This window comes from Hemitrygon akajei, chromosome 2, assembly GCF_048418815.1.
Source record: "Hemitrygon akajei chromosome 2, sHemAka1.3, whole genome shotgun sequence".
Lineage (NCBI taxonomy): Eukaryota > Metazoa > Chordata > Chondrichthyes > Myliobatiformes > Dasyatidae > Hemitrygon > Hemitrygon akajei.
Genome location: NC_133125.1, coordinates 146,452,770 through 146,524,603, shown reverse-complemented (window position 1 = coordinate 146,524,603; position 71,834 = coordinate 146,452,770). Strand labels below are relative to the sequence as shown.

At 45.1% G+C, this 71,834-nt stretch overlaps 1 protein-coding gene across 1 annotated transcript; it reads right to left on the bottom strand.

Moving 5' to 3' along the window:
• Window positions 1-19,201: 19,201 nt before the first annotated feature.
• LOC140716550 (class I histocompatibility antigen, F10 alpha chain-like) lies at window positions 19,202-53,396 on the bottom strand. Its single transcript, XM_073029372.1, has 9 exons — window positions 53,228-53,396; window positions 44,455-44,715; window positions 27,734-28,006; window positions 27,184-27,447; window positions 26,794-26,892; window positions 26,440-26,466; window positions 25,826-25,873; window positions 24,789-25,270; window positions 19,202-19,881 (listed from the first exon to the last, which is right to left on the bottom strand). Exons 1-7 carry the CDS (start codon window positions 53,277-53,279, stop codon window positions 25,827-25,829), a joined length of 1,023 nt encoding a protein of 340 aa, XP_072885473.1. The 5' UTR covers window positions 53,280-53,396; the 3' UTR covers window positions 19,202-19,881; window positions 24,789-25,270; window position 25,826.
• Between the last annotated feature and the right edge of the window lie 18,438 nt (window positions 53,397-71,834).

The window sequence follows — 71,834 nt, the reverse complement described above, 5'->3', positions numbered from 1 at the left end:
GCTGGTTGGAAAGGGCTGAGCATCTGTTTGTAGTTCGGACAGATGACAAGAATTAAGCTTGTATTGTGCCACCCGAACATAGGTCAGAGGTCTTCAAATGGGGGAATACATCTGAGATGATAGCCCGCCCTGGGTTTTCATGCACCCCAAACTTCATGCAAACACGTAACTGATGGGATGGTTTTGACAGGGATGTCAATTCATTTATCCAAGCCTGGGACTTTTCAGTCCATTATGGGCAATCTTTGCTCAAATTAAATGGTCACTTCAAGAGGATTCATTACCAGAAACAAGGCAATGGAGAGTGCTTTCAATATCTTGGTACATCCTCTCAGTCTGACCATTCATTTGTGGATTGAAAAAAATAAACTTATTGGAGCTTTTATTCTTATAGTTTTCAATTTTGAACTTAAATTTGGGTTTAAGCCTCTTCCCTTTCCTGAACAGAAAGTTGGTGTCCCATCTGCTAAACAGTTTATCGAGCACTGTACACAGCTTCAAGCCAAGATGACTTTGGACTTTGGTCTTTGCTTTGGCGAGGCAACAGTTTTGTGACAACAGGAAGCAGCCTGTGGGTCAATCTTTTCGCGTGGGTCAGTGGGTTTGGCTTTCGACCCAAGAACTCCCCCTTGAATCTGAATTGTGGAAGTTAGCATCTCACTTCATTGGGCCTTTAGGATTGTTAAGAAGATCAATCCTGTAAGTTATAGTTTCCCATTTCTCTCCAAATCCATCCCACAATTCTCATCTCTGAACTTAAATCCCTACTCTGTAGTCCTTTAGCTCCTACTCTTAAACCTCCCCTCCTCCTAGAATCATAGACGGAGCACCTGTTGACACTGTCCACAGATTGCTGGATTCCCAGCAAGATAAAGGACAGTTCCAGTACTTAGTCGATTGGGCCGGGTATGGTCTGGAAGAAAGAAGTTTGGTTCCGGTCCAGGGTATTTTGAATCCTGATCTGATTGCTAATTTTCATCGGCTTCACCCCGATTGCCAGGAGTTGCCTTCAGAAGATGGCGGGGGGAGGGGTGGCGTGGAGTGTTTTGTCACAGCCAGGGACCATTTAAAAATGGCTTGTTTTGTTAGTTGATATGTGGTCTCTATTTGCTCAGTGTTATCCTTGGATTGTTTACCTTTTGTGTCTAATTGTTTGTCTTTGGACTAGCTCTGCCTTTTCACTGTTTGGCTGGTGTCCCATTTGGTATTATGGGGATTTTTTAGCTCTTTGTATTTATCTCCTGTATTCGATGAGAGATAATTTAGTTAGTGTGACATTTTCAATGTTTTGTATTGTAATTGTTGGCTTTGAGAATTATTTCTTGGTCTGGTCATTTATGTTTTTGGTTTGGGCCTGAATTCCTCTGCACTCCAGGGTGCATTTCAGGAGGCCATGCCAACCCCACTTGGTTCGGTCGTTGTGGTTCTTTGTCGAGTGAAACTCTGACCGAGTTCTTCTCTGTATCAGTAGGGATTTGAGTTTGTCGAGATTCTGTAGAAGTTATCTTAGCTCTTGTTAGTTTTCCTATATTGTTTTCTGTAATTTTGTCTGGAATGGACAATGTCTCTGTGATCCCTGTGCATTAGTTCGCTAGAGGCATTTACACCCACACTTACCTCCATCTTCAACATCTCCTTCGGAAAGGAGCTCAGTGCATGTAGTCCCGTCTACACCAGTGGTGCTGAGGTCAAGAGGGTCTAAAGCTACAAGTTCCTAGACTATGCCTTAATTTCTTCTAACAAAGTGCATGACCATAAATTTCCCTACACAATATTCCATCTGTCATTTCTTTGCCCATTCCCCTAATCTGTCTAAACCAGACTCCCTGCTTCCTCAACAGTACACTCGCCTCCATTTATCTTTGTATCATCTTCAAACCTGGCCACAAAGCCATCACTGATCTTCATCTAAATCCAATCATCTGGCCTCCCTCATCCTTGGGGCAGAGAATTCCATGACTCACCACTCTCAAGAAAGCAAGGATGTTCTATGAGCCTCAGTTTAAAAGGACCGGCCCATTATCTTGTATCTATGCTCCCTTGTTTGTGTCTCTCACTGGCAGAAACGTTTCAACATCTACCCTCTCAACCCCCTTGCAATCTTATATGTTTGGATAAACTCACCCCTCATTCTTATAAACTCCAGAGAATGCAGATACAAGCTATCTAACCTCTCTGGACAGGACGACCCCTCCCACCCAGACAGTAGCCTGGTGAACCTCCTCTGAATTGTTCCCATTGCTAGTACGTATATTGTTTCTTACATTTTCAGGGAGCAAGCAAATATTTGATCTCGTGGGTAAAATAGGACACTCCTTCTGTCCCATCCACTGGCACAGAATATACCGTCATGTTCACTGGCACACAGCGATCCCCCGTGTTCCTTTTAGTGGCACAGGGCACTGCCAGGCTGTGTAACTGCTTTTCCCTGAGGCTGTGAGACTAATGAATACCCTGCCATCCCCGGGGTCAAAGACGAAGTGTATTTATTATCAAAGTGTGTATACAGAATACAACTCAGAGATTCGTCCTCCCTCAGACAGCCACGAAACAAGAAACACCGTGGAATCTGTTCAAAGGAAACACCAAACACCCAACCTACGAAAAAAAGAACAAATTGTGCAAACGGTAAAAAGCGAGCAAACAACACACAGAATCAACATCAATCCAAGAGTCTAGGACTATTCCGCTTAGTTTAGTTTAGACAACAGAGCCTGTCTTTGCCAAAATGTCTCAGTCCACACCGATTGCCTGGATCAAACCACCAAAAACGGCAAAAGAGAGCAACCGGAATCCAGAAACAGGCATCATGAACCTCAAAGTCCCCCAGAAAAGGATCCATAGCCCATCAATCATTGCAATGTGGTTTGAAATCACCCGGCACTTGTAACAGCTGCCCGTATACCAGCTCAGCTGAGGATGACTGCAGGTCCTCCTTTGGAGCAATTCTGAGCCCCAGCAGGACCCACGGGAGACGATCATGACAACACTTATCCGTCAGGGAAATCCTCAGAGCAGCCTTTAAGGAGCAGTGAAATCATTCGCACAGGCCATTGGACTGCGGGTGACACGCCATGGTGTGACGTAGCCTAGTGCCGAGGTTCTGGCTCATCACAGCCCTGAGGTCCGATGGGTCAGAAGAAATATCAGATGGGGTGCCAAACCCAGCAGCCAGGCGCTGATAAACGCCTCAGCCGCACTGTGGCCGTCTTCGATGCTAGAGGAACGGCCTCTGGTAAGAGGTGCTTGAAACCCGTGGGGTGAAGTGGATGGAGAAGCCTACATTGACATGATCAAACTGTCACTCAGGGATCTCACAGGGTGGTGATGGTGCTCGAACGTGACCGCTAACACGGGCTGCTCTCCAATCACTCATGTCCTTTCTCAGTTTAGTGGAACCAGTTTCTGTGAGGCCGTGAATGGAATTAAGAACAGTATGCCTCCAGTAGAGCCTGTGTATTCTGAGGCTGTGTTCAGTCGCTTGCCGGCTGCTAGGCCGGCATAATCAACTCTGCTGTGTATGGTCACCACTGCTGGCCGTCAGAGGCAATGGGCTACGGTATTGTAGTTCCCTTGATGTGTTGGATGTCAGCCGTGAAGTGTGATATGTTGGCCGGGTGGCGTTGCTGCCGTGCACAACAAGACTCTGATATTTTGGCCATCGCGTGCATGAGGGGTTTGTTTTCTACCAACACTGTAAAATGCCGACCTTCTAGTAGAAAGCGAAACTAGCGGACAGCCAGAGAGAGATGGAGAAAGTTGCAGTCATATGTGCTGGACTCCCTTTCGGGGGGACGGAGCTTCCGGCTGCAGAAGGTGAGTTGGCCTCCGACCAACTTTTCGAACACAGCACCGAAACATAGACTGAAGCGTCAGTGGTAATGGGTGTTGGCGCATTGGGGTGCGTCGATGAGAGTCGCGTTGGAAAGAGCTCGTTTGGTTTCAGGGAATGCTCTGGCCATGTCTGCTGACCAGTCAAACACTCGATTAGGGACCCTGGTGATCTCTGTGTGGAGACCTTGATGAGGCCAGATTCCCAGTGCTCCACGATTCCGTGTCAATCGTGTGTTTCAGATAATAAACACAAAGTACACTGCAGATGCTGTGGTCAAATCAACACGTACAAACAAGCTGGAGGACCTCAGCCCTCATTAATGATGCCCTCACCCGCATCTCCTCTATTTCCCGCATTTCGGCCCTCACCCCATCCTCCCCTCACCACAACAGGGACTGAGTTCCCCTTGTCCTCACCTACCACCCACCAGCCTCCGGATCCAGCATATTATCCTCCGCAACTTCCGCCACCTTCAACAGGACCCCAGCACCAAGCACATCTTTCCCTCTCTACCCTTGTCCGCTTTCCGCAGGGATCGTTCCATCTGCAACTCCCTGGTCCACATGTCCCTCCCCACGGGTCTCCCACCTGGTACTTATCCCTGCAAGCGTTATTGCTACACCTGTCCCTACACCACCTCTCTTACCACCATTCAGAGCCCCAACCAGTCCTTCCAGGTGAGGCAACACTTCACTTGTGAGTCTGTTGGGGTAATCTATCACATCCGGTGCTCCCGGTGCGGCCTCCTCTACATCAGTGAGACCCGACGCAGATTGGGGGACCACTTCGTCGAGCACCTCCGCTCCGTCTGCCACAACAGACAGGATCTCCCGATTGCCACCCACTTCAACTCTACTTCACATTCCCATTCGGATATGTCCATATATGGCCTCCTCTACTGCCATGATGAGGCCAAACTCAGGTTGGAGGAGCAACGCCTCATATACCGTCTGGGTAGTCTCCAGCCCCTTGGTATAAACATCGAATTCTCCGATTTCTGATAATTCCCTCCCTCTCCCTTCACCCATCCCATTTTCATTCTGCCTCCTCTTCTAGCTGCCTATCACCTCCCTCATGATTCTGCCTCCTTCTACTACCCATAGTGCTTTCCCCTTACATTCCTTCTTCACCTTTCCTGCCTACCCCCTCCCTGCTTCCCCACCCCCACCCCCTGATCTTTTCCCTTACTGGTTTTTCACCTGGCACCTACCAGCCTTCTCCTTCCCACCCTCCCCCCACCTTCTTTATAGGGCCCCCTGCCCCCTCCCTTTTCAGTCCTGACAAAGGGTCTCGGCCCAAAACGTTGACCCCAACAGCATTCGTTTCCACTGACGCTGCCTGACCTGCTGAGTTCCTCCAGTGTTACAGACGTTCTGCACTGGGTCCTTGCTGTTTACCACCAGTATTACCAGAGTCGATTAATGCCTGTGCATTGGCTCTCTCAGCTGCTGATGTGACGGCTGCTTCTGGGCAGTTCTCTAGGCTGCAGCGGATGTTGTACCTGACCGACAGCATGAACAGTATGTCCACCAAAGCCACGTGTGCACAGTTTATCAGGGAGAGGATACTGTAAGTGTGTCAGTGAGGGCATAGTAAGTGTGTCAGGGTGGGAATACTGTAAGTGTGTCAGTGAGGGCATAGTAAGTGTGTCAGGGTGGGAATACTGTAAGTGTGTCAGTGAGGGCATAGTAAGTGTGTCAGGGTGGGAATACTGTAAGTGTGTCAGTGAGGGCATAGTAAGTGTGTCAGGGAGAGAATACTGTGTGTCAGTGAGGGCATAGTAAGTGTGTCAGGGTGGGAATACTGTAAGTGTGTCAGTGAGGGCATAGTAAGTGTGTCAGGGAGAGAATACTCCAAGTGTGTCAGTGAGAACATAGTAAGTGTGACAGGGAGAGGATACTGTAAGTGTGTCAGTGAGGGCATAGTAAGTGTGTCAGGGTAGGAATACTGTAAGTGTGTCAGTGAGGGCATAGTAAGTGTGTCAGGGTGGGAGTACTGTAAGTGTGTCAGTGAGGGCATAGTAAGTGTGTCAGTGAGGGCATAGTAAGTGTGTCAGGGAGAGAATACTCCAAGTGTGTCAGTGAGAACATAGTAAGTGTGACAGGGAGAGGATACTGTAGGTGTGTCAGTGAGGGCATAGTAAATGCAAACAGAGTTAGGGCCTCCAGTGAATAACATCAAACCGTTCGGCTTAAAAGTCCCTTATGGAGATGGTTTCTGATTGTTGTGGAACTGCTAGTGTTATCTGGAAATTGAAAGGTCGACCTTCCTACAGGATGCTAAAAGCCCCATTAAAAGCATTTCTGTCCTCTGGATTAAACCAACCTCGGAATGCACAGAACCTGCTTTTCAGAGTCGTGAAAAGAGAATTCAAGCTGAACATGGGGCGGGGTTTGATAAAGTCAGGGAGATTGCTGAAGGCCAGGCCAGATTCTCCACTCAGTGTTTGACAGGACAGACTGGCAGACTGTGCAGATGATGCATCCCTCCCAGGTGCGCTGAATAACTTCTACGCCCGTTTTGAGGCGGAAAATGACATGGCAGTGAGGAAGTCCACCCCTCCTACAAATGACCAGGTGCTGTGTCTCACCGTGGCCGATGTGAGAAGAACCCTGTGCAGAGTCAACCCACGGAAGGCTGCTGGACCAGACAACATCCCTGGTGGAGTGCTCAGAGGATGTGCAGACCAGATAGCAGATGTTCTCACTGACATCTTCAACATCTCCCTGAGCAGCGCCACCATTCCAACCATTGCTTCAAGGCCGCCACCATCGTCCCCGTACTGAAGAAGTCTTCAGTGTCCTGCCTCAATGACTACCGTCCCATTGCACTCACATCCATCATCATGAAGTGTTTCGAGAAGCTCATCATGAGGCATATCAAGACCCTGCTGCCCCCCTCACTGGACCCCCTGCAGTTTGCGTACCATCCCAACCGCTCAACAGACGATACCATTGCCATCACCCTCCACCTGGCCCTAACCCACCTGGACAAAAAAGACACATACATTCGGATGCTGTTCATAGACTTCAGTTCAGCATTCAACACAATCATCTCTCAGAAACTGATTGGAAAGCTGAGCCTACTGGGCCTGAACACCTCCCTCTGCAACGGGATCCTAGACTTCCTGACTGGGAGACCTCAGTCAGTCCAGATCGGGAGCAGCATCTCCAACACCATCACACTGAGCACGGGGGCCCCCCAAGGCTGTGTGCTCAATCCACTGCTGTTCACTCTGCTGACCCACGACTGTGCTGCAACACACAGCTCGAACCACATCATCAAGTTCACCGATGACACGACCATGGTGGGTCTCATCAGCAAGAACGATGAGTCAGCTTACAGAGAGGAGGTGCAGCAGCTAACGGACTGGTGCAGAGCCAACAACCTGTCTCTTAATGTGAACAAAACAAAAGAGATGGTTGTTGACTTCAGGAGGGCACGGAGCGACCACTCCCCGCTGAACATCGACGGCTCCTCGGTAAAGATCGTTAAAAGCACCAAATTTCTTGGTGTTCACCTGGCGGAGAATCTCACCTGGTCTCTCAACACCAGCTCCATAGCAAAGAAAGCCCAGCAGCATCTCTACTTTTGCGAAGGCTGAGGAAAGTCCATCTCCCACCCCCCATCCTCATCACATTCTACAGGGGTTGTATTGAGAGCATCCTGAGCAGCTGCATCACTGCCTGGTTCGGAAATTGCATCATCTCCGATCGCAAGACCCTGCAGCTGATAGTGAGGTCAGCTGAAAAGATCATCGGGGTCTCTTTCCCCGCCATCACGGACATTTACACTACACGCTGCATCTGCAAAGCAAACAGCATTATGAAGGAACCCACGCACCCCTCATACAAACTCTTCTCCCTCCTGCCGTCTGGGAAAAGGCACCAAAGCATTCAGGCTCTCACGACCAGACTATGTAACAGTTTCTTCCCCCAAGCTATCAGACTCCTCAATACCCAGAGCCTGGACTGACACCTTGCCCTATTGTCCTGTTTATTATTTACTGTAATGCCTGCACTGTTTTGTGCACTTTATGCAGTTCTGTGTCGGTCTGTAGTCTTGTGTAGCTTTCTCTGTGTTGTTTTTCTTTACGTAGTTCAGTCTAGTTTTTGTACTGTGTCATGTAACACCATGGTCCGGAAAAACGTTGTCTCGTTTTTACTATGTACTGTACCAGCAGTTATGGTCGAAATGACAATAAAAGTGACTTGACTTGACTGGAGGCTGTTGCTAAACAGGACATTTTAAACCCGTGGAGACCCAGATCCAGGAATGGGGACAGAGTCTGTCACTGTCAGAGAGCATACGAAGGCAAACAATGCCTTTTGTCCAAGGGGCAGATCATTCTGAATGCAAGCACAAAGGTTGTGGATAAATGGGGGAAATGAGGATAATGTGATCGATGGGTGAATCTGTCATGGACAGAATGAGGTGATGGGAACAGGGTTACAAGAGTGGGTGAATACTGGGTAACTCTTTAATCCAGTCGGGTCAGCAATGATAGAATCAGCTCTCTCTGTGCTGTAATGGGGTAAGATTCTATCACACATTTTGATTATAATATTACACTCTAGTCCAGACACCATTCTTTCACAGGCTGCAGTGATTACAGTCAATTAATAGCCTCCTATAGATGCTCTTAATTACAGATGAGATCAGGGCGATAGTAAGAAACAATATAAAATCTAAGGAGTAGAATATTGAGTCCATCTGGGTGGAGATTAGGAATAGTAATGGGGAAAAATATCTGGTGTGAGTTGTCTATCGGCCACTGAATAATAACATTACAGTGCCACAGGCAATAAAACAGAGAAATATCTGAATCATGTAAGAATGGAACAGCAGTTATCGTGGGGACTTTAACTTGCACATAGATTGGGTGAATCAAGTTGGTCGAGGCACTCTTGGGGGATTTCATGGAACGCATCTGTGATGGCTTTCTTGAACAACATGTTACTGAACCTACAAGGGAACGTGTTATCTTGGATCTGGTCCTGTGCAATGATGCAGGTAAAATTAGCGATCTTGTAGTTAGGGATCCTCCTGGAAAGAATGAACACAGTATGACAGCTTCTCATACCAATAGAGGGTGCAACAATTCGATCGAAAACCAGTGTATTATGCCTAAACAATGAAGACTGCAATGAGAGGATTTGGCCAGTTCAGACTGCGAACACAGGCTATATGGTGGGATGGTTGAGGAACAGTGGACTTTCAAAGAGATTTTCAAAAAGACAGGCAGGAAAGTTGTTTCCACTGAGAGGTGAGAGTAGAACTAGGGGACATAAACTCAAAATTTGGGGGAGTAGATTTAGGATGGAGATGAGGAACTGCTTTCCCCCAAGGGTGGTGAATCTGTGGAATTCACTGCCCAATGAAACAGTGGAGGCTACCTCAGTAAATATATTTAAGACAAGGTTGGATAGATTTTTGCATATTAGGGGAACTAAAGGTCATGGGGAAAAGGCAGGTTGGTGGAGGTGAGTCCATGGCCAGATCAGGCATGATCTTATTTAATAGCAGAGCAGGCTCGATGGGCCAGATAGCCTACTGCTGCTCCTTATGTTCTTAAGTATTACACACCAGCTGAGGGCAGTGGGAGGAGTGGTCACACACGGGCAGTTTGGGAGAAGGGTTCACACACAGGGCAGTGAGGAATGGGGTGTCACACTCGAGGCCAGAAGTCCGAAATGCAAAAGGACTTGGAAGTCCTCGTGCAAGATTTTGTAAAGGTCAATTTGCAAGAAGAGTTGGTGATGAGGAAGGTAAATGCAATGTTCACGTTCATTTCGAGAGGACTAGAATATGAAAGTAAGCATGTACTGCTGAGGCTTTATAAGGCAACAGTAAGGCCCTGCTTGGAGTATTGTGAGTAGTTTTGGGCCCCTTACCTAATAAAGGATGTGCTGAGATTGGAGAACGTCCAAAGTTGGTTCACTAGAATGATTCCAGTAATGAAAGGGTTACTGTCTGAGGATTAATTAATGGCTCTGGGCTTGCACACATTGGAATTCAGATGAATAAGGGGGGTATCTCATTGAAACCTACCTAATGTTGAAAGCCCTTGAGAGTGGAAGTGGAGATGTTTCCTATGGTGGGTAGGGGGTGGAGGTGTTAGACCAGAGGCCACAACCCCAGGACAGAGGAATGGCCATCTAGAATGGAGATACAGAGTAGTTTCTTAAACCAGACAATCTGTGGAATTCATTGCCAAAGGCCGCTGTGGGAGGCTTTCATTAGGGTTATTTAAGGCAGAGGTTGATAGATTGTTGATTAGTCTCACTAAGTACTCTGAAACATCAGGATTGTCAGAAAACCCATCAGTATCTATGGTTCCCAAAGAGGGGAAAAGGATGTGCTTGCACTCTACAGGGTGCAGAGATCCATCATGGTGGTGTTTGTGATGGAACAGTGCTGTTATAAAGGAGAGAATGGATAGACCCCTTCCCTTTGAGTGAAGGATGCTGACAGGAGACCTGATAGAGGTAGAAAATCCTTACAGGCAACCATGGCAAACATGCCTGAAACTAGACAGACAGGGATTGGACAATGGTGAGGAGGTTCAGAGGGGATCCGAGGAAGAATGTTCACATGGGGGTGTGGGGGGGGTTGGAACCTGGAACACACTACTTGAGGGGATGGTGGAGGGACAGACTCACAATGTTTAAGAAATACCTTGAGAAGCACTTGAATAACCAAGGCAGAGAAGGTTATGGACCAAGTGTCAGTGAATGGGAATAATGTGGATTGGTCATTAATGGTTTGGACAGACATAGTGGGCTGGAGAGTCTGTTTCTATGGTTAAAGACTGTGACAGAGTCCTGCAAACTCAGGACATTGTACACTTTGATCAGAAAGTCTGGCCCCAAAATAAACCAAGAAAATCATGAAGGCGTGAGGAATGTGTTGTCTATAAAAGGTGGGAAGACTTGGTTACAAGGCCTGAGAGCAGAGAGATGGGGGTTAATATTTATGGAACGGATGTAGAAACCACAACAGTTATACATTCCATCTGATTTAAAAGTACAGGAGGAAAAGCAATTCAGTCACAGCCACAGGAAAAGCTGTGGATAATGTTGGATCCATGAAGGAGTGGTGTAAGACTGCCAGGTAATGTGACAAACCTGACCCTCGGGCACTTGTCAATCCCACCACATGCACACTGTTCAAAAAGCAGAAAGAGAGGATCAGAGTAATATTGAAGGGAGAATAACACTGGACTGTGGAAGCTTTGATAACATGGAACAGAAACAGGCTGAGTGAAGGAACCTCGTAATTAGAAATAGGACAACTTGTGAGATGAGCGAGGAATATTTCTTAATGTAATTTATAGTTATTTTTGTGTATTGCACAAGGCTGTGCAAAAAATGTTCAAAAATAAATTTATTATCAAATACAACCCGAGATTCATTTACTTGCCAGCGTTCACAGTAAATCTAAGAAACAGAATAGAATCAATGAAAGACTGTGTCAACAAGACAGACTAACAATGAATGTGCAAAGGAACACAAGCTGAGCAAATAATCAATAAATAAATCAGCAATGATTCAGAATCAGGTTTATCATCACTATCATGAAATTTGTTGTTCTGTGACAGTAACACAATAATAAACACTGTAAATTACAGTAAATATATTTTTGAAAGGGCAACTTAAAAAAGCAGCTAAATCAGTGGCAGGAGCAGGTCACAGTGACGAGGTTTCCCGCAGGTCACCGATGCTGTTTAAAAGGACAGAAGGGAAAAGTGGTGTAGCTATTTTTGAGAGTAGGCCAGTGGTGACAGTTGGAGTGTCTGGCTTTGGCTCGAAAGAGATGTTGGCTCCGGGTAAGCTTTTGTTAAAGTTCCCTTTTGGTTTCTCTTACTGTAGCTAATGCAGTAAACGGCTATTATACATTCTTCATGCTGGATGTTGGAGTTCAGGGAGACCCAGAGTCTCCCAGGGAACTACATCTGTGTGAAGTCAGTGCGGGCAGCGGAGCAGGAGTAAGGAGTGCTCGTGATCGACAGACGACTGGAGATCGGAGGATCAGCCGTTGTAGGTAGGCTGAGACCCTCGGACCTACCTGGAGAGTACCTGAGGAGGAAGGTAAAACTGCACAGGTGTGGGTGACGTCAGCGGTGAGCGCAGGGTTTAAAAAGAGGCCCACTTTCAGGCGCGGGCAGCGGAGTGCGTGGGAGCAGAGTGCTGGGCTTTGGCGCTGATGCACCATCAATAACTCTCCAAGACGTGAGGCGAGATATAGGCTTTTATTGTCTGGAAGAAAGAACAAGCAGCAATTGACCACCATGCTACATCCTGGAGACTGAGAGGCAGGGCTCAGGCCCCAATCGCCTTTATACCGGGGTCCGTGGGAGGAGCCACAGGAGCAGTCAGCAGGGGGGTGTGTCCAGACAGGTATATGTAGTTCACCACAGGCGCAAGAGGACTTCGGTGAGAAGAAATCAGTGAGCCTGAGTACATGCTTGCTGAGGTAAAGAAGGTAAGGTCAGTAGATCCTTTTTTCATTTATTCTGACTAATCTGGGATCAGGTAATGGGGGAGACAGAGCAGTGGTGTGCTCCGTATGCAGTATGTGGGAGGTCAGGGTCAACACAGTTGTTCCTGATGACCACATCTGCAAAAGGTGCATCCAGCTGCAGCTCCTATCAGACCGAGTTAGGGAATTGGAGCAGGAGCTGGATGAACTACGGATCATTCGGGAGGCAGAGGCAGAGATAGATAAGAGTTATCAGGAGGTAGTCACACCGAAAAGACAGGAGGTAGGCAAATGGGTGACAGTCAAGAGAGGCAGGGGGAGCAGACAGAGAGAGCAGAGCACCCCTGTGGCCGTTCCCATCAAAAATAAGTATACCGTTTTGGATACTGTTGGTGGGGATGATCTACCCAGGAACAAGCTGCAGTGGTCCTGTCTCTGGCACTGAGGTTGGACCCTCAACTAGGAAGAGGAGGAGGGAAGAGAAGAGAGTGGTAGTGATAGGGGATTCTATAGTCAGGGGGGCGGATAGGAGATTTTGTGGGGAAGATCGGGAGTCTCGGATGGTATGTTGCTTCCCTAGTGCCGGGGTCCGAGACATCTCAGATCGGGTGCAGGTTATTCTCGAGAGGGAGGGCAAGAATCCAGATGTTGTGGTCCATGTAGGGACCAATGACGTGGTAGGATGAGTGAGGGGGTCCAGCGTAGGGATTTCAGGGAGTTAGGTGCGAAGCTGAAGAGCAGGACCTCCAGGGTAACAATCTCAGGATTGCTACCTGTGCCACGTGCGAGTGAGGCAAGGAACAGAAAGATTATACAGATTAATACGTGGCTGAGAGGATGGTGCAGGAGGGAGGGCTTCAGGTTTTTAGATAATTGGGCTTTGTTCCAGGAAAGGTGGGATCTGTTCTGAAGGGACGGTTTACACCTGAACTGGAGCGGTACTAACATTCTTGCAGGGAAGTTTACTAGTGCTTCTTGGGGGGATTTAAACTAAATTTGCAGGGGGCGGGGATCCAGAATGTGAGAGAGGATAGCGAGGGGAAGAATAAAGGACAGGTGGGGACTACACGGTTCCGGAATATTAAGTGTGTAGTAGAGAAAGGTGAGGCGGAACAAGTGATAAGGAGGACACATGTACAGAGGGATGGTCTGATGGAACATGGAGTTAAATGTGTTGAAAGAATAAGTAAATTTAGGAAGGACAACAAAATTCTAGGGGCGTATAGCCTGATGTGAGTTTGGGGAGCTGGGTTAAGCACAATAGGCAGTGATTCAAACAGAGAGAGGAGAAATGGGCTAAAAATTCTATATCTGAATGCACGAAGTGTCAGAAATAAGGCGGATGAGCTTGAAGCTCAGGTGCGAATGGGTAACTATGATGTTGTTGGGATAATGGAGACATGGCTGCAGGGAGATCAGACCTGGGAAATGAATGTACAAGGGTATACGTGCTATCGTAGGGACAGAAATGTGGGCAGAGGGGGTGGGGTGGCCCTGTTGGTGAGGAATGAGATTCAGTCCTTTGCAAGGGGGGACATAGGATCAGGAGAAGTAGAGTCTCTGTGGATAGAACTGAGGAACAGTAAGGGCAAAAGGACCCAAATGGGTGTTGTCTACAGGCCACCAAACAGTAGCATGGATATTGGGTGCAAGTTGAAGAGGGAGTTAACATTGGCATGTGGCAAAGGTAATGTCGCAGTAGTTATGGGGGATTTCAACATGCAGGTGAACTGGGAGAATCAGGTTGGTGCTGGACCCCAGGATAGGGAGTTTGTAGAGTGCCTACGGGATGCATTCTTGGAACAGCTTGTACGAGAGCCGACCAGGGACAAGACTATTCCGGATTTAGTGTTATGTAATGAACAGGATTTGATAAGCGATCTTGCAGTAAAGGAGCCATTAGGAAGTAGTGATCATAATATGATAAGTTTTTATCTGCAATTTGAGAAGGATAAGGGCAGCTCAGAGGTGTCAGTGTTGCAGTTGAACTGGGGAAACTATGGAGCCATGAGGGAGGAGCTGGCCAAAGTTGACTGGACGGATAGCCTAGCAGAAAAGACAGTGGAACAGCAATGGCAGGTATTCTTGTGAATAATGCACAAGGTGCAAAATCAGTTCATCCCCCGGAGAAGGAAGGATTCAAAGGGGGGAAAGGGGCCACAGTGGTTGACAAAGGAAGTCAGAGATTGCATAGCATTAAAAAAAAGGAAGTATGACAGAGCTAAGGTGAGTGGGAGGACAGATGATTGGTAAGTTTTTAAGAAACAACAGAACTTAACTAAAAAGGTAATACGGGGAGAAAAAATGAGGTATGAATGCAAGCTAGCCAGGAATATAAAGGATAGCAAAAGCTTTTTTAGGTATGTGAAGAGAAAGAAGATATTTAAGAACAATGTTGGGCCCTTGAAGAATGAATTGGGTGAAATTGTTATGGGAAACAGAGAAATGGCAGAAGAATTTAATGAGTACTTTAGATCTGTCTTCACTAAGGAAGACACAAGCAATCTCCCAGATGTATGGATGGGCCAAGGACATAGGGTAACAGAGGAAATGAAACAGATTGACATTAGGAAGGAAACGGTGATGAGTAGACTGATGGGACTGAAGGCTGACAAATCCCCAGGTCTAGATGGTCTGCATCCTAGGGTACTAAAGGAGGTGGCCCTGGAAATTGTGGATGCATTGGTAATCATTTTCCAATGTTCCTTAGATTCAGGATCAGTTCCTGAGGATTGGAGAATGGCTAATGTTATCCCACTTTTTAAGAAAGGAGGGAGGGAGAAAACAGAGAACTATCGACCTGTCAGCCTGACATCAGTTGTGGGGAAGATGCTGGAGTCCATTATTAAGGATGAAATAGTGGCATATCTAGATAGCAGTGATAGGATTGGGCCGAGCCAGCATGGATTTACCAAGAGTAAATCATGGTTGACTAATCTGTTGGAGTTTTTCGAGGATGTAACCAGGAAGTTAGATGGGGGAGATCCAGTGGATGCAGTGTACCTCGATTTTCAGAAGGCATTTGATAAGGTCCCACATAGAAGATTGGTGGGTAAAATCAAAGCTCATGGCATTGGGGGGGAAGACATTGACATGGATAGAAAACTGGTTGGCAGATAGAAAGCAAAGGGTAGCGGTGAATGGGTGTTTCTCGGAATGGCAGGTGGTGACTAGTGGGGTGCCACAGGGCTCGGTATTGGGACCACAGCTGTTTACAATTTACGTCAACGATTTAGATGAAGGCATTGAGAATAACATCAGCAAATTTGCTGATGATACTAAGCTGGGTGGCAGTGTGACATGTGATGAGGATGTTAGGAGAATTCAGGGTGACTTGGATAGGCTGGGTGAGTGGGCAGATACTTGGCAGATGATGTTTAATGTGAATAACTGTGAGGTTATTCACTTTGGGAGTAAGAACAGGAAGGCAGATTATTATCTGAACGGTGTAGAGTTAGGTAAGGGAGAAATACAAAGAGATCTCGGAGTCCTTGTTCATCAGTCACTGAAGGTGAATGAGCAAGTGCAGCAGGCTGTGAAGAAGGCTAATGGAATGTTGGCCTTTATTACAAAGGGAATTGAGTACAAGAGCAAGGAAATCCTCTTGAATTTGTACAGAGCCCTGGTGAGACCACACCTGGAGTATTGTGTACAGTTTTGGTCTCCAGGGTTAAGGAAGGACATCCTGGCTGTAGAGGAAGTGTAGCGTAGATTCACGAGGTTAATTCCTGGGATGTCTGGACTGTCTTACGCAGAGAGGTTAGAGAGACTGGGCTTGTACACGCTGGAATTAAGGAGATTGAGAGGGGATCGGATTGAAACATATAAGTTTATTAAGGGATTGGACAAGATAGAGGCAGGAAATATGTTCCAGATGCTGGGAGAGTCCAGTACCAGAGGGCATGGTTTGAGAATAAGGGGTAGGTCATTTAGGACAGAGTTAAAGAAAAACTTCTTCTCCCAGAGAGTTGTGGGGGGTCTGGAATGCACTGCCTCGGAAGGTAGTGGAGGCCAATTCTCTGGATGCTTTCAAGAAGGAGCTAGATAGGTATCTTGTGGATAGGGGAATCAAGGGATATGGGGACAAGGCAGGAACCGGGTATTGATAGTAGATGATCAGCCATGATCTCAAAATGGTGGTGCAGGCCCGAAGGGCCGAATGGTCTACTTCTGCACCTATTGTCTATTGTCATAAGTGCATCCAGCCGCAGCTCTTTGAAGACCATGTTAGGGATCTGGAGCAGCAACTGTATGACCTTCAGCTTGTACGGGAGAGCGAGGAGATAATTGATCAAAGTTACAGGGCAGTAATCAACCCCAAAGTTTCAGGAGGCGAATAGCTGGGTGACTGTCAGGAGAAATGGAAAAATGACTAAGCTGTTAGCACAGAGCACCCTGTGGCGATTCCCCTCAATAGTAAGTAAACCATTTTGGATACTGTTGTGGGGGATAACCTCCTAGATGAATGCCACGGAGACCGGGTTATCGGCACTGAGCATGGGTCCATGGTGCAGAAGGGAAAGAGGGAGAAGAGGGGAGCAGTAGTGATCGGGGACTCAGTATCAGAGGAACAGACAGGAGATTCTGTGAACATGATTCTGAATGGTAGGTTGCCTCCCAGATGCCAGGGTCAGGGCTGTCTCAGATTGAGTTCACACCATATTGGACAGGGAAGGAGGGCAGACAGATGTCTTGGTACATATTGATTCCAATGACATACGAGGAATAGCAAAGAGGTCCTGAAGAGAGAATTTAGAGAGCTAGCAGAGAACTGAGGAGCAGGATCTCCAGGGTAGTAATTTCTGGATTGCTGCCTGTGCCACCAGTGAGGATAGAAAGAGGATGATTTGGCAAATTAATGTGCAGCTGAGAATCTGGTGCAGGGGGCAGGGCTTTAGGTTCTTGGATCATTGTGATCTCTTCTGGAGGAGGTATGACCTTTTCAAAAGTAATGAGTTGCACCTGAACGGGTTGGGAACCAGAGTGAAGGGACTCAGGATAGGATGGACGGTAAATAAACAAAGATAGCGTGCAGTCAGACTGTCACGTACAGCAGGCAGATGACAGGACAAATTTACAGCCAACAGAGTGAATATCAGTGCATTAGGGATGCAAAATCAAAAAAGGTAGCAAATCCAGCACTCAAAGTGTTATATCTCAATGCACAGAGCATAAGAAATAAGGTGGATGATCTTGTTGCACTATTACAGATTGTCACTTATGATGTTGTGGCCATCACTGAATCGTGGCTGAAGGACGGTTGTAATACAATATACATGCAGAAATGCTTTTTCTTCACAAACATCCACAAAAACAGAGGAGTTCCCCAAAGAATGAATGAAATGTTAAAACCTGATTTTCCGCAATCAACCTGCATATTGAAATCTCCCATGATCGTCATAACATTGCCCTTTTGACACACCTTTTCTGTTTCCTATTGTCATCCGTGGTTCACATCCCAGCTATTGTTTGGAGGCCTGTATATAACTGCCACCAGGGTCCTTTTACCCTTGCAGTTTCTCAACTCACGCCACAAGGATTCAACGTCTTCCAATCCAATGACTTATCTTTCTGCTGATTTTGATGCCATTTTTTTTCACCAGCAGAGCCATGCCACCCCCTCTGCCTACCTTTCTGTCCCTCCGATACAACGTGTAACCTTGGATTGACCCCCGGCTTGTACGGGAGAGAGTGTATACATTTATCTGACATCAAATTGGACCTTTGAACCTTTGAAGTCTTACGGTCTTATGAAAACCTGTTGGTTTTCGCCCCTAGTTCAAGAGCCAGATAACTGAGAAGTAACAAATGTTACTAATCCTGTGGTGAGAGTCCTGAGGCTCCTGTACCTTCTTCCTGACGGCAGCAGCAGGAACAGAGCACGGTCTGGATGGAGCCACAAAACAACAAATTTCACGACATTGCCACTGATATTAAACCTAATTCTGAATGACGGTGCAATTACATAAATCCTTGGCTTCCAACTTCGCAGAAGGTAACTAGGAACATCTCAGCAACATCGTCACCACTGTACCAGACACCGTTTTATTGGTCCTTGCCAGATCTCTCCCTGGTCACTGTTGCCTCACCAAAAACCTCTCCTCATGTCTTCTCCCACACCCTCCCAGAAATGCAGATTCTCCTTAAATCCATAATACACATCATTCCCACATTGTCCGGAGTCCTAGTGGCTGCATCCTTCAAATCCCAATGTTCCCACCACCACAAACACTGCCAGACAGGGAGATGGAATGAAAATCGATTTTATTTGGATTCAGTATTAAAAAGCCTTGACAATGAAGCATGAAAGAATCCTTCCCTCCCTCCCTCACACCAGCATTAAATTACATTTTCAGGTCTCCGTGTAAGTACTCCCACAGCCCATGGGGTAGTCTCACTTTAACTTCAGCACCTGTCACCCACTCCCCTCCCATCCCACAGGGGCCAGAAGCCACTCCAGGTCAGCAGTCAAACTGACTGAATGAACAAATCTATTCATCTAACTGTGAGTCTCCAGATGCCGACCAGGGCTGAGCTGTGGGTCAGAGCTGTTCTCCACTAAGCCCTTCCCTTCATCCCACACACGCTAAAGGGATTCAGCTTTCTTTGAAAAGCAACATTACAGTCCAGCTACTGCAGTGAATCAGCAAATTATCAGCACGAAGATCAAAACCTAAATTTTAGTTTATCCCAAGAATATCATTAATCAGCCAGAGTTCCAGGATTACACTCTGTTCCCATAGATTTCTTCATCAATATCCTGCTGTGAACAGAATTTCCTGCAGAGGGGGAAAGAGGTGAGCAGAGATGGTGATAGAATGAGGTGTTATGTACACTGTAATGGGTTAAAAGAACCAGCAGAAATGGAACACACCTGGAGCCTGGTTTTGCTGTTGACAAACACTATTTTATTAGTAACTACATACTATAGTAACATAAAACCAGATAAATCAAACAGGTTAGCAGAGTTTATACATATATAGGTGTGTAAATATAAAACACAAACTTCTTCAAGATTAGGTGGTAAGGGATACAGTCTTACGATGGTAGGAAAACAAAGTCAGTTCAGTTTGTGAAATTGAGTTGAGTAGAATTGAGGAGAGAGGTGATTTGTTATCCAAGCAAGCCGATGCCGATGATCTTTCCGTTGTCCTCCGAATCCTTTAAAGCCACCGAATGTGACCATACTAAGGGTATCGTCTTCATGTGGTAAAGCTATCAACCCAGGCAAGGGTTAAACACACTAAAAGCTTTCCACCAGTCACATCTTTTCCACACTGCGAGAGCCACTGATTGATTGTCCCGAGTGATCCTCAAAACCCACCCTTCTGTGGGCACTCAAAGCTCATCCAGTGTTTGTGTGTGTCTGAGAGAAAGCCAGCTGACCTTGTATTTATCCAAAATATGCTGAGCACCAGCTGTCCATTATATAGCTCTGCCCTTCTATCACCATTGTGACTCACGAGCTGCTCGGTGCCCCCTCTCTGAATCTGCTGCACACTCTCTCTCTCCCTTTAAAGGCACAGTCCATAATGAATAACTTAGGATATCATCACACCTCCCTCCTTTTGGGAAAAATTTTGATCAAGGAGCAAACTTGAAACAATACATGTGTAATTATCAGGTAACACAGCTAAAGTGTATACAAATTTTAACTTAACATCAGGATAAACAATCTGCTATAATGTTGTCAGTACCTTTTATATGTTTTATTTCCATGTCACATTCTTGCAAGATCAGACTCCAGTTTAGTAACCTTCTATTCTTATCCTTCATCTTACTCAGAAACACTAATGCAGTGGTCCCCAAACTCCAGGCCATGGACTGATACTGGGCCGCGAAGCATGAGGGGTGCAGCGGTAGCCGAAATGCACCCAGTACATCTTTAAGAAAAAAGCCGAAATAAACAAGTTAATTAATTAGGTGCCGCCCAGCAGGTAAACGTCAGCCCAGTTCAGAGGCGATTGCTGATTTCACTTGCTCTACACAATCGGCAGTCGCCTCTGATCTGGGCTGACATTTACCTGCCGGGTGGCACCTAATTAATTAGCTTGTTTATTTTGGCTTTTTTCTTAAAGATGTGCTGGGTGCATACCGGCTACCGCTGCACCCCTGCATGCTTCGCGGCCCGGAGGTTGGGGACCACTGCACTAATGGATTATGATCAGTGTAAACCACAAGTGGTTTCTGTGCAGGACAAACATATTTGCAACATCAAAATGTTGCAAAGCCAGAATGAGTGATAGCAACTCCTTTTCAACAGTGGAATAATTCTTCCGGTGCTCATTAAATTTCTTTGAGAAATAAGCTACAGGATGTTCAATGTCATCATCACCCTTTTGTAACAATACTGCCCCGGCAGCTTCGTCACTAGCGTCTACCGCTATAGAAAAGGGTTTCGTAAAATCAGGTGCTTTGAGCACAGGGTGATAACACAAAATAGTTTTCAGTCGTTGAAATGTCTCCTGGCAAAGCTCACTCCATACAAATCTTTCACTCTTCCCTATTAGTTTCGTTAGGGGGAGAGCGATATCCGCGAAGCTTTTACAAAACTTGCAGTAGTACCCCAACCATTCCTAAAAACCTTCTCAAAGCTTTCTTGCCCATCGGAACGGGAACCTCAGCAATAGCTTGAACCTTGGCCTGCACAGGAGCCAGTTGGCCCTGGCCTACTACATAGCCAAGTTAAGTAATGGTGGCACAGCCAAATTCACTTTTAGTGAGGTTGACAGTAAGATTGGTCTTGGAAAGCCTGTCAAACAGCTTCTCTACTGCCGAGATATGCTCTTTCCACGTGTCACTCCATTCAACCAAATCATCAATATAAGCCCCTGTTTTTTTCTAATCCTCGAATTACAGAATTCATCATTCTTTGGAATGTCCCTGGAGCATTTTTCATTCCAAAGGGTAAAACATTATACTCATACAGTCCAGATGGTTACAAATGCTGAAATTTCTTGGGCCCTTTCCATCAAGGGAACACATCAGTATCCTTTTAACAGGTCAATCTTTGTAAGGTATTTAGCCTTTCCCACCTTATCAATACAGTCATCCGCTCTAGAAATAGGATAAGCATCTGTCTTGGTCACTGCAGTAACCTTCCTGTAACCAGTACATAATCTCATGCTGCCATCCAGATTAGGCACAATAACGCAGGGCGACACCCAGTCTGAGGTAGATGGCCTAATGATAGGGTTTGTCAGCATGTACCCAATTTCTTGTTCAGCCATTTTACTCTTTTCTAAATTCATCCTGTAGGGATGTTGCCTAATTAGGTCAACTTGACCTACAATTATGTCATGCACGGCAGCTGTGCATTGTTTTGGAACGTCAGGGAACAAATCCACATATTTGCTAATTAACCCCTTCAATTGATTTTGCTGGTCAGGCTCCAGATGATGGACTTTGCTGTCAACGTTTTCCAAAGCAACAGAATTCCTGAGCCTTGTTGGGACTACACTTAGTTTGTTAAAATTATCTGGTACCTCATTACCAGTCTCCATGACTCCACTTGTTTTCATAACAGTACTCACAGGTGCTGTCTTTGAGTTATAACAAGGCTTTATCATATTAATGTGTACCACTTGAGTGGCCTTCCTTCGGTCCTAACAACATAATTCAAAGAGTCTATTTTTTTAATTATCTGGTACGGTCCACTAAATTTTGCTTGGAGTGGGTTAGTCAAAAGTGGGAACAGAACCAGAACCTTATCTCCAACATGAAATATCTGTTCTCTAGCTTTCCTGTCATACCAGACCTTCATTTTCCCCTGAGAGTTCTGCAAATTCTGCTTTGCAAGGTCACAAATCTCTGAATTCCAAAACATAACTGAGCATGCTTATACATACCTCCTGATTAGACCACTGCTCTCTGAGTAAAGTTAAGGGTCCTCTAGCCCTGTGACCGAAAACAAGTTCAAACAAAGCTTCTTGAATTGAGTCTCTGACAGCTAACAAAAGTAATTACACACCTTCATCCCAGTCTTTTCCATTTTCCCCACAATCTGTTTTAATCATTGTCTTAACAATGGAATGAAACCTCTCCAAGGCTCCTTGGGACTCTGGGTGATACGCAGATGATACAATTTGCTTAGCTCCCAGTTCACCAACTATCTGCTGGAACAACCCTGAAGTGAAGTCACTGACTTGGTCAGATTGAATCTCTCTGGACAGATCAACCAGAGTAAAAAAACTTGATGAGTGCTCTCATCACAGTTTTAGCCTTAATATTTCGGAGAGGAATCGCTTTGGGGAACCTAGATCCAGCACACATAATGGTTAACACATACTGATGGCCAGCTGCAGTCTTTGACAATGGGCCAACACAATCCACTATGACTTTGGAAAAAGGTTCACCAAAAGCAGGTATTGGCCGAAGTGGGGCTACTGGGATTGTCTGATTAGGTTTCCCCACAACTTGGAAACATGGAAAATAGAAAAGTCTCTGCTAAATCATCATGATCTGAACCCGTTTTGGCTATTATGGGCATCAGAATTCCCCTGCCCTGAACTATCTGCATCAGCAGACTTTTTAGACATGCTTTGGGTTACTGTGCATGTGGGGTAAATATCAGTATCCATGTGTGGGTCGTCAGCATCAGGTTTGCTCGTTAGCTGCACTTCTGAATAAACATCCACACCTGCAAGGTCATTACCAAGCAATACATCAACATTGTCTATCAGTAATTCAGATTGTACCCCTAACTTAATGGGTCTTGATACCAAGTCACATTTCAAAATTACCTTACGCAAAGGCATGGCCTCAGTCCCCTTTCCAATACCTTTGATAATATTTACTTCATCAGTTTTGGTCTCATCACTGAATTCCAAATCACTGTCCAATATTAGTGACTGAGAAGCGCCAGTTTCTCACCAGATTCTCACTGGAACCAGGGTTGACCCCTCCTTTACAGACACAAACCCATTTGAGATAAACTGCTCAAATCCCTCTTGAATTCGGTCAGACCCCTCCTTCCTTAGCGGTGTCTCAACCCACTAACACATTCATTTGGAATTGTCTCCTTTTCTTTTCCTTTTTCCCTTTTCAGAACAAAACAATTAGACGCCACATGACCAGACTTCTTACAAAAGTGACACATAAAACAGGAAAGTTCTCCTTTTGACTGCTTTTCTTCCTCCTTACTTTTGTCACTAGTTCGTGACTTACCTTCTGGTTTAACCTGTGGGTTATCTCTGATACTCTTTCAGTAACTCTTACTCCAGGAAAACTTAACCTTATGGGTTAAGGCGAACTCGTCTACTAACCTAGCAGATGGTGTAAGGGTCGCAACCTCTTTCTCATCTAAGTATGTCCTTATTTCAGCAGGGACGCAGCTTTTAAACTCTTCAATCAAAATCAACTCTCTTAAGTTGTTAAAAGTCTCATTCGTCCCTTTTGAGGTACACCAACGATTGAAGAACACCTGTTTCTCATGGGCAAACTCTAAATACATTTGGTCCCAATGTCTCCAGAACCAACTCGTAAACCTTAAGCACAGCATCTTTCACTGTGTCATAATCACTGGCCTCTGCAAGAGACAGGGCAGAATACGCTTGCTGAGCCTTCCCCTTAATCACACTTTGTAGCACAACAGCCCACTCATCCCTCAGCCATTTCCGATTCTGGACCACTTTTTCAAAATGTAGGAAATATCTATCAACTTTGGCTTCATCAAATGGAGGTACCAACTTAATTTCTTGGTTAGCATTAAACAGTACAACCAGCTCATTACCATGGCCTGGCACTTGACCTGTTCGCTGCAATCTTTCCCTCTCAAACTCTCTCTGTTGTTTTGCCTCTTCCCTCTGTTTTTCTGCCTCTCTAGCCAGATACTGCCTCTTTTTTTCTGCTTTGTCAGCCCCGAGCTGTTTTAATTGCAACCCTCTCTAATTTAAGTCTAACTTCATTTGTTCCAGTAGTAACTGGATCTCCTCTTTATCTACAGGAAATCTCTTTAACACCTCCTCATCAAATTACTTCATAAAAATATAGTATTTAACTATTTTCCTTTGAATTTCTACCTTTGTCATACCCTTCTTTAATTCTGTAAGTTTCAGTTCTTTCACAATGTCCTGCAATTCATCCTTTCTAGCTTTCTTCAAAGCCACAGAGTCAGGCGATGCCAGAAAATGCCTAACATCCATTTCTGCTGCTTTTCCACTCAAACAAATCAAAAGGGATTTTCCCGAATCAGATCAAGCCCCCAACAATTTTAGAATGGCTCCAAACAATTTGTTCAGAACCCGGACACAGGCCCCAATTTTGTTATGTACCCTGTAACGGGTTAAAAGAACCAGCAGAAATGGAACACACCTGGAGTCTAGTTTTGCTGTTAACAAACACTATTTTATTAGTAACTACATACTATAGTAACATAAAACCAGATAAATCAAACAGGTTAGCAGAGTTTATGCATATATAGGTGTGTAAATATAAAACACAAACTTCTTCAAGATTAGGTGGTAAAGGATACAGTCTTACGATGGTAGGAAAACAAAGTCAGTTCAGTTTGTGAAATTGAGTTGAGTAGAATTGAGGAGAGAGAGAGAGGTGATTTGTTATCCAAGCAAGCCGATGCCGATTATCTTTCCGTTGTCCTCCGAATCCTTTAAAGTCACTGAATATGACCACACTAAGGGTACCGTCTTCATGTGGTAAAGCTATCAATCCAGGCAAGGGTTAAACACACTGAAAGCTTTCCACCAGTCACATCTTTTCCACACTGTGAGAGCCACTGATTGTTTCTCCCGAGTGATCCTCAAAACCCACCCTTCTGTGGGCACTCAAAGCTCATCCAGTGTTTGTGTGTGTCTGAGAGAAAGCCAGCTGACCTTGTATTTATCCAAAATATGCTGAGCACCAGCTGTCCATTATATAGCTCTGCCCTTCTATCACCATAGCGACTCACAAGCTGCTCGGTGCCCCCTCTCTGAATCAGCTGCACACTCTCTCGCTCTGTAAAGGCAGAGTTTTTAATGAATAACTTAGGATATCGTCACAGAGGCATCAGCAGTAAACCTCCCCAACACTGACAATCAAACCTACTAAAACCACCCCCTCCACCCAACACCGGGAATAATGTCCAGTGATTCCAATTCCCAACAAGCAGTACAGCATAATCTATACATTAAACCCATTCCCCACCACATCACAGCCATAACACATCCTACAAAACCCATCTCCCCCACCACCATAAATCACCCACAACACCCCAATACCCCAAACTCCCCCTAGCTCTCCTTCCCACCCCACCACAAAACACTGAACAACCACAGGAAAGCAGCAATACCAATGACAAACCATGAAAACTGGGCACAAGATCCCTGGAATGGCGCTGAGCAGGAGGCCATTCCCAGGGTGAGGTGCTGTGGGGACTGGTTACAGCCCATCCCACAGTTCTGGTTCCAGACCGGAGTTTCTCAGTGCCCAGACTGTGCTGTAATGACCAGCTCCAGCTCCAGTAACGAGCTGGGAAGCCCAGCGTTGACCAGTGCCCAACACGGTTCCTACCTCAGGCCATGGCAGGGGAGTTGGAGGAGGATTCTCCTTTGTCAGAAGCTGTGAATGGAAGGACAGGCAGGAAAACATTTATTACCAATGCAGAGCAGACTCGGAGAAACAAAGACAGCCACATGCAACATGATACACCATTGCACAAATACGGGTATGTATGGATAATCTCCCTCTGCCAGTCCCTATCTTTGTAGACACCCCCTTAGTTTCACTGTCTCTTCCTCTCCATGTCTTCCTCTCTCTTTTCCTGCCTCCTTATCTTTCTCTGTCTCTGTTCATCTCCCTCCCACCCTCTCCATCTCTCTGTCATCCCCTTTTTCTCTCTCTCCTACATGCCCCATCACTGTCTGTCTCATTGTATCTCTCTCTGCCTTTTCCTGTTTAACTCTTGCTCTTTGATCTCTGTCCATCCCTTCCTCTATGCCGGTCAATGTCTCTTTCATTGTGTCCATCTCCCTCTTTCTCTCTGTCCATCTCTCTACTACTTTACCACTCTCTGTCCTTCACTCTATAGTGCTCACACACATGTGGAACCCTTGCTCTGTTGACGAGACACAGCGAACATGAACAATGTAACAAAACCATCCAGCTGTGATTTACAGTGAACTTACTTGCAGTTGGATTGTAGCCATTGTCCCCTGTTTTAAAACACAGAGACAGTCAGTGAGAAAGGTTCCATATCCCCAGCATATAACCAGATAGATTCAGTATCTGCCCAGTAAATCTCAAACAAACAGTACTCAAGGTACAAGTTGTGGAAGGAGACACATCCAACAGGATCAGTTTGGCCCCAACTCATTCTAAGGCCATGAAACTCAACAAAGCTGATGTGTGACAGAGTGGTCAGTAGGAAGTTTGGGAGCAAGCAAGGGTGCTGGGATGGGATTTGCTGAGGAATGCCAGAAGGACACACCCTGCCCAAGCCCCCTTCCCCAGGGGGACAGTCCAACTCCCTCCAGTCCTACCTCTCTTTTTGTAGGCAACACCAACAGCGATGATGACCACCACCACCAGGACCACAACTATAGCGATGATCCAGGTTGGGCTGGAGTTGGGCTTCGGACCTGTTGGTAATTCATAGAAACAGTATCACATCAGTGACAGAAACAGGGATAACCCTGATTCTCCCTTCACCAACCCCACCCACACCCTCCCATCCCACAGAGAGAGACCAACCATCCTGTCTTAGAATCAGTGATTCCTCCCTCTGGCCTCTCCTGGGCCTGAGGTCAACAGTGACCCCTCACTGTGCTCTTGGACCAGAGGTCAACAGTGTCCCATCCTTGGGCCAGTGGACATCCAAGCCCCCTCCCTCTCACCGCCCGTGTACCACCCCACCAGTGAGCGTCTCTTACCCAGGAACAAGACGATGGGCTCGGGGAGACCCCGGTGTTCCACCCGACAGGAGAACTCTGCAGTGTCCGTGGGCTCCACCTGCACCGTCCTGGTCAGCTGGTAGGTGTTGTCGTGATTGGGGAGGATCCCGTGGGAATGGGTCTCCTCCAGAGTCTGGCCGTCCCGCAGAATAGTCACGTCGATGGACTGAGGGTAGAAGCCAGTGGCCACACAGGAGAGGTGGCCGCCATCCTTGGAGGCGGTGAACGAGACTTCGGGGGGATCTGGGGGTGGGAGAGGAGGCAGTGAGTGGGGGCAGAAAGGGGGCAAAAGAGGAGGAGGGTGATAGGAGATGGCAAAGGTGGAGAGAAAAAGGAGAGGTAGAGAGGAGGGAGAGGAGGCGGCAGGGCAGGGGGTAGAGAGGAGATGGCGAGGGGGGTAGAGGAGATGGGTGGAAGGGGGGTAGAGGAGACGGTTGAAAGGGGGTTAGAGGAGATGGGTGGAAGGGGGTCACAGGTGAGCTTGGGGGGATCACTCCCAGACACACATTCCCGACCCCCCCCAACTCACTGGGCCCCAGGTGACTCTCCCCGGCCTTGACATATCTCTTCACCGCATCGATGCACTCCTGATCCAGGTATTCCTTATTGTACTGGATCCCGGCCGTGTTCCGGTCCCACTCGTCCTTAGTGATCTGACCCCAGGGCACAGGGGTCACCCACACCATCCGGTCCTTGTCGAAGCTGATGAAGTCTGACCCATCCCAGCCAAACTGCCAGAACCCGATGGTGGTCCCATCATCGTGAAGCTCACAGCCGACCATAAACTGGAAAATGTGAATCCCTGGAACAACCCGGGGTGAGGAGGCACATCCACATCTGTCCAATATGGCTCAAATCACAACCCCACAATCCCGACAGTTACCCCCATCACCCCCATAATCCCCACAGTTATCCGTCACCCCCACAATCTCCAGAGTTTCCCCGTTTCACCCACAGTTACATCATCCCAACAATCCCCACAGGTATTCCCATCCCCCCACAATACCCATAGTTATCCCTGTCTCCCCACAATCCTGTTACCCCATACTCCCCCACAAACCCCACAGTTCCCCTGTACCCCTACAATCCCCAGTCAACCACACCCCTCCACAATCCCCAGTCACCCCTACCCCCTTACAATCCCCAGTATCCCACCCCAGTTTCACCCACCCCCAACAATCCCCAGTTACCTCTTACCCAAACCCCAGTTACCCTGTATCTCCACGAACCTGTTACACCAAAACCCTATAGATACCCTGTACCCCCCACAATCATCCCTACACCACCACAATCACCAGTACCCCCACCCCCAGTTTCACCCACCCTCCCACAATCTCCAGTTACCCCTTACCCCAGAACTACAGTTACCCCATACCCTCTACGAACCCATTACCCCAAACCCCCCACAAACCCGTTACCCTGCACCCCCCACAAACCTGTTACACCATAGCCACTACAAATGCCAGTTACCCCATACCCCCACAATCCCATCACCCCTAACCCCCCAGAATCCCCAGTAACCCCACACCCACAATCCCCAGTTTCACCCGTCCCCCCACAATTGTGTCCCCAAACAACACCGTTACCCCCCACAAACCCCAATACCCACAGTTACCCCATCTCCACCACAATCCCCCAGTTACTATCAACCCCACAATCCGGTTACCCCATCCACCTACAATCCCTATAGTTATCCCATCCACCTACAACCCCTAGTTACCCCATTACCCCAATACCCAGTTATCCTACCCCAGTTTCACCTGCCTGCCCACAATTCCATTACCCCATCCCCCACAATCCCCATATTTACCCCGTCACCCCCACAGTCACCCCGTCACTCCCACAGTTATCCATGTTCCCTGAAATCCGTTACTCGGTTCCCCCCAATCCCCAGTTATCCCATCCCCCACAACATCCCCACCGTTAACGTCACCCCACAGTCAACCCCACCCCCACAATCACCACAGATACCCTCCATGTGGAGAAAAGGGTTAATAAGCTATGTGACTAGGGTCCAAGAGACTGCAAATACCCTTGTGTGCAGAGAACGCTAGGTGTTAATTCTTGCGAGATAAGGTACGAGTCAAATCTGCTGTGACCAGAGAAACAGAAACCAATGTGCTGAGCTCTGCAAGATAGTTTAACTTGGAACTACTCTTTTTAGTGAATGGTAATATATTGTTAGAGTGGTAATACTCCTATACAATGATTGGATATATTATACAGGTGTCCCCGTTTTTCGAACATTTGCTCTACGACACCTCGCTGTTACGAAAGACCTACATTAGTTACCTGTTTTCACTAACAGAGATGTTTTCACTGTTACGAAATAAGGCAGTGTGCGATAAAAGGCAGCGCGCGCGCCGAGCAGCCAAGCTCCTCCCCCGGAACTGCATTCTAACCGGCATTGCTTAAACACGTGCCTGTGAGCATCTGTGCTTTATATCGATTTATTTTGTGCATCCGTTAGCAAGATGATTTCTAAGGTATCGGAAGAGCCTAAAAGAGTGTGTAAAGGTGTTACACTTAGTGTAAAACTAGACAATAATAAAGCGTTTCGATCGGGTGAACAAAGTAAGGATATAGTGAGTTTGACTAAGGGTTTGTGGAAGTTGACGAAGATGATGTTGAAGAGGTTTTGCCATCCCATGACCAAGAACTGAGAGATGAAGAGCTGGTAAAGTGGAAAGGATAAGAATTGAAGCCGAACGCAGTAGCGAACAGCCTGAAAGTGAAGTTGTCCAGGAACTGAACGTGAAGCAATTGCGTGAGATTTTCGCTGGGATTAACAATGCTCCAGTGATTGCAGAAAAGTATCTTTAATTTTGAAAGGGTACATAGGTTTAGGGCCTATTTGCAGGATGGTTTGAGTGCTTACAGAGAACTATGATAGAAAAATGCGTGAGGCTAAGCAGTCAAGCATACTGTCGTTTTTCAAGCCTTCCACATCAGCCACAGCAGACAACGAAACTCGACCTTCAACATCGAGGCAGGCAGACATAGAAGAAGGTGACCTGCCTGCTCTGATGGAAACAGACGACGATGAGATGACACCCCAGTCTCCTCTACCTCCCACCACCCCAACCTCCGACGACTCAGCCTAACACACCATCATCAGTGTCCTCACTGTCTTCCTGATTCCAGTAAGTGAAACTACACTAAATACATTATATCTACTTTATATAGGCTGTGTATTTTTATGTGTTATTTGGTAGCTTCATAGCTTAAAAGTTATTGGAAAGAGTGTTTCTGCCGGGAGCGCTTGCGCCGTGTGTTTTTACCGCGAGTGCTGCCGAGAGCTCTTGCGTTAGATTTTCGCTGCGGTTGTCAGTGCTGCAATAATTGCAGAAAAGTATTCCTACATTATATAGGCTGTGTATTTATCAGATCATTCCTGCTTTTACTATATGTTACTGTTACTCTAGGTTTTGTGTGTTATTTGGCATGATTAGGTAGGTTATTTTTTGGGTCTGCGAACGCTCACAAATTTTTTCCATATAAATAAATGGTAATTTCTTCTTCACTTTACAACATTCCATCTTACGAACCATTTCATAGGAATGCTCTACCTTCGAATAGCGGGGGAAACCTGTAATAAGTCTGCTGTTACTATGCTGAACAGGATAAAAGGATGCTATAGAGTCAGGTTAAATTTCTATGTGTTCCAGCGCATGTAGGGGTGAAGGGGAATGAGAAGGTGGATGAGTTGGCAAAGAGGGCATTAAAGAAAGAAAATATTGAAATGCACATTAGTATCAGTAAAGCAAAGGTTAAGTGTGTAATCGGGGGAAAATCAACCAAATGTGGCAAGAAAGATGGGACAGGGAGGGGAAAGGGAGGCATTTATATCAAATATAAAAGAGTGTTACAGGTACTAGGGTAGGTAGTGGATACAGAAGAGAGGAAATTGTGTGGACTAGGTTAAGGCTTAGGCACTGTGCACTAAATCAAACATTGAAATTGATAGGGAAACACCAGACAGGACTGTGTGAGGAATGTCAGGAAGAGGAGTCAGTAGAACATGTAGTTCTGAGTTGCAGGAAGTATGGGATACAGAGAGAGATGATGAGAATTAATCTAAGGGAATTGGGGGTGCAGGAATTCACATTAAAGGGGTTGCTGGGCATAGGTGAGAGAGCACAGGTTAGGGTATTTTTAGCTTTCTTAAGGAATACGGGAGCTTTTTATAGGATATGATGGATAAACAGGAATAGGGTACTAGGATGGCTAAAGATGGGAGGATAAAGTGTAGGTTAGGGTGTGTATGTGTGCGATTGGGTGAAGGGATTTAGAATGAAAGGCTATTATCTGATCCACACTCTGGAGGAGAAGGTAGTGGTAATGCACCAATAAGCTGGGTGCCAACTGCCGTAAAATGACGAAGAAGAAGAAGAAGCAGGAGAGTAGAGTCGGGTGCTGGGGGAGACCAGCTCTCTCTCTCCTTGGTCCCAAGTAAAATAAAGGTCCAAAAATGAGACTCGTGAGTTGAGTATGCTTTTCACCCAAGGTCTAATTTCCTTGACCATCTGACGTAAGTCGGCAGAGTCCCAGCATTAATGAGATACGAACGGGGGGACAGCTGGGAAAACCCCAGTAGAAAAGGAAAGCGATCGGTGGTCGCTATCATAACGTGCACAAGAAAGCTGCGACTCTTGTGCCTGGGGGATAGTCCCGGCTGCTCCAACGGTAAAAGGGAGAGCCGGGATCAAACATTCACAATCTGGCAATTGAGTAGATTTGTAAGAAGTGAGAGAATTGGCAGGAGTGATTACAGCTCAAAAGACCTAAATCTGGGAGTACTTACCTCGGCCGGAGACTCAGTTCCTGGGGGACAGAGAAAAGATAAGGGGGCAAAATTGGAAAAAAAGCATAAAGAACGCAGCAACTCGACTCCCACTGCTCGGGATGGGAACACGTGAACCGGTGAGAGCTCAAAGGGAAACTGGGGTTTGGGGGATGTGAAAATTAAACTGCTCTGCTGACAGGAAGAGGAGAGAAAGGCAAGAAGGATGGGGAACGGCAGCGGTCGATCAGGTAATGCTGGTCTCTTGAAAGTAAGTAAAAAGCTGGAGAAGAACATCAAGAAGGTATGAGAGCACCGAAAATTAATTGGGAACCCCTGGTACCACCCGGCTGATACAGTAATACGTGAAACGGGATGATCGATATGGGGTAACGTTTAGTAGTGACCTGTACAGGTGGCCGCAAGGAGATTGGCCCTATGGTGGAACATTTAACTTGTGCAAGGAACTGGAAAGAGACTGTGGAAATGGGAGATGGGGATCCAAATTGGGATATAGATTGTTTTAATAAATGGGAGGAGGTGGCCAAGAGACTTTGGTCCCCTAAGCCCCCTTGGAAAGATAAAGGATGGCATAAGAATAATCCCCCGGCCTCCCAACCACCGCTGGGACAGTATCTCAGGTCGGCCCCGAGAGCTCCCCGGAGGGGACACAGAGGAATTGACACAAATGGCCACCGCCTATGGGCGAGGCCAGAGGCAGAGGCAGCCAGGCCCCCTGCCACAGCATCAGCCCCTCCCTATAAGGACAGGGCCACAACGGCTCCAGGAGGTATGAGGGCTGCCAGAGACGAGACCGAAGTGATCAGCACCACAGGTGATCTGAGAGGCCGCGTGACTCGACAGCAAACACGGGGACGAAGAGAGAAAGAAGAAAGGGGGGACACACCCCACAATTCATGATAGGTGATGTCCCTGTATTAAATCCCTGGACCCAAACCAAAGTACGTGCCATGGTGACGAGGCACCTGACCCCTTAAAGAAACCAAACGTCTTACATTATTGGTTGGTCCAGATGCTATATACTCACCCCTCCCCAGGGGAATGTGCAAATACTATTAAAACGTGCCCATATGGGTCCTCCGGGCCTTTGCTAAAGGAGGCTTCTGTGATACCCCCGGGGGAAGGAGTCATCTGGGGACAGGATGAAACGGTGCCCGGTAATGAGACAAGGACACACTGGTTGGAGAATGGAGGAAAACTGCTATAATGGGGGAGCACGGAAATGTAGCAGTAAAGGGAAGGTGACACGCTGCTTACAGAGGAAGGGTGAACCGATTCCAGATTTCACAGCAAGGTTTAAGCAGAAGTGGGGAGAGAGTGCAGGGATACCCTCAGAGGGGAACAGTCCCTTGGCCATCCAGACTTTGTTGAACTCCATGCGGCCGCTGCAAGCACAAGGATATAAATTACGGAATCTGAACTGGCAAAATCGAACGTGGGTGCAGACAACGACGGCTTTGTACAATATGGATCAGGAGGGACTCTTTTCTCAGAAAATAGACGAGAGAGGGAAAATGCCAGAAGGCCAGTTCTTCCAAAGCAAAGGGTGCCCACCTCAGGGACCAGGGCGGGGAAGGGGAGTGAATTCGGGGTTCCGAAGAAATCTCCCTGATTCCCCAAGCGACCAATGCTATAGTTGTGGTGAGAAGTGGCACTGGGCCCGTGATTGCCAAACTACAGGCCGAGATTGTGGGAAAAGGGCCAGTGGGCTCGGAACTGTCTGTACCCCCCCCCCCCATGCCGTCCACCTCCCCGGGCTTCGGACGATCAACAGTCGCCCACTTTCCCTTTTACGCATCCCTTGCCTCAGCAATAGGGGTGGCCGGAGAACCGGTGGTGCAGGCAGCAGCTATCAGACTATCCAGAAGTATGAGAGCAGAGCCCATGAGGGCTGTAAAAATAGGAGATAGTGAGGTGGCTTGTCTGATTGATATGGAGCTGCTCTGTCTTCTGTGTCCCCTCCACGGACATGCAAGCTAATGGACAGTTGATTAGCACCATCGGGATAACTGGTGTCCCGATGACGGAACTCCTTTCAACCCCTGCCTCGCTGACAATAGGTAACGTGGATGTTACTGATACCTTTATAATTTCTAAAGACAAGCCCCTCCCCTTGTTAGGCAGACAGATGCTCTGTATTTAGGTGCCACCTTGTACTGTCGACCTGATGGCATTTATGTGGATCCCCCGCAGGTGTTAGAGCTCAGTGGAAGAGTGGATGATTGCTGTGATACTCTGGTGTTGTACTGCTGCCAACTGGATTGCAACCCTTACTCCCCACTGGTACAACAACTATGCACAGCCCTGGGGGATTCCCCTGACTTGCAAGGACAGCATTTGCAACACCTCCTCGAAACCAGCTGGGAAAGCAAGGTGCTTCACTGCATCGCTTTCTACAGGCAGGGCACAGATCCCTCCTACGATGAGCAGGCAGCCCCCTATGTTGGAGGCACGAAGACCTTGAGAACCGGGCCCCTTCTGTACTTCGACCCCAAAGGGCTGGGGGTATCAGTAGAACTAAACAAACAACAGTGAGACCAATGGAAAACAGAGGTGCTCTCTCACAGGGGACCTGTAGACCCCCACCTCACAGTGGCTGTTAGCACCAACCCCCCCCCCCCCCCGCTAAACCAAAGCGCATTGAACCTATGGTGCACTGTCTGTCACAAATTTTGTGCCCAGCCCATACAATCTCTGTTCTAATCCTAGGTGCGGCTATGCTCACCATCGAGATCTTTGACAGGCAGACAGGAAGGACTACCGTAAAACCTGTGACGTTAAGTGCATTATTCCAGCAACAGTATCCGCTCCAGCCAGGGCCGCTGCTCTACCCGAAAGCTCTCGCCAGCGTTAACACGGGACTGTGGGCCCAACACAAGAACCATGTCGGTATGGTGCGCACGGCACCAGAACAATGGGTGACCCTCAAGAAGGGATTCCTCCTGCCCTGTGTGAAACAAGGCATCATGCCTGTAATACAGTCCCTCCTGCAACAGGAGGTGCTAGTTAAGACCCAAACCCCTGCAACACCACCATCTTTCCGATTCCAAAACGAGGAAGGAAGAACGAATGGCGATTCGTGCAGGACCTAAGAGCAGTAAATAAGATTGTTATCCCCATTGCCCCACTGGTCCCCGATACCAACATCATCCTCACTTCTATACGCACCTCCACCAGTACCTTCACCGTCATAGACTTATGTTCGGGTTTTTTTCTATACCTCTACATGCTGACAGCCAGTATCTATTCGCTTTCACCTACATGAACCAGCAGTGTACTTGGTCCCGATTGCCCCAGGGGTACACGGAAAGCCCAGCAGTGTATGCAGCGGCCATAAAGCATGACCTGGATGAGAGCCCCTTGTCCAATCATTCCACTTTTATCCAATATGTTGACGATATCCTGATAGCTTCAGACATGGGCCCTCACTACCTAGCTGATATAATGAAGGTGTTACAGCATCTGGCTGACAGGGGAAACTGGGTTTCCCTGGACAAGCTGCAGTGTTGCCAGGACACTGTGCAGTGTCTCGGGTTCGAGCTGACGGAGGGAACCAGAGGACTCGGAAAAGACCACATATTGGCTGTCCAGCACATCCCGATACCAAAGACAAAGAAGGGAATTCTTTCCTTTCTGGGAATGGTTGGGTACTGTCGACAGTGGATACCGGAGAAGAGGGAAATGGATGTTGTGCTCCAAACAGCCACCCTGCAGGATCAGCCAGCAACTGTGCACTGGACTGACGAGAGGGATTGTGCATTTACAGCCCTAAAAGATGCCCTTCCTGAGGCGCCAGCCCTGGGCCTACCTGACTATGAGAAGCCTTTCCTGCTGTACATTAACGAGAAGCAAGGATTCGCTACTGGAGTGCTGTGCCAAAAATACGGGGGTGGCAAGCGACCAGTGACCTATTACTCCACCTGTCTACCTGCTGTAGTGAGGTGAGTGCCCTCCTCCCTCCAAGCAGTGGCAGCCCCAGCGATGATCGGCCACAGAGTGCTTGATCACCCCTGCACTGTGTTGGCACCCCATGCCATGACCCTGCTCCTCAATTCTGCTGCCACGCAGCATTTTGCCCTTGAGATTACAGAGGCTCACACCCTGCCAAACGGAACGTCCACACAGGGAGCAGAATCTCTCGGCCTCAGGCCAGACTGTGAACATTTACACTGATTCCTGTTATAGTTTAGAGTAGCCCATGATCCTGGACAGCTCCAGAAGAACAGAGGATTCATTACCTCCTCTGGAAAACCTATTAAACATTCTCAACTGGTTATTAACTTGTTAGAGGCCATCCAGTTGCCGCAGCCTGAGCCATAATTAAATGTGAGGCACAGACCTCAGCAGGAGACGAGTTCTCCAAAGGGAATCGTTTCGCTGACACAGTGAAGCAGGTGGTGCCCCAGCAGCAGCCGATATTACAGCCCCCCCACACCCCCCGGGTGGAAACAGGGGAGGGAGAGCTCCTCACTGCCACCAGTATCGACAGATTGCGACAAGCCCAAGATCTTGCCACACCACAAGTGCGCGTGGACAGAAGCTGCCACCCTGGTGGGCGTGTTGTTTGTCCCTGAAGCTTGTTTTCACCCTGGCTTGCTCGCCCCATGGCCAGACTCACATGGGCAAGGGAGGGACGCAGCGTGCGATTAGTCAGCAATGGTAAGCCCCTGGGATAACTGTCACAGTCGAAAGGGTAGCACGGACACGCTTGAAATGTCAGCAGAACAGTAAAGGGAAGACTCCAGCAAAGTATGATCATTTGTCCCAGTCAGAAATGCCGTTTGGAAACTCACAGATAGACTTTGTGCGTATGCCATTGGAGAAAGTCTGCAAGTACAGTCAGCCCTCCTTATCCGCGAGTTCCACATGCGTGGATTCAACCAACCGCAGATAGGAAAAACACATAAGTTCTCTCTCCGGCACTCATTGTTTGAGCCTGTACAGACTTTTTTTCTTGTCATTATTCCCTAAACAATACAGTATACAACTATTTACATAACATTTACATTGAATTAGGTATTATAAGTAATCTAGAGATTATTTAAAGTATATGGGCGGATGTGCGTAGGTTACCGCGGATCAGGATCGAAATAAAACCTGGAAGTTCTCTCTCCAACAGTCGGTGTTTGAGCATGTCCAGCACTCATTGTTTGAATGTGTATTAGGTATTATAAGTAACCTGGAGCTGATTTGACGTACAGACAGTCTTCAAGTCAGATTTGTACGTAATTCAGAACAGGTACATCCAGTATAATTTAGCCTCAGTTAGTCAAACGTGCTCTTCTGAGCAACTCATGGAGTGAGACGCTTGTTGGCTCTTCTCTGTCCTTTTACAATCTAATTTCCACTGCTACTTTTGTTTAAACTTTGAAGATTCATTACTTTTAGTGAAGGATTTATGATTTAATTACGATGGCTGGAACCCAAACTGGAAAGGAATTACAACATGGCTAAATTGTTTCTGAAACTGAAAAAACCAAATTCATAAGGGAGGTAGAAGAATCCTATACTCTTGAAAGAATGTTCTTACTGATGCAAGATACTAATACCAAAATTGGAATGGTGGATTCTAAAATTGATAAACTGACGAATGCTAATGAAAAACTTGAAAAAACTGTATCTGCCGTTCAGGAATCTCTGAGGAAATTGGAATCTCAATTACAAACGCTTACAATGGACACTATTAAAATCAGAAGACAACAGGATACAATACATCAAGTGATTAAAGAGCAGGAATTAAAGTTCTCTACCATGGAAAAGAGAATTGCTGAGGTTTTGTCGGAATTATCAAGAATCAAGAAGAAAACGATCAATCTAGAAAGTAGAAGGCTAAAGATCAATTTTCGTATACTGGGTTTGCCTGAAAATATGGAAACCAGTGAGCCATTAAAGTTTTTTACGAGATATGTTCTCCTCACTTTTTAGTGAGATACTTGAAACCTTTCTGTTAATAGACTCCGTTAATAGGGCTCACCGAATGCCCCGCAACAAGCCTTCAGTTGAGATGAAACCACGTGCGGTGGTTCTGTGTTTACATTATTTTGCTACTAAAGAAGCAATTCTTCAGGATGCCAGGAAGCAGGAGAAGTTAACTTACAACGGTGTGGAGTTTCATATAGTTGAAGATTTTGCCCCTGAAGTTTATGCAGAAAGAATTAAATATTGGGAAGCGATGGCAGAATTGTATAAGAAAAACTGTCGTCCATCTTTGCGCTATCCTGCCCGGTTGATCATTTTTCCGCCTAACGCTCATCCTAAATGTCTTGATTCTCCTGAGGAGGCTTGGAAGTTTCTTAACGAGTTTAAGTCGGTCGCGTAAGCAACTCCTACACTGCCGCTTTGCAAGCGACTCCAACTTTTAATCCTTTGCTGACAATCGTGTGTAGTTGAATCATTTAAAGTTTAATCTATGTTCTATGTTTGTATAGCCATCGCTTTGATTCTTGTATTCTTTCTTTTTTAAAAATTTGTATGAATTTAACTTAAATCGCATTATTTGCTTGAATCTATTTTTTTCTGGATATATGAACAATTTTTACTAAATGAATCTAAGATGGCTGCTGTTAATTACGTGTTAACATTTATTAGACATAATATTGAATTCAATCTTTAGCTGAGGGTCATTTACAGCTGAATCACTGAAAGGTCAATTTATGTTTTTTGTTGGTCCAGACATCGTCTGGCTGTTTTATTTTTTACCTTTTGCTTTCTTTTAGGATATGTAAGAATTTATTATCAGTTGTATCATATTACTTGGTTAGATTTTTCTTTTTTGAATATAAGATCAATGGTTATTAAACAAATTTAAGATGGCTACTGTTAACTACGTTTTAACCTCTGTTAGGCATATTATAATATTTGGAATTTTTCAATTTTCTACCTATCTGATGTTGTGCCTTGAGTGGTGTTAGTATATAACTTTTTTTTTAAAAAGTCTGCCTTTTAGAGACATAGAGATTAAGGTATGTAGTTTAGCATGCTATCCATCTATTGGATGGCTTTTTTTTCTGGGCTTTGTGGGGAGAGGTGAGGCTATCAGTTTAGGTTTTTTTGATTGGGCAGTCTTGAGAGGTTTTCTTGTAAATCATGTTGCTTTTTTTCTTTCTGATCGAATGCATTCTGTTCCTCCCTGTGGGTCTGGTTTGTTTCGGCGCACTAATTCATTTTATAAATCCCTAAGTTAAAGTCTCAGTATGGATGTTAATAAAATTAATATAATTTCCTGGAACCTGAATGGCTTGAATCAACCTATTAAGCGTAGAAAGGTCTTCAGGAAATTGAGAACATTTCAAGCCGATATTATTTTTACGCAAGAGACCCACATCCGTAGGGAGGATGAAAATCTTTTTTTTTTAAATTTTGGAAGGGTTCTCAGTTTCATTCTTCGTCAATATCAAAAAACAGAGGGATGTCTATTTTTATTAATTGTAAAGTCTCTTTTGTACATTTTAATACTGTTACTGATTCAATTGAAGATACTTAATTGTTACCAGTTTGTTATGTGGTCAAAAGGTGGCATTGGTACGTGTGTACGCACCTAATGTACATAGTCGTGAATTTTTTAAGGGGTTATTTTCTGCACTGCCAAATTTAAATTAATAGAAGTTGATTATAGGCAGTGATTTTAATTGCTGTCTCAATCCCTTGATTGACAGGTCATCAACCAATCCGTGCCTTCCTAATAAGGCTGCGTCCTGGATTAACTCCTTTTTACTAGAATACAATGTGTTAGACATTTGGAGATTTCTCCATCCTAATGATAAAGATTTTTCTTTTTTTTCACATGTACATCATAAATATTCAAGAATTGATTATTTTCTGTTAGATATGCGATTGGTATTTTTTGTTGCTGATTGTGTGTATGACGTTATTGTGCTGTTGGATCATGTGCCCAGGAGACTCTTACTGAAGCTCTCTGATAACACACGGAATGCAGCTCAGTGGAGATTTAATGTTGCATTGCTCCATGATTCAACATTTCTAAGTTTTATGAAAGAGCAAATCTCTTTATTTTTTGAATTAAATACAATTGAAGGTATGTCAAATTTGGTTATTTGGGATACGATGAAATCTTTTCTTAGGGGACATATAATTTCTTACTCAGCAGCTTTAAAAAGGAATATTAAAGTGGAGATTTTATTGATTACTAACAGGATTAAAGAAATAGATAAAGTTTATTCAGTATCACCTACTGAAGAATTATATAAGAAAAGGGTGAAACTTCAAACACAGCTTGACTTGCTATTGACTTATTCCATTGAGCAGCAACTTTTGAAATCGAAAAGTCAATTTTATATACATGGAGATAAATCGGGTAAACTGATAGCTGCTCAACTCAAAGCAACTATGGCTAGAAGGCAGATTTTGAAAGTACGAAGATCTGACAGAATGGAAACAACTGACTTTCAGGAAATTAATAAGGTTTTTTTGGGACTTTTACTCTAATCTTTATAAATCTGATTTTCCTGACACCGCTACTTCTATGAATGAATTTCTGCAAAGATTGAATATACCCCAAATTTCTACCCAAGATGTGAATACTTTAGAAGCACCCATTAATCCAGAGGAAATAGTAAGAGTTATATCTTCTTTTCAGTCAGGTAAAGCTCTGGGACCGGATGGATTTATGATAGAATTTTTAAAGACGTTTACGGATATTCTTACACCTCATTTATGCCAAATTTTCAGTGAATCTTTATCTTCTGGGACCCTCCTGAAAACTTTTTATGAGGCATCAATTTTATTAATTCCTAAAAAAGAAAAAGGTTTATTTGTATGTGTCTCTTACAGACCAATTTCTTTATAAAATGTCATTCTAAAATTCTTTCTAAGGTTTTGGTTAGTGGGCTTGAGAATGTTTTACCTAAGGTTATTTCTATGGATCAAACTGGATGTATTAAGAATAGATATTCATATTTTAATATTCAGTGATTACTGAATATCATCCATTCCTCTCCATCTAAAGAATTTGAATGTGTTGTTTCTCTTGATGCAGAGAAAACCTTCGATAGGGTAGAATGGCCCTATTTATTTCAGGTTTTAGAAAGATTTAATTTTTATCCATGCTTTATTTCTTGGATTAAATTGATTTATCAAGTCCCTTTGGTGGCAGTTATAACTAATAATCAAAAATCTTCTTATTTTAGGTTATATAGAGGTACCCGGCAGGGTTACCCTCTCAGTCCGTTGCTATTTAATTTAGCTTTAGAACCTCTCGCTATTGCTCTTCGGGACTCCAATGAGGTTTTGGGTATTAAGAGAGGAGATAAAGTGCATAAGGTTTCATTGTATGCAGATGACTTGTTCATTTATATTTCAGATCCTAAGAAATCTATTCCTGCTTTGTTATCTGTTTATTCTGAATTTAGTAGTTTTTCTGGATATAAATTAAATTTACATAAGTGAGTTTTTTCCTATTAACAATTATTTCGATCAACATGACCAATTTCCTTTTACTATTGCTAAAAATAACTTTACTTATCTCGGAATTAAAATTACCATAAATTTTACTGAACTGTATAAATATAACTTTCTTCCATTAATTGAGTATACACAGCAAGTAATATCTCAATGGTTTCCTATGACATTATCATTAATTGGCCGTATCAATACTATTAAAATGATAGTGTTACTGAAGTCTTTATATATATTCCAAACAATTCCGTCTTTTGTTCCTAAACTGTTTTTTGACAGAATAGACTCTAAAATTTTATCTTTTATTTGGAGTAATAAAAATCCTAGATTGAGTAAACCTTTATTGCAGAAATTAAAAAAGTTTGGTGGTATGGCTTTGCCAAACTTTAGGTTGTGTTACTGGGCAATTAATATTCATTATATCTCTTTTTGGATTCATTTTTCAGACACACATGATTGTCCCTTATGGGTGGATTTGGAGAAAAACTTGGGGAAGGGGTATTCTTTGGCTTCCTTATTGGAAGCTCCTCTTCCTTTTTTGCTTTCTAAGATCGGTAGTCGAGATTTTAATCCTATTATTAAACGTACATTAAGAATTTGGTTTCAATTTCGTAGATCCTTTGACTTTTAATAGTTTTGTTCTTTCTAGTAAAATCCATCTTAATTATTCTTCTAAACCTTCAGTTTTTGATCAGACCTTTTCAATTTGGAAAACCAAAGGAATAGTAACTTTTTTAGATTTGTTCATGGGTAACTGTCTAATGTCTTTCACTCAGTTAGTGGATAAATAAGACCTATCTAATGTACACTTTTTTAGATATTTGCAAATTAGGAATTTTCTACGTAATTTACTGCCAGATTTTCCCTGAGCTTATTCACCCAATATTATTGATAATCTTTTTCAGGTTAATCCATTTCAAAAAGGACTGATTGCTATCATTTATAAATGGTTATTGAATTTGCGTATGTTATCTAATGATAAAATTAAAGCTGTGTGGGAATTGGAGTTTCGTGAGTCTCTTTCAGATAATCAATGGGATAAAATTTTGTATTTGGTAAATACTTCTTCTGTATGTGCCCATCATTCCTTGATACAGTTCAAGGTGGTACATCGGGCACATTTGTCAAAGGACAAATTAGCCTGTATTTTTTCTAATATTAATCCTATTTGTGATAGATGTAATATTGAGGTGGCTACTTTAACACATATGTTCTGGTCTTTTATCAAGTTAGATAATTTTTGGAAAGAAGTCTTTAAAACTTTATAAAAGGTTCTCAATTTGGATCTACAACCAAATTTACTTACAGCAATTTTTGGGATCATTCCATCAGAAGCAGGATATATTCCTGTTTCCACTCAATGGATGATAGCTTTTACAACTTTATTGGCTAAGAGAGCAATTTTGCTTAAATGGAAGGACTCTAATCCACATACTGTTATTTATTGGCTTACCTCCATTATGTCCTGTTTAAGTTCAGAGAAAATAAGAAGTCAGACATTTGATACATCCTCTAAATTTGAGGAAATTTGGCAACCTTTTATTCAATATTTTCATATGCTCTGACTTCCAGTTACCTTTCTGAAGTTTTGGATTTGATCAGAAAGTTTTTCCTTGTTTTTTCTTGCTTTCACTCTCAGTTTGAGCTGCCCAGTTCTTTTTTTACTTTTTATGGGTTTTTTTTTTGTTTTTTTTTCCCCTGTGCATTTCAATTATAAAAGTTTTTATCTTTCCTTTTATGGATAAGAGGAGAATCAAGTATCTTTTTCTTTATTACATACTATTTGATTAATACTATGTTTGATCTTGATAATGTTTATTTTTTCCTTTTATTCAAACTGTCATTGATATAGATATTTGTTATAATTCTCCTCTTGTTTATATAGATGTACTTTTTTATTTAACTAATAAAAAGATTGATAAAGAGACAGTTAGTCAAACCTTTGTCTTAGCATATAGTATATATTTTACTTTTCTATGCATATAAAACACTTAAGAAAAGTATGTATTTTTATAATTAAACCACTGCGTTGCTTAGTAATAAGTGTAGTTTTCATCGGGGCAGGGCCTTTCGCATGCTCCATTATTCTCACTTTATCCTTTAAAATTGTTCCGATTGTTGACCGACTGTAGTCTACAGCTTTTCCAATAACTGATGGCGTTTCACCTCTTTCCCTTCGCTTTATTATTTCCACTTTCTTTCAATCGTGATGGGTCCTCACTCGTCAGTGTGGATTCAGCAGCAGCTGCGGGCGGCGAGTCCTGAGCTCCGACAGGTCCTAAAGTCCACCGCACTGAGACATGTTAAATAAGGTCCCGGAATCAATCCCCCATGGATAAGGAGGGCCGACTGTATATATTGGTGGTAATAGATATGTTCTCTCAGTGGGTTGAGGCATTCCTGCCAGGAAGGATGATGCCAGCACAGTAGTGGATGCCCTAATGAAGGAAATCCTACCAAGATTTGGGATTCCATTGTGTATTAATAGTGATAGGGGAACTCATTTTACTAACAGATTAGTGCAAGGGCTGAAAGTTGCCCTGGGATTTCAGTGGAAGTTAAACTTCCCCTAGCAACCCCAATCCTCGGGAATGATGGAAAGGGTAAACAGAGAAATAAAAACTGCACCAGGCTAGGTGTGTCAGCAGAATGACCTTAAATGGTCAGAAGGTTTGCCTCTGGTAATGGATGCTTTGAAAAACCGAAGAATAGGAGTACGGGGTTCATCCCACACAAAATATTCATGGGTAGACCAATGACAATGGGACTGAAGCCCCCGATGACATCAGAGAGAGTGGCTTTGATCTGGAACGATGGAAAAACCCTAAAATATATGCAATCACTGTGTCAGGAGGTGGAAAAGCTAAATGGTCAACTGAGGGATGCCCAAATTGCCCTGACCGATCTCCACAGTCACCCCGTCCCCCCACAGTCCCCCCATTCCCCCCCACACAATCCCTACCATTGCTCCCCATTACACCCCGCAGGCCCAGTCCCTCCCATCACCCCCCCCCACATTGTTCACCACTCACCCCCTGTCTGGTTGGTCCGGCTCATGGCAGTCTGGATACTGGCCTGAGCCCTCTGCTCGTTGCCCTGAGAGATCTGTGTCTCCCGTTCCCAGTAGTCGGGTCCCTGACTCTCCGCCACCCACTGCTGACGGGGCACCACCTTCCCCAACTCACTGTCGTAGTAAACGATCTGCTCCTCGTCCACATACCCGACGGTAATGAACTCAGGGACCCCCAAGCCCGGGGTCACCGTCGTGTAGAAATAACGGAGAGAGTGAGAACCTGGAACCGGAGCAGAGAGTCAGAGAAGAACCAATACCTGAAACCAGCACCCAGAGACCCAGGATACTGGGCAACACCCCCAACCCGCTGAGAGAATCGGAGTCCTAAAACCGGAGAATCAGGACTGACCCCTCACCCCAAGAGCCACATTCAAAGCAGAGACAGGATCTAAATGTAGGACACACTCTCAATTGATGGATAGGATGTCGCTCAGTCGAAAGAACCAGAGGCAACAGTGGGACAGGAGGAATTTGTGGGATCACTGGTGGAGGAAAGCAATAGGAAGGGTAGGAAAAGAGGGTGCGGCCATTCTGTGAGATAACATTTGGCTTTTAGTGAAGGGCTTGCATGGTAATGTAGTGGTTATCATAGTACTTTATAGTGTCAATGATCTGGGTTCAATTCCAGCTAAACTTCAGGTTTACTTCCACTGAAAAATTCAGTGTCATTGTCACAGGGCAAAAACTTGCCCAGCACCGGATTTTTGAGCACACTGGTCATTACAGATTAGAGGGAACACTGAACAGAAGCAAAGCAACACTTGTGGGTTTCCCCCAAAACATCCTCAGATTGTGTTGGTCATTGAGGCAAATGACACAAATCAAACAGAAACTGGGGCTGTGGTGGAGGGCGCTCCCTATCGATAGCGGGCAAGAACCTGGTCATCAGGTGTGAGGTGCTCTCAGGGCTGCTGTACTTGGCGCAGGTGTGGCCAGTCCCCCGCTCCTTCAGCTCGGAAATCACCTGAGCTGTCTTCCGATACATATGGGGATCCAAGATGGAGTGGGTCAGACGAACCACCATGCACAAGTCCCTGGACAACGGGGAAGAAAACGTTCCCAATGTTGCCCTCACCCTGATGGCTAACTTCATGTGTGGCTGCATCAGGTTGTGTGTGGATCCCAGGTACGTGGGCACCAAGTACCACTATGTGCCCAGGTTCTACCTGTCGCCCTGGCTACGGAGGATGGGTCTGGCCCCTTTCCCGCACAACACCCCGTCAGCTGGTCGTTGCCGCCATACCTGTCCTTCATAGAGAAGTTCTTTCAGGTCAACGCCTTTGACCACAGGGCCATCAGGCAGTGGTCAGCACATGAGGTCCTGCAGGCACTGCAGGAGAAGGACGCGATGGACACAGTGGGGTGGTTCCCTGAGCAGACTGTCCAGTTCATCTGGCAAAATGCCTCATCGCCAGATCTCACCAACAGGCACCAAGACCTCGCCTGGCTGGCAGTGAGAGGGGCCCTCCCAGTCCGATCCCTCCTGTACGCCCAGAACATCGCCTCTACACTCCTCTGCCCACAGGAGGACTGCAGTGAGGAGGAGTCGGTGACCCACCTCTTTGCACACTGTGGGTTCGCGGAGAAGGTGTGGAGGAGGATGGAAGGGACAGTGTCGAGGTTCATCCCCAGCAGTTGCGTAACAGAGGACTCTCTGATCTAAGGGGTGTTCCCGGGGACGCACACCGAGACCAACATCCGGTGCTGCTGGCAGATCATCAACTCGGTCAAAGACGCTCTTTGGTCGGCCCGAAACTTGATGGTCTACCAGCACACGGAGATGTCCGTGGGGGAATGCTGCCGACTGGCACATTCTCGGCTGCAGGAGTACGTGCTGAGGGACGCACTCAAACTCGGTGCAGCCACCGCAAGGGCCCGGTGGGGAAGGACCACAGTCTAGGGTTCTTCTCCCGCGGGAGTTGAGGGGAAGGGGGGTTGGGGGTATACCCCCTGAACAAGTGTATGTAAATATGAAGTAACAGAGTTCCACCTGGGTGGCTAAAGTCTGGGAATGTAAAGACTGTAATGGAAACATTTGTAAAGGACTGAGAGTCATTGAATGGTCTATTGCACATAATTTTATTTTTGAATAAAGCATATTTTGATTAATAAAAAAAAAATCACAGATGTTTCAATGGACTATGATGTGACAACTGGAGCAATCACCTATTCTTTCAGGTGACTATTTTCTCTCCACAGAGAGGAGACTGGGGAGGTAAGGGCATTGGTCTGTCCCTCCTGCAGGACGTGGGATTATAGAGATGTTTCCACTCACCACTAACACTGCGAGACATGTGTCCAGCTACAGTTCATGGCAGAATACATGCAGCCATTGGACTCTGGGGCACTTTAGATGCAGAGAATCTGGTAAAAGGACCACTTAGTGAGCTGGTCACATCACAGGTTCAGAAAGAGGAGGTGGGTGACCACCAGGTTGACAAGTGAGTGTTGGTGGTGGAGGAATCGTTACAGAGGGGTAAAAACAGGTGCTTCTCAAGCTAAACCGAGAAAGGTGTGCTATCTCCCAGGTGCCAGAGTCAAGGAAGTGTCAGAGTGGTGCACAGATTCTGAAGGAGGAAGTTGAAAAGTCAAAGGTCATGGTACGTGTTGGTATCAAAGAAATAGGCAGAGAGGTGTGGTCCTCCAGAGAGTATTTATGGAGGTCTGGCAGAAGGCAAAAAACAGGATCTACAGTTGTAGTGAATTACTCTGTGCCAGTGAGCGTAGAAATCAGAATATGTGTGGCTGAGGAGTCAAAGTGACACATCTCAGAAACAGGGCCATCAGTCCAGCTAAAACTCCTATCCAAATTGTCCCATTCATCAGCATTTTCCATCTCCCTCAATAGATGATGCCAGTGAACAACTCGACCGAGGGCAACATCCTCCAGATGGTTCACAAAACTACTTCATTCACTTTGAACTTTTCCAATCCACGTGTCTATCAAAGTACCTTTTAAAATTTGTTAATGTACCTGCCTCAACCACTTTATCTGGGACCATCTTCGGTAATGACGAACCACCAACTGGGGGACATTGTTGCCCTTTGGCAACTTCGCTTAACTCCCACATTAAACTTTTGCCCTCAGGTTGTGATTATCCAACCCTAGGAAAAAGACTGTGGGTATTAACCCTCAAGATGTCACCATAAGACACAGGAGCAGAATTAGGCCCAAGTCTGCTCTGCCATTTCATCACTCTTGTGAACCTCCTCTGAACCTTCTCCAACATCATTACATCCTTTCTTAAATAAGGGGTCCAAAACTGCTCACAGTACTGTAAACAAGGCCTCACCTGTGCTTCTTAAAGTCTCAGCACCACATCCTTGCTGTTATGTTCTAGTCCTCCTGAAATGAACACTCACTTTGCATTTACCTTCCTCACCGTTGACTCAACCTGCAAATTAATCTTTTGGCAATCCTGTACAAGGACTCCCAAGTCTCTTTCCACCTCATATTTTTGAATTTTCTCTTCATTTAGAAAATAGTCTATGCTTTTATTCCTTCTATCAAAGTGCATGACCATAGACTTCCCATCACTATATTCCATCTGTCCATTCTCCTAATCCACGTCCTTCTGCAGCCTCCCTGCATCTTCAACACTACCTGCCCCTCCACTTATTTTCATATCATCTGCAAACCTGATCACAAAGCCATCAATTCCATTACCAAAATCACTGACATACAACGTAACAAGAAGCAGTCCAAACATGAGCCCCTACAGAACACTAGTCACCAGTAGCCAATAAAGAAAAACTCCCTTTATTTCCACACTTCGCCTCCTGCCAATCAACCAATGCTCAATCCATGCAATATCTTTCTTGTAAGACCATGGGCACTTCTTCAACAGCCTCATGTGAGGCACCTTGCCAATGGTCTTCTGAAAATCCATGCACACAGCATCCACCAATTCTCTATCCTGTTCTTTACGCACTTTGACAAGATCACCCCTCATTCTCCTAATCTCCAATGACAATAGTCCCAAGCCGCTCAACCACTCACCATAACAGTCCTTCTAGCCCAAGGAACATGCTCATAACTCACTTCTCATGCATTAAAACTTAATGACTTCTTTCCTGAAGCAGACTGACCAAAACAGATCACAATACTCCAAATGAAACTGCACTAAGGTCTTGAAATTAATAAATCAACTTTCATACTCAATGCCTTGACTGATGAAGGCCAATCTGTCAAAACCCTTCTTCACCACCCTATCTACCTGTGATGCTACTTTTGGAGAATTATGTAATTGAAGACCTTGGTACCCCTTCTACAACATTCGCAACCATTCACCTTCAAAATCGCATCTGGATTTGACTTCGTAAATTGCAGAACCTCACTGTTACAAGGGGGCACTAGGAGTGGACCCAAATGCAAGACACAGACCCTGAAGTACTAGGAACAGGACTACGTTTATCAAGAAAGCAAGGGAAGAAACAGTGCTGGACATGGACACAGACACAGGCCCTGGACGAGACTAGGATGCAGAGCCTGGGCTAGGACCTGGACAAGAAACATGGAACAAGGAGCCTGGAATAGGGACATGGGATTCTGGAACTAGAGCCTGGACAAGGACCCAGAACCTGGGTCTTGGTTGGGACTAGGAACCTGGGTCTTGACTCAGATCTAGAATTCGGGTTTAGGCTAGGACAGGACGTGAGACTCCTGGATCAGATAAGGGAACTCCAGCACAGGGCTGGGTGAGGTACTCCTGGGCTGGGCAAGGCACATGGACAGGACAAAAACACAAAGCCTTGACTTGGTCTTGGGAGACAGGAACCTCGGAGCCTTGGACTTGGAACCCTGGAACCTCGGAGCCTTGAACTTAAACACAGGAACACGGAACACAGAGCCAGGACCCCTTCCTTGGGATCAGGACCCCCAAGGGCCAGGGCTCTTTCTATACACAGTACACTGAACATAAAGAGACAGTTCTCCACTCAGGGTAGCGGCAAACAGACAGACCTACCTAGCAAAGGCGAGGACACAGAGACAGTTTTCAACTCAAGGTAGCGGCAAACAGCCAGACCTACCCAGCGAAGGTGCGGACACAAAGAGACAATTCCAAACAATGACTGACTGTTCCTTATCTTGACACAGCAAGGCCCCAGTCTTGCTCCAGCAGTTGAACTTGACGGCATTACAGGCAAGGTTGCAGGCAACGCTCCAGGTGAAGGCTACAGGCAGAAGGGGAAGGAAACAGTCCAGCAAATGAAGCTGAACCCAGGAGCTATTTATGTAGCCAACCCAAAATGAGAATCAGGTGCCTCAATTGCAACAGAACAAGTGAAAACAGGAAAACCTGGAATAAGGATCAGTGGACCGGACTGTGAACTGGAATGCGGACTTCACGGACCGGACCATGACACTCATACTTATCTGAATTGATTTGTCATTGTATGAGCCATTTACACTGCTGGTCAAGATCCCTCTGTAATTTTTAATTATCTTCTTTACTATTTATTTAATTATTTAGAGGTACTATGTAAATAGCCCTTCCAGTCACAGCACCAGCAACCCCCGATTTTTAAACTGGCCTAAACCTAATTACCAGACAATTCACAAGGGGCAATTGACCCACTAAACAGTACGTCTTTGGACAGTGGGAGGAAACCGGAGCACCCGGAGAAAACCCAGGCATTCCATGGGGAGGGTGTATAAACTCCTTGCAGAGGACACTAGGATTGAACTCCAAAATCTGATGCACTGAGCTGTAATTAATATCACACTAACCGTTACACAATCACAGCATTCAGGACCAGTAGATCAGTGTGCAAAATGTTACAATGCTAGGGCCTGTTGGAATATACTTAAGTTATTGAGAGAGGCAAGAGAGAAGACTTTGTGCCTTTGCAAACTACAGGTGTGGTCCTGAGTAATTGTTACTTTGTTTAAGAAGAAAATAGGGAGAGTCATGGTAACTACAGTCAGTCTCATATCAACAGTAGGAAGGTCCTGACAAAAACAAAAGGACAGGAATTACATAAATTCAGAGGCTGATCAGGAATAATCAACATGGCTCTGTGTGGAGGAAGTCCTGCATCACTAACTTCAATATCTTTCAGATGGTTTTTGAAGACTAGGAAGGCAGGGTCAGAGATATAACCTGAATACGGCATTCTCCAAGGACTCCATGGTGGTCTGGACCAGAACAACATGGCACATGAGATCCAGGAAACTGGCTACATGAGTCCAAACTGGCTGGGTGATGGCAGGCAGAAGGTGAAGGTAGGAGGATGCTGTTCAGATTGGAAATCTGTGACTAGTGATGTACCACAGATCAATGCCGTGACCCCTCTTATTTGCAATGTACAATAAAGTCACCCCTCATTCTCCTTCGCTCCATGGAAAACAGTCACAGCCTCTCCAATCCCTCCTTATAACTCAAGTCCTCCTGTTCTGGTAACTGTGTGTGAATCTTTTCTGCATCATTTCTAAAAATTGCATTTTCCTCTAGCTGTGTGACCAAAACTGCACAGAATATTTACAAGTGCATTCTCATCAATGTCTTGTACGACTGTAACATGACATCTCAAGTCTTGTACTCAGTAACATGACCAATGAAGGTAAATATGCCAATCTGTTCATTCACTACCTGTCATGCTTCAATCAGATCAGCAGGGGGCACCAAATCCTCCAAGCTCTGATACTGCTCCTCGCCTGATTACTAGCTGATTATTTTCACATGCATCTTTACAATGCACCCATGTCCTATTCTGTTTCTTTAGTTAAGATGCAATCTGCAAACTTTGAAACATGGCACCCACATTCTCATCCAAATCATAAACACAAATAACAGGAGTCCCAGAACCAAGGCCTGCAACACACCACCATTCACTGGATTCCATTCTGAAAAATTTACTGTCCACTGTCACACTCTAACTCCTACCACTGAACCAATATGTATCGATTTGGCTAGCTTACCCTGGATCCCATGTGATCTCACTTTCTGGATCTGCCTACCATGGCTCAGTGATAGGAATTTATCAAAAGCCTTTCTGGAGTCCACGTTGGCAACATACACTGCCCATCCCTTGTCAATCCTCTTGGTCCCCTCTTCAAAGACTTCAATCAGATTTGTGAGAAACAGTTTCTCAGCCTTTGCCTTTCTAAACACAGGAATCTCAGAATCCCATCTGGTAAATTTTCCAGCACTAACATTAAGCTCAACAGCTTGTAGTTCCCAAGCTTGCCCATTCAATCTTTCATAAAAGGGCAACATCAGGTATTTTCCAATGTTCTGGTACCATACCCATGTCTATTGAAGAAACTGATCTCCCAGGGCCCTACCAATTTCTGCCTTCATTCCCAGAATATCCTAGGATACTCTCATTCAGACCCATGGATTTATCCATTTTTATGCACCTCAAGAACACCAACATCTCAATTTTAATATTGAAATGTTTCAGGATGTCTCTGTAGTCTTTCCTGAATTCCCCTGCTTGGCCATGTCCTTCTCCCAAGTGGAGATGGGAAGTAGTTATTTGAGACCTCTGGCTCCACATATACACAGCCACACTGATCCTTCAGGGACCTCTGCTCTTCCAAATTACCCCTTTGTTCTTGATATACAGATTATTTTCAGATTATTCTTGACAGAGAAGGTAAAGAAGATCTCATTCTCTCTACAATGGAACTGCATTAAACGGTGGTGAGTCTGCACTGAGTACTGTCAACATTTCTGCTCCGTACGCTGAGGCCAAGGGGTGACCCGATATGTGAGAGGCACAGTTCGGAAGGATGGTCAAAATCGTTGTCCCGTCATAGGGGTATTAAAACACGGGGTCATAGGTTAAGGCGAGAGGAAGGAGTTTTACAGGAGATCTGGTGTTTTTACACGGAGAGTGGCTGATATCTGGAACTCACTGCCGGGGATGTGGTGCAATCACATACTAACACAACATTAAAGAGGCATTTGGACTCTTCAATCGATAAAACTCAGCCACGGACGGTTCCGAGACCGGCTGGGAAAGGAGGGGGATTGGGCACGAGGCAAGCAAACCGATCCCGTAAAAACACAGAGCTACGGAAACTCCAAAGATTTCATCCCTGGGAGAGGAAGGAAGACACAAAATGGGCTGCACCATAAAGCTGGAAACTCTGAACAGCCCAGGCAGCACCATAGTTAATGTTTCAGGTCCAGAACTGGGAAAGTGAGGAAACGGAGTGGGTGGGAAGGAGGGAGTGGTGGACAAAACTCTGCCTCTGATAAAGTAGGGTGGTCAGCGCTGGCCAGTACATAGACCCGTCTGGTTAACAGTTAAATATTCTCTCTATCACAACACGAAGATGTCATTACCCATTTAACCAGCTTCCCTGCTTCCCACAACCCAGTCCGAACCCCTCTCTGCCCTGTGTAAATGCCCCTGCACACCCTTACCTCACATTAACGTGTCGGAAGGAAGCAGTAATCCAGCATGGATCTACAGGACTGAATTGGCTCTGCCCGCGACATCCTCTAAACCCCAGTGCTAACCAGTCATCTGGTGTCCCACTGTCCACTTGTCCAGTTCCTGCCCAGCTCAGTGAAGGTGTCGAAGTTAACCCTTCCCTCCCCATCTCGCCTCCCGTGTGCAGTCTCTGCAGGGGCTCCCACCACACAGCACTCTCAACCCGATCGGCACTGACCTCAGGCTGGGTGGCGTGGGACCCTCACACCTTGACTAGGGACGGTTACCCGGTGTCCATCCGCTCACTCACTGTATGTCCCGCTGACCATTGACTCTTCACTCACCTGCGGAGACCCCTCCACATAGGAGGGCCAGCAGTAGTAGAAGCAACATCATTCCCCCTTCCTTAGCAGCATCATTCCTCACTCCCGTTCAGTGCTGTTCCGCGTTTCCACGTCCTCCGCCACTGCCCAGTACAATGACAATAACACTTAGTCCCCGCTCCCCAATGCCTACGGACTCCATGCGATACCCGTTAGGATCATCCCCAAACTGCACGTTGATTGGTCCTCCCAATTGTGGAGCCCCAATCATAATCTGTCTCTGTTTAACGTCATTGGTCTCTGGGCAGAAGTGGTCACGGAAGTTTGAGTCGCTTGGAAATAAAATTACAAATATCTGCATCCGTTCGATCAGAAAAAGAGCTGACGAGGGTCTGGGCCCGAAACGTCTTCCTATAGATGCTGCCTGGCCTGTTGTGTTCCACCCGCATTTTGTGTGTGTTTCTTGGATTTCCAGCATCTGCAGATTTCCTCGTGTTTTCGTTTTTAGAAAAAGAGCTGATCATCGGTTGCCGGGAAGGGTGGAGTGAGCGGAGTTTGGAATCTCAAAAAGTATGGGAACGGGATGGAGAGGCGGTGTCCTGATGTCACAGGTCCTGGGCAAAATGACACAGAAGGAGAAAGATCATCTGCTGCAGAAATTCAGCAGGGCAAGAAACATTTGTAGAATTAAACACAAAAGTTGGAGGTGTTGTGGATAGTGTGGAGGGCTGTCAGAGGTTACAGCCTGACATTGATAGGATGCAAAACTGACGTGAGAAGTGGCAGATGGAGTTCTACCCAGATAAGTGTGAAGTGGTTCATTTTGGTAAGTCAAATATGATGGCAGAATATAGTATTAATGGTAAGACTCTTGGCAGTGTGGAGGATCAGAGCGATCATGGGGTCCGAGTCCATAGGACGATCAAAGCTGCTGCGCAGGTTGACTCTGTGGTTAAGAAGACGTATGGTGTATTGGCCTTCATCAATCGTGGAATTGAATTTAGGGGACAAGAGGTAATGTTGCAGCTATATAGGACCTGGTCAGACCCCACCTGGAGTACTGTGCTCAGTTCTGGTCGCCTCACTACAGGAAGGATATGGAAGCCATAGAAAGGGTGCAGAGGAGATTTACAAGGATGTTGCCTGGATTGGGGAGCATGCCTTATGAAAACAGGTTGAGTGAACTCGGCCTTTTCTCCTTAGAGCGACGGAGGATGAGAGATGAACTGAGAGAGGTGTGTAATGTAATGACAGGCATTGATGGTGTGGATAGTCAGAGGCTTTTTCCCAGGGCTGAACTGGTTGCCACAAGAGGACACAGGTTTAAGGTGCCTGGGAGTATTACAGAGGAGATGTCAGGGGTAAGTTTTTTACTCGGAGAGTGGAGACTGCGTGGAATGGGCTGCCGGCAACGGTGGTGGAGGTGGATATGATAGGATCTTTTAAGAGACTTTTGGATAGGTACATGGAGCTTAGAAAAATAGTGGGCCGTGGGTAAGCCTTGTAATTTCTAAAGTAGGGATATATTCGGCACAACTTTGTGGGCTGAAAGGCCTGTACTGTGCTGTAGGATTTCATTTTTTTTTTGTAATTTATTTTTTATTGAAGTTCATCATCAAACAAACATTTCCATAAGATGTATTTCAGACATTGTACATATATATCATATAATCATATATATCACAAATCTCCACAAAGTATTTATCTGAGATATACACTTATAGAAAAGAGTGGAATGAAAAAAAACAAGCAAAAGGAAAGAACTATGTACAAGTAGGGAGTGATCTTTTTTTTACAACAGATTCATTGATCTGTGAGAATAAAATCAGGCCTATGAGGCATTATGTAGTTAAACCATTTTTCCCAGTATGAATCAAATTGTTCCAGCTTATGATTAACAGATGCTGTTATCTTCTCCATTTTGTAAATGTCCATTGTATTTTCCATCCATGTATTTAAAGTTGTGCTCTCCTGTGATAACCATTTCCTAGTAAGAGTCTTTTTACCAGCCACCAAAAGTATATTCATTAAATATTTATCTCTTTTCAACCATTTTTGAGGTATATACCCAAAATATATGCTCTTACTCTCTAAGAGTACTTCACATTTAAAGATGTCTTGTAGGGCATTGTGTATCCCCCTCCAATAGTTTTTGATAACAGGGCAATCCCAAAAAATATGATAATGATTTGCATTTTGATTTCCACAATTTCTCCAGCAAACAGGGAGGTTACTATCATAATGGGATTTCTGAGAGTGTGCAATAAAATATCTTATCAAGTTTTTCCATCCAAACTCCCTCCATTTCTGTGAACTGGTACACTTCCATTGATACCTCCATATTGTTGTCCGTTCTTCCTCAGATATAATTATCCCTCCTTCCTTCTCCCATTTTGTTTTAATGTAAGAAGTCGAATGTGTTTTAAGATTTGACAACCCCTTATACATGCTTGAAATGATTCTACTACCATTATCTGAATTATATGCTTTTCTAAAGAGCTCTATCAATCATGTATTTGCCTTGGTTACATTTTTAAGCATCTTATTAACATATTGTCACATCTGTAAATACCAATAAAAATCTTGTTTTTCTAATAAGTGTTTCTCTTTAAGCATTTCAAAACTGAACAGTGTTCCTTCTTTCATTATGTTGCAAAGAACTGTTATTCCTTTAGCTGTCCAGTCCTTAAATCTAGCATCCAATTTATTTGGTGTAAAATCCGAGTCATATGCACACCATTTAAGAATTGCAATATCTCCCTCTAGATTATATTCTTTTATATTAGTTTTCCATATTTTAAGAGTCAATTTCACCCATGGATTATCAATAGTATATATGTACCTTTGCAGGTTGATATCAGCCAAAATTGCTTGTATGGGGATGGGAAGTAACCGCTCCTCAATGTTTTTCCACTGAGCATCATATGATGTGTTGCACCAACATATCATAGCTCTCAACTGTGCTGCAAAATAATAATCTCTAAGAGAAGGTAGGCCCCATCCCCCCTTTTCCTTTGCTAATTGCAAAGTTTTGAGACAAACTCTAGGCCTTTTACCTTGATAGCATCTTGTTCCATTCATTGAATTGATTTTGATTGACCTCTATTGGTAGGGTCTGAAAGAGATATAACAGTCTGGGCAGTATATTCATTTTAATAGACTCAATTCTTGAACTGAGACTGAAAAAAGGAATCAGGTTCATCTTTCCACATCTTCCTTAATTTTTTTATATAAAGGCTGATAATTACATTCTGATAATTTTGCCAAATCTTTTGGCATAATGATGCCCAAATATTTGAAAGACTCTGTTTGCCATGCCCAGGGTTATCTACTTTCAATTTCTCTTGGTGGGCTATAGTAATATGAAAGTAATTGGGTTTTATCTGTGTTGATCTTGTATCCTGATAATTGACCATATTGTTCAAAGGATTGCATCAATTTAGGTAAAGAGTATGTTGGTTTTCGTAGATTGATCAAAATGTCATCCGCATAACAAGCCAGTTTATGCTCTGTCCCTTTAATAGTAATTCCCCTGATATCTTCATTTTGTCTGATGTATTGAGCTAATGGTTCCAGATATAACGTGAAGAGTAGCAGTAACCATGCACAACCCTGTCTCATGCCCCTTTCTAAGGTAAGACTATTTGATAAATATCCATTGATTTTAATCCTACTAGTAGGATTGTCATATTGTGTCTGTATAGTTTTAATAATTCAATCTTGGAAACCAAATCTATGTAAAACTCTGCAAAGAAAATTCGAATTAACTGAATCAAATGCTTTTTCAGCATCCACGCTTATCACTATTGCTTTGATTTTCTTTTTTTTTGTATATGATCCATAATGTGAAGTGTCCTTCATATATTGTCTTGTGTCTGGCGTTGTCGTATAAAACCTGTCTGATCGTTACGTATCAGTATGGGTAGAATCTCCTCTAATCGTTTGGCCATGATGCAGGTAAATAACCTATAATCTATATTAAGAACGGATATTGGTCTAAATGACCCGCATTGATTTTATCCTTGCCTTCTTTCGGTACAGCTGAGATTATCGCTTCCTTCCAACTGGGTGGCATTTGTGCCTTTTTTAGAGCCCAGTTCAGTGTGGGGAGTAAAACAGGAATTAACTCATTATTAAATTCTTTGTACCGCTTTGTCATATACCCATCTGATCCTGGTGACTTGCTTAATTTAAGCCTACTAATTGCAGCTTTTAATTCAATTTCAGTTATGTCAGCAGTCATTGTTCTATTTTGTTCTTCGCTTAAAGTGGGCAACACTAGAGAATTCAAGAAGGTGTCAATTTGGGTTATGCTTCCCCCTGGAACTTTGGAATATAGAGTTTTGTAAAACACTTCAAAAGCTTCTTGAATTTCACATAGCTTATTTTTTATCGTTTTCATTCTTGGGTCCCTAATTCTATGAATTGTATTGTCTGCTATCTTTTTTTTCAGTTTCCACGCCAGTATTTTCATAGACTTCGATCCACTTTCATAATGTCCCTGTTTCAGAAACATTAAATTTTTCCTGATTTCTTACGTAGCCAATTTATTTATTTCATTCCTAATTCTTTTAATTTCCCCTAATGTGTCCTGTGCCAAATTCAATTTGTGTTTTTCTCTAGCTCCTTCAGCCTATTTTGTAATTCCTCTAATGTTTTATTCCTTATTTTTTTCTTATATGAAGATATCGCTATAATTTTCCCTCTTAAGACCACCTTCAGTGCATCCCATAAAATGGGAGGTGAAACCTCTCCATTATCATTAAATTCTAAGTAGAGGCCAATTTCTTTTTTTAATTTGCTCCTTAAAGTGTGGATCATTGAGTAGACTTGAATTTAGTTTCCAAATAGTATTCTTTGGTTGTAGGTCAAAATCAACAGATAAATATATAGGTGCATGGTCACTTACATCTGTTGTCCCAATTCCACTGGTGTTTATTTTGTCTTTGTCTTTTCCAAATGTTATGAAGTAGTCTATTCTTGTATATACAGAATGGGGAGCAGAATAATGAGTGTAATCCCTTCTGTCAGGGAAAAGGTTCCTCCATATATCAATTAAACCAACATCCTCAAAAAGTGTATTAACTTTCTTACGTAAAGATTTTGTTTCATATGTTTTTCTATTGGAAGAGTCTAAGTTTGGTTGTAATTGTAAATTTAAGTCTCCCCCACAGATCAGACCTTCTGTTTCCGTTACCATAATATCAGTAATTTTCTGAAAGATACCAATATCACTTCCCGGGGGTGCGTATATATTCATTAGAGTAACTGAATTGCTGTCTATATTCCCCCTTACCAGAATATATCTGCCCTCTTTATCTCCCATTTCAAATACTTTTTCAAAATTTAGCTTACTTGAGATAAGAATAGCAACTCCTCTCCTATGTCCTGATTTATATGAGGAGAAAACCAGATTAGTGAAGCCCCTTCTCTTCAGTTTTTTATGCTCACTATCACTTAAATGAGTTTCCTGTAAATATACTACATGGGCTTGTTCTTTTTTCATTTTGGATAAAATTGTCTTACATTTGATTGGATTTAATAGCCCATTGACATTAAAAGAAATGAATTTTACCTTGTCCTTAGCCATCTGAATTTATCTGTGAATGTATCATTGAAATTAGAATAAAACTTAATCGATCTACTCCCTGAACAAATAAGAACAAAGAAACACAAATAATAACAAAAATGGCAACGAACGTGTGATTCCAAGGCTGAGGTCTCCAGTAGATGACCCTGCATTGAGCTGGAGGAAATGTCTAGCTGTGGGGGATAACTCCTCCTACTTGTGAGTTGAGTGCCCACATTTCCTTGTGTACTCCTCCTATATATCTATATATATATATGCACACACACACGCACACACACACACACACACACTACATACATACACATATATGTACACATATGTATATTCTCATTTTTGTGGGGAAAAATGAGTAAGTGAACGAATAAAGAATAACAACTAAGTAATATAAAATCCACATTGTAATAAGTATTTCTCGAGATAGGTATATCACCGTGTACTTTTGCTTCCATTTAGCTTCTCAACATTTTTAAAGTTCACCAAACCTTATGGCTCTTCTGAAGGGGGTGAGGACTGTCTTTGGGAAACTCCCGGTCTCTTCCTGATATATTTCTCTCGGCCTCATCCCGTCTCCTGCCTTCTCAATTCTCACACTAGTTCCCAAGCGGAGCAGGATAATTCCTCAGCCAGGCTTTCCTTCATTTTGGTCACGCTGACAGGTAACCCTCTGGCCTTCTTGTCTGTAGTCACCTCTTCCACTGTCTGGTACAACCATGTCCCATTGTCATAAAACACTCGAAGTTTAGCAGGGTACAGAGTTTGACATCTAATCTTATTTTGCTTTAATACTCGCTTTACTTCCGAGTATTCTTTGTGTTTCTGGAAGACCACCGGGGGGGGGGGGGTAATCTTGGTCGAAATATATTAATTTATCCTCCAAAAACACTCTCTTCTTAACCCAGGCTCTTCATAGAATCTCCGCCTTGGTGCTGTACCGAAGGAATTTAATTATTATTGAGCATGGCTTTCTATCCTGGGTAGGTTTCGGAACGAACGCACGATGGGCTCTTTCAACTTCCAGCTCCATAGCCGGGGGAAGCTCTAGCGCATCCTGCAGGAACTTTCCGACAAACTCCGTCATAGACTGGCCCTCCGCTCCTTCGGGAATGTTATAGATTCTGATATTTTTCCGCCATGATCTCCCCTCCAGGTCAAGCAGTTTACCTTCTTGGTGATGTAATATTTTTATTGTCTACTCAGTATCCGTTCCACATTTCGAATGCGATCTTCCACCTTCTCAATTCGAGTCTCTGCCACCGCTATTTTTTGATTAACGCTGGCGAGCTCTGACTTAATATCACGGAGCTGCTGCTTTATTTCTTTTCGAAACTCCATTATTTCTTTCAGGGTTTCGAAGATATTCACTGCTTCGCCTGAACGAGGCCCACCGTCTGCCTCGCTAGCACGCGGTCGGGTAGGAGAGCTGCTCGCTGCACTCCTCTTGGACACAGGATCCGCAGTGTCACTTTTTTTATTTCCGTTCTTTTTCCCCATTCTTGCCGCTCTTTTTAGTTAAAATATTTTTCAAAAAATATTATATTTGATGGGTTAACGGGGCTTAATACGCATTTTTCCGGCGGAGCTAGTGACTTAAGCTGCCATTCTCGATGATGACGTCACCAGAAGTCGCTGTAGGATTTCTATGTTTGTAAACTGATCGTCAGTGCCGTGGGATTGAGAGCGTAGAGGGCTGTGAACTAGATCAGAGAGGTGAAGGTGAGGGGTGAGGTCAGGGATGGTAGGTGATGGGTAGAACCAGGTGAGGGCCGAGGGAGTTCAGAGACAGACTCTGTGGGTAATAGGTAGAATCAGAGGGCGGGGAGGGTTGCTGGGGTTGACTGGCAGATGGATCCAGATGGCAAAAGAGACGGGAGGAGAACCTCGGGGAAATCGGTGTATTTAAACCTATTTATTATCGAATGGGCAGGTGGGATCAGAGTGAATGTTGGGGAGGGAAGCAAACTGGATAAAGGGGTGGGGAGTAAGCTAGAGAGAACACAAAAAGTGCTAATTACCGGATATCTGAAAGTAGAATGTACAGACCAATGGGTTGTATAAGGTGAAAGGTCGTGTTATTGGCAGGGACAGGACACAAGACTGCTAAATGGCTGCCACTTGATCTCACTGATGTGATGTAAATCAGGGTGGAGTACTGAAAACAGTGGAGGAGTTCTTCACACAACACACACAAAATGCTGGTGGAACACAGCAGGCCAGGCAGTATCTATAGGGAGAAGCGCTGTTGACGTTTCGGGCCGAGACCCTTCATCAGGACTAACTGAAAGGAAAGGTAGTAAGAGATTTGAAAATAGTGGGGGGAGGGGGAAATGCGAAATGATAGGAGAAGACCAGAAGGGGTGGGATGAAGCTAAGAGCTGGAAAGGTGATTGGCGAAAGTGATACAGAGCTGGAAAAGGGAAAGGATCATGGGACAGGAGGCCTCAGGAGAAAGAAAGGGGGAGGGGGAAACACCAGAGGGAGATGGAGAACAGGCAAACAACTAAATATGTCAGGGATGGGGTAAGAAGGGGAGGAGGGGCATTAACGGAAGTTAGAGAAGTCAATGTTCATGCCATCAGGTTGGAGGCTACCCAGCCAGTATATAAGGTGTTGTTCCTCCAACCTGAGTTTGGATTCATTTTGACAATAGAGGAGGCCATGGATAGACATATCAGAATGGGAATGGGAGGCAGACATAACTGGGATCCATATGGGTGCCCATGGCTACACCCTTGGTTTGGAGGAAGTGGGAGGAGCCAAAGGAGAAATTATTGAGAGTAAGAACTAATTCCGCTAGATGGAGGAGAGTGGTGGTAGAGGGGAATTGGTTAGGTCTAGAATCCAAAAAAAAGCGAAGAGCTTCGAGACCATCTCGGTGGGGGATGGAGGTATATTCCTGGAATATAACAAGGAATTAACAAGGTTAATTCCCGGAAAGGCGGGACTCTCATATGTTGAAAGATTGGAGCGTCTGGGCTTGTATACACTGGAATTTAGAAGGATGAGAGGGGATCTGATTGAGACATATAAGATTATTAAGGGATTGGACTCGCTGGAGGCAGGAAGCATGTTCCCGCTGATGGGTGAGTCCAGAACTAGAGGCCACAGTTTAAGAATAAGGGGTAGGCCATTTAGAACTGAGATGCGGAAAAACTTTTTCACCCAGAGAGTGGTGGATATGTGGAATGCTCTGCCCCAGAAGGCAGTGGAGGCCAAGTCTCTGGATGCATTCAAGAGAGAGTTAGATAGAGCTCTTATAGATAGCGGGGTTAAGGGATATGGGGAGAGGGCAGGAACGGGGTACTGATTGTGTATGATCAGCCATGATCACAGTGAATGGTGGTGCTGGCTAAAAGGGCCGAATGGCCTACTCCTGCACCTATTGTCTATTGTATATAGGGACTGGACGTCCATGGTGAAAATAAGACAGTGGGGGCCAGGGAACTTAAAATCATTGAAAAAATTCAAAGCATGAGAACTGTCACGAACATAGGTGGGAAGAGATTGAACAAGGGGGGATAAGACAGTGTCAATGTATGCAGAAATGAGTTCAGTGGGGCAGGAGCAAGCTGAGACAATAGGTCTACCTGGACAGGCAGGTTTGTGGATCTTGGGTAGGAGGTAGAAACAGGAAGTGCGGGGTGTGGGAACTAAGAGGTTTGTGGCAGTGGATGGGAGATCCCCAGAGCTAATAAGGTTGGTGATGGTATAGGAGACAATGGCCTGGTGCTCCTTAGTGGGGTCATGATCAAGGGGTAAATAAGAGGAGGTATCAGAGAGTTGTCGCTGTGCCTCGGCCAGGTAGAGGTCAGTACGCCAGACAACAACAGCTCCCCCCTTATCAGCAGGTTTTATAGTGAGGTTGGGATTGGTGCGGAGGGAGCGGAGAGCAGAGCGTTCGGAAGGTTGGAATTGGAACAGGGTGTGGTGAAGTCAAGACGGTTGATGTCCCGTCGGCAATTAGCAATAAAGAGATCCAGAGCAGGCAGAAGACCAGAGCGGGGTGTCCATGAAGAGGAGGAGGGTTGAAGATGGGAGAAGGGGTTATCGGTGGGTGTAGGAGAGTCCTTGTCAAAGAAGTAAGCTCGGAGACGGAGCCAGCGGAAGAAGAGTTCAGCGTCATGGTGTACGCGGAACTTGCTGAGGTGTGGGCAAAGGGGGACAAAGCTGAGGCCCTTACTGAGGACAGAGCGCTCTGCCTCAGAGAGTTGAAGGTCGGAGGGAATGGTAAAGACCCGGCACAGATGAGAGATGGGATTTGAGGGGGGAGGGAGGCTGGTAGTTTCAGTGGAGAGGGAAGGGTTGGGCTGAGAGGAAGATGGAGCCTCTGAGGGTCCAGGAGCTGATGATGGGATCTGAGGGAGAGGGGGGCTGGTGGTGTCAGTGGAGAGGGGAGGGTTGGGGTGAGAGGAAGGTGGAGCCTCTGAGGGCCCGGGAGCTGATGATGGGATCTGAGGGAGAGGGGGGCTGGTGGTGTCAGTGGAGAGGGAAGGGTTGGGCTGAGAGGAAGATGGAGCCTCTGAGGGCCCAGGAGCTGACGATGGGATCTGAGGGAGAGGGGATTGCAGAGTGGTGGTGGGGGAAGGGGAGACGGGAGTCACAATCACAGCATGTGAAGACCCGGCCTGGAGTTCAAGGCTGGAGTCACAGTCGGTGGTTGCGCAATCGCTTTGAAGCTGTCCATGGTCATTGGAACCCGCGTTGATGGTGCTGGAGTCCGGGTTTTCAAAAACCCCTGGGTCGCTGGGGCAAACGAGATCGACTACCGGGGCCCGGGACGCGATACCAAGACCATGCTCTGGGGTCTGCAGATGGAAGATCTTGCGATCCTTGCAGGACGTGATAAAGTCAAAGAAATGGCGATTGCACGCATGGATCTGATGGAGGATGAAATAACGGACAGGTCCATTGCAAACGGAGAAAAAGGTGTCCCGGAGGCGTGGAAGTGATTGTGAAAGGGACGCCAGGTACCTTCTCATGGCGGAGAGTGTCGCCCTCAGAGCTCGACGGGAGAAACAATGGGAGGAGTTCTTCAGGCCCTTTTTACACACCTGTCTTTGTAAACCTCCTGAATAGTAAAGGTGTGATGAGGTGGATTTCCACTGGAGCTGATGGAATGATGAAGGATGATATGCTGGTAATGGAAGCTGATGTAGCACTGATAGAGGGAGGTACTGAACATGAGGGCACATACCTCGGGATAAGGACCCTGATGGTGGCCTGTGGGCAGAAACATTGGGGGCACAGACACTGAGGGAATAGACTGAATAGAGGAGGTGGATGAAATTTAATCCTGTGAAAAGTGATATGTTACATTTCAAAAGGTATGACATGAACTTGAAGGGACGTAGTGAATGAATGGAGAGATCTGGGGTGCATGGACTTTCTCCTTTGGCGTTAGAGAACTCTGGCATTAGTTTCCCTTCCCTCTACATGAAGGTACCCAGACTGTAGGTGAAACATCTCCACTGCAAAGCCCTCCCATTATGCACACACGGGTTTCTTAGCTCAGCTTTGTTTCTAGTTTACCTGGACTGGATCTTTCTTAATTCAACTGACTATCTGAATCCTAGAGTGGTCCCCCATTGCATTTGAAGTGTCCCTGGTTAATCTGTTCCATACCTTACAATATTCATTTTATGCAGTTTAGTTTGTTATTTATGCATGATTCATCTGTAGAATTTATCCTTACCTTCATAAGTTATCAGGTGTTACATGTGTTATGTGTACTTCTATGCTTTGCACCCTGCCCGAAGAATCATTGTTTCATTTCTATATACATTATATGGTTATATACTGTATGTTATATACATCTACATAGTGAAATTGCAATAAATTGATGACTTGTCCCTTTCCATTGCCATTCAAACCCTTTATGATATTCTGATCGCTGGTTACTGGATGCTCCCCGCTGATAGATGCATAACTTGGTCAAACTCTTTCCCCAGAACCAAATCTGGGCCAGACACACCCTAGAGATCAGACACAGAATGAGATTTATTATCACTAACCTGATGTGAAATTTGTTATTTAATGGTAGCAATTCAGTATAAAAAGGACAGAATTACTGTAAAATCCAAAAACAAATAAACACTGGGAAGAAAAGTAATAATGAGATTGTGTTCATTGAGCTTTCTGTGATGAGAGTTGGATGACTTGGACTCCAATGCTGGAGTATCTAAGGCCAGGATGGAGACACAGTATTAAACTGGATCAAGAACTGAGCACAAAACAAACACTAGAGCGCCGCACCTCAGTTCAGGTGCTTTTTAAGTTCTCAGTTCTTGGTGCCCAAAGAATGTTTGCCAATTAGCAGGATGGGCCTGAATCTTTAAAGTAGCCCTGCCAGCTATCCATACTCCAGGGAGTTCGAGCATCTGACCCCTGGAAGCTGGCGTGCTTGGGTGCGTGTCGTAACATTTTCAGAAATCTGTTGGCAGAGGGGAAGGAGCTGCTCCTGAATCAATGAGCGTGGGTCTTCAGGCTTTTGTGCTTCATTCTCATGTTAATAACAAGAAGATGGCATGTCCCAGACAATGGAGTTTCCAGTTACCTGTAGCCTTTAGCTCTTGCATGTCAGCAGTTTCCTGAGTAATTTTCCTTTCAACATCCACCCCTACACCCACCATTTTCAATCTCTAGGAGATCCCAATACTATAACCTCACCCCTACTGTTTCCTGAATCTAAACTGATACATTATGTCCTTGATAGTTCCAGAACTCCTCTCTACTCTCAATACTTCCCCCTCTTCCCTGTCTTTCTTAAACAAACTATATTTAGATATCATTCCCACACTTTCCTCCTTTCTCAGCATCTCACCAGCCACTGTATACATATCTTGCCTTGTGGGTTAGCTGAAAGATGGTGGAATCAGCCCAGTCCACCACAGAGAAAGCCCTCCCACCATAGAGCACATCTACATGGAACACTGTAACAAGAAAGAAGCTTCTCTCATCAAGGACCCCCATCATCCAAGCCATCCTGTCTTCTCACTGCCACCATTGGGAAGGAGGTACAGGATCTTACGTCCCACAACACTGGGCTCCTGAACCAGCGTGAATAACTTCAACTCTGAACTGATTCCACATATTATGGATGTACTTTCAGGGACTCCACAACTCAGGTTCTCAGTATTATTTATTATCCATCTACCTGCCCAAGTTTTTGTTTATTACTTTGTAGATGCACAGTTTCTCTTCTTCGGCACACCAGTTGTTTGTCAGTCGTTGTGCAGAGCTTCTCGCTGATTCCACTGTATTTCTTTGTTCTACTGTGAAGACTGGAAAGAAAATGAATCTCGGGGTGGTAGGTATATGGTGACAGATGTATTCTTCGATAAGACGTTTACTTTAAGCTTTCAATTTCGTAAACTGATCTGGATCTCTCTGGATTCTGCCTTAGCTAAACGACAACCCCCCAGTGGCTCTCACATCTACTGTGATGAAGAGCTTTGAGAGGTTGGTCATGGCCAGAATCAACTCCTGCCTAAGCAAGGACCCGGACCACTACAATTTCCCTATTGCCACAGCAGATGCAATCTCACTGGCTCTCCACTTGGCTTTGGATCACCAGGATAACAGTAATACTTACGTCAGTCTCCTGTTTCAAAACAGCTCAGCGTTCAAATTAATCACACCCTCAGTTGTAATCAAAAAGCTCCACAACCTGAGCTTCTGTGTCTCCCTCTGCAACGGGATCCTTAACCTCTTCACCAGGAGACAACAGTCTGTGTGAATCAAAATTAACATCTCCCCCTTGCTGACAGTGAGCACTGGCGCTCCTCAAGGATGTGTGCTTAGCCCACTGTACCACTCTGTCTACACCCATGACAGCTCAAATGCCATCTGTGAATTTGCTGACAACTCAGCCACTGTTGGCAGAATTTCAGACGGTGACGAGGAGTACAGGAGTGAGACAGATCAGCTGGTTGAGTGGTGTTGTGTACAGGAGTGAGACAGATCAGCTGGTTGAGTGGTGTCACTTACAGGAGTGAGACAGATCAGCTGGTTGAGTGGTGTCACTTACAGGAGTGAGACAGATCAGCTGGTTGAGTGGTGTTGTGTACAGGAGTGAGACAGATCAGCTGGTTGAGTGGTGTCACTTACAGGACTGAGACAGATCAGCTGGTTGAGTGGTGTCACTTACAGGAGAGAGAGAGACACAAAGAGCTGCAGAGAAAAAACAGATGGAGGGACAGAGAGAGAGGAACCACTACACTTTCTGAACACAACATTTTTTGTTATCTTTTTCAATGCCACTCTGCACCAACACTCTCAGTAGTCCACAGTGAGTCACTGGTCACTCTGACATTATTAAAAGATGGTATCACTCGATCTGTCACTGTGTCACCCAGCCTCTCCCTCCATCCCCACCCCTCTCCACCTGCTGACAATGACCAGGAAGTTCAGAAATTTGTGCTCTGTCCAACCAAACACCATAATGAGGAAGAGATGGTCTGGTAAATGGGAGAGATGAACTCACCACTCTCTGCCAGTAAAGAGGTCCCTCAACTCCCTCATCGCCTCCTCAACCACTCTTCCTGGAGGTTGGTCTATCTCTACTGGAAACCGTCACGAAAAATATTTCTCATCCACTAGGCCCATCACCTCAAAGGTTCAGCCACACCTGTTCTAAACCCTCCCTGGCCCAGTTCAGACAAAACTCATCAGATGGTCCTCCACTGGATACTGACCTTGCCAGCCGACACGTACAATGGAGGGACTCTGACTGTTCCCTGATCCAAGGCTGCAGCCCCAAGATACAAGGTTATGTCCTCTTCTTCCTCACCCCCTGTTTTCAAACAGGCTGCTTCATCAGTAAAGCAGGAGCTGGTCACGGACTTTAGAAAGGAGGTCAGTGTATATAGTCCCGTCTGTGTCAATAGTGCTGAGATTGGGAGGGTTGAAATGTACAAGGTTCCAAGAACTGAACATCACCAACAGCCTTTCATGGTCGTGGCCACTTCACTCACCAATGCCTCTACTTCCCCAAAAGGATAAGGAAGTTCGGCAGGTCCTCTTTGACCTTCACCAACTTCTAGTGCTGCACCATGGGAAGGAGTCTGTCTAGATACATCAGAGGCACTAAAGGTTTGAGTTTAATTGTTGTTCAACCATACATGAATACCCCTGAATACAGCCAAATGAAACAGTGTTACCCTGGGGCCAAGCTGCAGAACAGTACCCACAATCATACACAGCACAAGGCACACAGGGCACATATATATACCAAAGCAGTAAAATATAGTCACAGACAAAAAAATATAGTCACAGACCCTGAGTCCATGACTGTTGCAGCAATCTGCAGCTGAAGATCATATAGCTTCCCGTCTGCTGAGCAAACACAAGAGGAAAGCACCAACTTCACACTGGTTGTCACACCATACCACCCCCAGCACTCTATGGAATGCACCGACTCCGATGTCTCTCTGCTGGGCGGCTGACACCTCGGCTTGAGGCCCAGTCCCACTACAACCGAGGCCGGACAGCTTCCCTGCCAACCGCCCCTGCTGCTCGACAAAAAAAGCTGAGAGTTGAATTTGCAACATTGCACATAAACAATGTCCAACAGGATCATGTGATCACAAGCAAAGAGAAATGACGAAGATGAACATTCGTTGTTAAAGTCCTTCGTGCACCCACTCTGATGTCAATCTGAGGCAGGCAGCAACACAGTCTGCTCCAAATCCAACTCCGTCAGTTTCTCCACAAACAAGCATCTCACTGATGGGGCAGATCTGCAATACTCTACGTTTGTAATATCCAGAAGGGTCTTGTGATTGTAGACAATAAGTTGAAAAAAGACAATAACACCTTTGTGTGTTGGCCCCATAGAAGTTGCTGTGTCCGAGCGCCCGCCATCTTATCACTGCTTGGTATGGCTACTGTTCAGCCCATGACCGCATGAAACTACAAACAGTTGTGGACACAGCTCAGCACATCAGGGAAACTATTCTCCACTCTACGGACTCAGTCCACACTTCCTACTGCCTCAGTAAAGCAGACAGCAGAATCAAAGACCTCACTCACCGAGGACATTCTCTCTTCTCCCCTCCCATCGGGCAGGAGATAGAAAAGCTGCTCTTCCAGCAGGCAGAACAACGGCGACTGTGCCACTGTTTTAGACAATTGACCGTCCCCTGGTACGACAGGTGGACTCTTGACCTCACAATCTACCTCGTTATGACCCTGAACCTTGTTGTCTGTCTTCACTGCCCTTTCTCAGTAATTATAACACTTTATTCTGCACTCTTGTTGTTTTACCTCGTACTACCTCAGTGCACTGTTGTAATGAATTAATATTTATAAACTGCATGTAAGACAGAATTTTCACTGTACCTTGCTAAATGTGACAATAATAGACAGATTTACCAATTAACAGAGGAGTGCAGAGGAAGAGGACGAGGTAGGGGATGGGAGGAAGAACCAGGGGAAGGATAAAGTTTACAACTCAATGTGGGTGAATTTGGTCCTTTCTGGTTTATTTTCTCCACGTCTGCTGAGTGCACGTGGCTGCAAACACTGGCCCTAGTGGGCAATCAAAGTGGTGTCTGCCAGTGAATCACAGCGACACGGGCTTGACTCCCAAAACTACATTGACCTCCACTGGCTTAGAGGAGTACAGTATAATTAAATAAACCTCTTTGCTCTATTTTATTCTTTTTAATGTAATTTCATAAAATATTTTCAATACACCAGTGGTCTTCTCTCTCCAGGAGAATCTAACTTCCACCCAAGGTGTTACAGACTATATGCTGGTCGTGTACCCCAGACGGTGATCTTCATCACCCAATATTTGTTCATCAACACTATCTCTGACACCACAGAAATTTATCCATGGTATTTTTTTTTAACTTTGCAAAGCCCATTTAGAAAATAGTCTTTGCCTTTATTCATTCTACCAGAGTGCATGACCATACATTTCCCTACACTAAATTCCATCTGTCGCTTCTTTGCCCATTCTCCCAATCTGTCCAGATCCTTCTGCAGACTCCCGGTGTCACCGGGTTCAGATATGGCCCAAGTGCGGAGTCAGAGACATGGATGCAGGTCCATAGTTCACAGAGTTTAATGTGAACACGGTTAGAGGGAAATAAAACAATAAACACTAGGCCAATCAGGGCCAATAATGAAAATTCTCAAATGGAAAACGAAGCCTACACTGTGGCTGCAAGGAATAACTAAACAAAAAATGAAAACCGCTAGTCTCCAGAGTCAGTTGACTCGACAGTCCCGTTGCTCAGATAAGTCCGAATGCAAACAGGCAGCAAAGTGTTACTGTGCTGGGTTCAAGTCTTGACCAACACTGTGACAGAAAGAAAGGAGTTAAATACCATCAACAATGAAATAATAATTAGTTGTCATCTGCATATTCATGAGCCCAATTGCCATATCTGCTACGCTGCCGAATCCGTGGTTGTGACTCCCTGATTCTGTAGCACTACATGCTCCTCCATTTATCTTCATATTGTCTGCAAACCTGGCCACAAAGCCATCAATTATTTCATCCAAATCCAATCATCCGGCCTCCACCACACTTGGAGCAGAGAATTCCATGGATTCACCACTCTCAAAGACAAGAGTTTTCTATGCGCCTCAGTTTAAAAGGACCGGCCCTTTATCTTGTAACTAAGCCCCCTTGTTTGTGTCTCTCACTGGGGGAAATGTTTCAATATCTACCTTGTCAAACCTACTGACGATCTTATATATTTGAATAAATCACCCCTCATTCTCATAAACTCCAGAGAATGCAGATACAAGCTATCTAACCTCTCTGGACAGGACGACCCTCCCACCCAGACAGTAGCCTGGTGAATCTCCTCTGAATTGTTTCCATTGCTAGTACGTATATCGTATATTCTCAGGGTGCAAGCACATAATCGGTCTCATGAGTAAACTAGGATGTATATTATATACATTTCTCTGTTATAAATTGTACGTATTGAAACCTATTAAACGAGGATACTCCCTCTGTCCTGTCGACTAGCACAGAATATACCCTGTCATGTTCACCGGCCCACAGTGATCCCCGTGTTCCTTTTCACTGGCACAGGGCACTGCCAGGCTGTGTAACAGCTTCTTCCTTGAGGCTGTGAGACTAATGAATACCCTGCCATCTCCGGGGTCTAAGTCAAAGTATATTTATTATCAAAGTGTGTATACAGAATAACTCAGAGGTTTGTCCTCCCACAGACAGCCACAAAACAAGAAACACCGTGGAATCTGTTCAAAGGAAACATCAAACACCCAACCTGCGAAAAAAAGAGCAAATTCTGCAAACGGTAAAAAGCGAGCGGACAACACACAGAATACCAACATTAATCCAAGAGACCAGGAGTATTCAGCTTAGTTTAGTTTAGAACAGAGCCAGTCTTTGCCAACATGTCCCAGTCCACACCGATCGCCCAGATCAAACCACCAAAAACAGCAAAAAAAGGAGTAAACGGAATCGAGAAACGTATGCAACATGAACTTCAAAGTTCCCAGAAAATGAACCCATAGCCCTCAATCATTGCAATGTGGTTTGCAAGACTCCTGGACTTTCCTCCAACATCACGTAGTGAGGGGGAGGGGAAGGTGGGTCAAACACAGGCAGGTGGTGCCGAACACCTGTCCAACCTCCACCCTCTTCTTCGTCGACTCAAACCTCAATTGGAGGGAAGCAATTGAGTCGATCATAGGCTCGCACGCCATCGCCAGGCTCTCGGTCACGCACTCCACTCCAAATCTCGCCGAACTGCATTGGGGAGACAGCAGAGTGCCAGATCGCTCAGTCAGCCCAAAGACACACCAGAAAATGTAAGTAACAGGTTCCAATCACATACAGGTTAGTAACAGAATCACATTTGAAAGGAAAAGTAAAGGAAGTAGTTTCCTGAACTGTCTGTCCATTGGCCACAGGCGTAATCTTGGAGAGGTCACAGAGAGGTGTGATCATTAAGACAGTTCTACTCTCACTGGACGTTCTGGCAGATCCAGCCGTGTCCTGCTGCCACTCCGGGGCTGAAGGAGTGTTGTAGAGGCTGGTCAACCTGACAATTC

Coding starts and splice junctions, on each gene's coding strand:
- LOC140716550 (XM_073029372.1), bottom strand. CDS start 53,279: ATGATGTTGCTTCTACTACTGCTGGCCCTCCTATGTGGAGGGGTCTCC. Junction 26,893..27,183: donor GCCCATCGTCTTGTTCCTGG/GTAAGAGACGCT, acceptor AATTACCAACAG/GTCCGAAGCCCAACTCCAGC. Junction 25,874..26,439: donor TGGCTACAATCCAACTGCAA/GTAAGTTCACTG, acceptor TTCCATTCACAG/CTTCTGACAAAGGAGAATCC.